A 69,819-nucleotide genomic window follows, 5' to 3' on the forward strand; every position below is an offset into this window, starting at 1 on the left:
GCCTTGGGATGTCCCCCCGCCCCCGTCCCCCGCCGCTCCTGCGGCTTCGGTTCTGTAATTGACCCCTCGGGACTCCCCAGGTGTCGTGTCGTAACAGCGCCCTGTGGAGCCAGCGGTGCTGTGTGCCTGCGGATCGCCTCGAGGTCCTCCCGTGGGAGAAAGGGTGACATACAAACTCCGATCCATTATCGTGCTGCGTGGTGGTGACAGTCCAGTGTATTTTCGGCCACTGAAGACACCAAGTAACTCGATAGGCGATCCCTCGATAGGCTGTGGAAACTGGCGGCAGCGAGCCAAATGTGCCCCGGGTGAGGTCGGTGGGAATGCTGGTCCCCATTGTCCCTTCCCGAGTGGTCCGGCACCTCCAGGAAGAGCCACGGCTGCCCACCGGGGCTGCTGCCCGCGCCTGGGCCGGAGGCAGAGGGTCGCTCCGGCCAAATTACTTTTCTGCCTTGGGTGGACGGGGAGCGAGAGATGGACAGCAGAGGTTACGGAGAAATGAGTAAATCGCCTCGCGATTACAACACGCTAGCGAATACAACACGCCTTTTTCCGCAGACGGGCTCCCCATCAGGGGACTGGGGGAAAAAAAAAATCCCCAACACTTTTACCTTTGGAAAATTGAAAGGTCTGCGTGTGTATATCTGTGTGCGCCTGTGTTTTAGTGGTGCCGTTGCCAAGCCCAGAATTTTGTTTTCTCTCCCAGCATGCGTTGATGACATCACGAAGTGCCCCTTCTTTGTGTGTCAGTGATGTCACCAAATGCAGTGTGGGGGACAATGGAATCCTGAACTCCGGGCGAGGGCGAGTGGGAAGCGGCTGCTCCTGCTGCTGGTTCAGGGCTGAGCCGGGGGAGGGAAGGGAGGACACAGCTGCTGCTTTAGGGCTGAAACAGGTGAGAGACGGGAAAGCTGCCGGGGATTCCTTTTGCCTGGATTGGTGGGGGCGAGTGGGCTTTGGGCTAGGCTCCTTTTTTCCCCCCCCTCTTTCTTTTTTCCCCTTAATGCTTTCAAACTGAGACAGGTGAGAAGTTGCTACTGCCGCCGGAGGGACAAAGCAGGTGAGGCAGGGGGGAAGCTTTGGGGTTGAAACAGTTCTGAAAATAGCAGGAAAGCAAGCAGCCCCCGCGCCGAGCCTAACACCCCCTCTGAGCCTTAAAAAAAGCAGCCCCGGGAGCTGCCCCTCTCCCAGCCACCTGCTTTCACCACGTCCCCGCAGGGCTCTCGCACGGAAGCAGCAGCGGAGCCGGGAAGGGCGCCTTTCCCTGTGCCCCCCGACACCCCTGCAGGTTACTTTTCAGAGGGTCTCCATTAAAAACTCACGTCCCCCTCCGTGTGCCCCTTTCTTCCCTCCCCGGGGGGAAGGGAAAGAGAGGGGGCCGTGGCGGCCGGGATCCCCCTCCATCCCCGGAGCTGGGGCTCCGCCGCCCGCCCCCGCCGCCCCCCGCTCCGCACCGGGTGGCGCCCCGGCCCCGCCGCCCCCCAGCCCCGCTCCGCGGTGGGGGAGGCAGCCAGGGAAGCCATTGCCTGTTTAATAGTTGCTGTTGCAGCACTTCCGCTTCTCTCCCAGCGAGAGAGACACGAGTGGCCAGGCCCAGCCGCACCGAGGAGGAGCAGCCAGACACAAAGGGAGAGGTAGGGGGACGGGGCACCCCCCGCCGCCCTCCCCGGGGGCAGGGGCGAGGGGCAGGGCCGGCCGCGGCCCGGCGATGGGGCGGCAGCCGGCGGGGCAGGGGGGTCGCGCCCGGGGCTGTCAGGTACCGCTGTCCCCCGGCCCTGCGGGCCCGCGGCCGGGGCAGCTCGGCCGGGCCCCCTCCGGCTCTCGGCCAGCGGGGGCAGGGGAGCTCCCCGGGGGCCCGTGGCCCTCAGAGGGAGGCGGCCGTGTGTCGCCCCCCCCTCCCCCTCGGGCCCGCGGCCGTCCCCCGAGCCCTTCCCCCGAACTCTCCCGGGGTGCCCTGCCAGCCCCCCCCATCCCTCCCGACGGCTTCTCGCCTCTCTCGGTGCGGACCTGCCCTCGGCAGCCCGCCGTGCTCGCCCTCCTCCCCCGTGCCCCCGGGGCGCCCGCATGGACCCGGGCTGCCTCCCCCTGGCCCCCGCTGCCCCCCCTCCCTGGCACCGGCCTCCCCTCTCGCCCCTCGTAGGCCCTGGTCCTCCTTTCCCCCGCGTCCCCCCCGGCACAGACCCTGTGCTCCCTTCCCCCTCCTCTGGCACATGCCCCTCGGTGCTGTGGGCCTCGGTGGGTGCCACCAGTGCACCCCACTCCCTGCTCAGCCCTTCCCCTTGGTTTGCTCCCGTCCTGCCCGCCTCCCCTCACGGCTCCCAACGCCCGATCCCGCAGACAGGGGATATCCAGCAGGCAGGGGTTTCCCCACCACAGGTCACACGTCTGCCAGGGTCTTCCCTGTGTTGCCAGTGATGCCCCACTTCCATTTTAGAACTGGCGACGGGCACCCCCCTGGCCTCGTCCCTTCCTGCCTCCCCCACGTGCCTCCCGGGAGCCCAAGGGACCGGAGCTGTGCCATTTTTATCTCCTACACCCCTAGGCTCGATAGTGGTGGGTGGTGGTGATGGCTCCCCTTGTGTGTGCAGTTTGGGGGAGATTAGAAAGAATTGCTTTGAGCTTCCCTGATCCTCGCAGTTGTCCTCGTTCCAGTCTCCTCTCATTCCGCACTTGCTTTCTGAGAGGAAGCTTTTAAAGTCCCTTTCCCCCGTGCTCCTCGGTGTTACTAGTGCAGGGGAAGCTATTGCTCCTCCTGCTATGGCTGTAGGGCCTAGAGAGGAGAGGGAGACACGAGGATCCTTTAAAAGGAGCATGACCCAAACACAGATCGAGATTGTCAGCAGCCTTTCTCTGTGTGTGTTTGTGTTCACTGTTTGTTCCCCACGCCCCATGGTGTCTCCTCTCCAGGTTGGGGTGTGTGGTGGGGGGGTCGCTATGTCGGATGACGATTCGAGGGCCAGCACCAGCTCCTCCTCATCTTCATCCTCCAACCAACAGACAGAGAAAGAGACAAGCACGCCTAAGAAGAAGGAAAGCAAAGTCAGCATGAGTAAAAACTCTAAACTGCTATCTACCAGTGCCAAGAGGTGAGGCTGCAGTCAGTTTTCTCACTGGTTTGTTGCATCTTCCCTTCTTCCTCATTTTATTTTGCGCTGTTCCCCTGCTGCTCCCATTCCTCATCCCTAGCCCTTGTGCTCAACCTTTCTGCATGAAGCTGCTATTGTCTCACTTTTTTCGGTGTCTCGCTGCAGTGAGTGTCTGCCCAACTTCACTGCTTTCGAGTCCCTCTTCCTGCTTGTTCCAAATATTTTCCTGGCCTTTCTTCTTCTGGGCTGTTATTCTGACCCTCAATTATTTCTGCTGTCTTTTCCTTTTTCCTGACTTGCATTTGTTGTGGGAATGGTGTAGGATTGACATTTAGACCTTTTTTTTTTTTTTGTCTGCTACTGGAAGCTATATGGTCCCAAGCAAGGCATTGCATTTCAACATCTGTTTCACTCTCTTGTGTCTTTTTTTCACTCTCTTGTGTCTTTTTTTCTTTCCAGAACTGATTTGGAGATTAATTAATGTTTGTGAAGTTTTGGGTTTGCTTGATTTGGAGGAGTGCGCTGCAGTGTGAGGGGTGTAATATAGCCCCAGATCTTTACCAACAAATACATATCTGTTATTTTTGTCTGCTCATCACTTATATTGAATTTTCTGTGTGTGGTTGGATGCTAACTGGGGTAAATAATCCACAGCAGGCCCACTTGTGGACATTCTCCTCTAAAATAATCTTTGCTCACAGCCCAGAGTGACTTTGGGCTTTTTTTGAGAATAAAGTAATTTTTATTCCAGAATAATGTGTAGAGAGAGACACCTGCATAGAACAGGAATTGCAGAACAGCTATGTCAGTTTTCTTCACTTGGACAGACTCTTGGAGCTGCTAATTTTTTGTTAAAGTTACCCTTTCTTATTTTTTCTGTGTGTCATCTGAGTTCAGCACCATCCTGCTCCAGGGAGCTAAGCTGACAAATGGAGGTTTTCAAGCACACTTGCAGTACTTCAGTAAGAATAATAAACCATCTCACTGAAGAGCTTTGCCAAGCAGCAGAGAGGTTGTATCAGTAGGTGTCTAAAGTGACTGGGGTTTTATGCAAATGCCCTGTCGTAGCAACTGAGTTTTCTGTGGCTTTGTAGAATTTAGGTGGTTTGGTTATTCCAGATCTCCACTCAGCAGGTTTCCATGGCAAACTGACATAGATAGTGGCAAGCACTGTTTACGTGTTGTGCCCTTCGCTGTTCTAAGGAGAAGATTTTGAACTGCCTCCTGTGGAAAGGCTGTGGTTCTTGTGTGTGACAAGTGGCAGGAGATGCTGGCTGAGTTTGAAGGAGAAGGGAGGCAGGCTGAGTGCTGGGTGGGGAGATCTGGAAGGGAAGCCTGAGTGACAGTAATGGGACTCCAGGGAAGAGGATGATAGCTGGTTGGGCGTTTTGTGGCAGAAGCAGCGTGAGCCCAGAATAGTCTGGGCTGAGAGGACAGGGTGTTGGCTGAGCACAGGGGAGAGAGGGAGCTTCTGGAGTCCTAGGGAGGGGACATGGGGGTGTTGTGTGGCTCTTGAGGGTGAAGAGAAGGGAGAATTGAAGGTGGTAGGAAGCGCAGGAGCGTCGGAAATAGACATTCACCTTCCTTAAAGTGTCCTTGAGAATGGCGCAGTTATTGACTCCCTCAGGGCTGTGGATTTTTTTTCTCAGGATGGTGATGAGAAGCTGGGGAGAGAGGAGGGAGCCAATTTGGCAATGACTGTTTCTCTCAATCCCGTAAGACAAAATTCCTTTCCAGGCTGCAGTTTCCTCTTGGTGCATCACATTTGCAGAGGTTTCCCCTCGTTTACAGGCTGGTTGGCAGAGCAAAGAGGACAGTCTTTTCCACTGTGTGATTGGCATCTTTGTGGGAGTGCAAAGTGGTACACCTGTCTGGGTTCAGTGCACGATGCCTGTGTGCTTTTCTGCCTGTCTCTTTAACAGGGCAGAGTGCCTGTCCTGCTGAGGGGGTTTGCACTGGTGGGAGGCCACAGCTGAGAGCACTTCTCTTACGTGCTGTGGCAAGCTCCCAGTGACAGTAGGTCTGCAAGGAGAATGTGTTAACTGCTGTCCCACTCAGTGGCTTACCTTTGTTCCTTCTTGCTTTATTGCCACAGGATTCAGAAGGAATTGGCTGACATCACCTTAGATCCACCTCCCAACTGCAGGTTGGTGTCGATTCCTTAGCTGAGGAGGGTGGGGGAAGGTGAGGGGCTGAAGTGTGCCCCGTGTGCTGTAACTTGCCCTCAGAGGCTCTGGATGGAGCAGAGGAATGGCTCCATCCACAGTACATTTGTGAATGCTTTAAATAGTTTCCAGGAGGGGATACCTCCAGAGATTGTATGTATTTTGACCAGTTTTCTGTTTGTTTTGGGGTTTGTTTTGTTTTTTTAACAATTGCATGTCAATATGTTATATTGTTTTGTGTGTGTTCGTTTCAGAAACTGGTTTATAAAGAGGAGTGTGAAAACTTTCTTGTTTGTTTTTGGTTTGGTTTATAAATCTAATGCCTGACTGCACTAATCTTATATAAATAAGAGTCCTGCCAAGGAAGCAGAGAATGCTCTGAGGTTTTTAGTTCAGAGTTCTGTTGTGAACAGCAGCTGACAGTGGAAGTGAAGTGCGAATTCGTCACTCAGTGAGTGCCCCACTGGAACATACATCTTAGCTGATGAAACAGAAAGCAGGGATATTCTGTTGCCCTTTATAAAGCGGCTTGGTTTTAGGTATGTTTTAGAAACTTACATTGTTTTTTTAAAACCTCTGGCAGGTTGATTTGTTTCATTGCATGGTGTCGCTGGACCTCTTTGCATTTGGAGAGAAGGCAGTAGTAGTGTAACATCTTTAGTTATACTTGCTTGTCCAAGAGGAAAGAGGCTTTTGGTCTGGTCTGTGTTTGCTGTAGTTGCCAACACATAACTCTTGTTCCCACCTTCTTGCTGTAGCTGATGTTTGATGTCTTTTGATGTTGGTTATGGCAGAAATCAGAGAAAATTATGTTTATAAATAACTGTTTAAATTGGTCTTTTTCGTATTGAGTTTCCACCCACAAATGTACATGAACCTTTTTATTGAAGCTTTTTGCCACTGTTAGTCTGTGGGGAGGCATTAGCACAAGAGTTACCCTGGCAGATCCAGAGCCATCCTTTCAGTACCAGTCCCTAGGATCATAATTAATTGAAGGAGAGATTGAATGTGATGTGTGACATCTAATCTGATACTAAGAAGATTTTTGTGCTGTTGTTGGGATGATAACCAGTAAGTTTTGAAATCTTTATTTGTGACAGTACTTTTTTAGGGACAGTAATGACTTACCTGAATATTATAAAATTTCCAGTTCTTGGGCTGGAGATGTCTGTCCCGTGTGCATCCTAGCTCCGTGTCAGGATGAAGTCCACATGCTTTTCCCTCCTCCTCCCACTTTAATCTGATTTTCATGGGAAAGAAACACAGAAGCACATCTCAGACACTGTTGCTTGCTCTCTAGAAAACTGAGTGTGCTGGTGTTAGTTTGAAACTAGGCAGAAACACTAATTTTCTGGATGGTCAAGGTGTGCTGGGACTTCAGGCTGAGCTTTGCAAGTCTATCCAAAAGCTGTGATAGTATATGAGTATATCAGATTGTGTTTCTTCTGAAGGTTTGTGTAAATGATACTAGAACCCTAATTTGTCCTTGTTTTAATTAGATTCATTCACAGGTAAAGATGAACTAGAAGACTGCTCAGCAAAATACAGTATAGTTTTAGTTTTTTAATTACATAGACCATTGAAGATAACATGTTTCAAGGCCCACATAGTAAGTTTGTGTTATTTCAGCCTTTACAAATGTTTCTAATGGTAAAAATTGGCGTGTAGTACAAATAGCAATGATTAATCTTCATCCATAGTGGAGTTATAAGTATTCTGCATTCCTTTTGGCTTTCTGATGAGTGACAGTGAAGGCTGGCAACTCCTGCAAGTAATGCATGGAACTGGTGTAGTTGTTACTGCCTTTTAATGTGTTGATAGGTAGGAAAACGTGAGTGGAGGGGTTTGTTGTATGTGTATGTGTGACCAAAGGAGTTTTGGTATTGCTCATCTTGGGGTGAAGTCATCCTACTTCTGTAAACACGGTGCTCAGAGCCAAGAAGAGCAGCTCTGCTTATGGCTAGGAAGGCTCCAGTTGTGCAGTCAAGCACTGGGTGTTTCTCCCTGTAGTGGCTGGTTTGTAAAAAGGCAGGCAGGTGCTGATTGCCACAACAGTGAGATGAGTTTCAGCTAGTGCAGTTGTGGGGAAAGTTCACCTCTTGTGAAAAGAAAAAAAAAAAAATGGAAATAGTCAATTTATGTCTATGAGGAGATTAAGCAAATGAGAGACTGTGGTTGCTGCATGATGTTTAAGGTTGCCAGAATTTGTTCTTGGGAAGCCTGCTAACAGTGTCACTGCTTTGCTTTATACTTTTGCCTTTCGTATGAGCATTACTGGCATGCTGTGAAGGAGGTATTAAATACATAGTTTGAGAACTTAGTTTCAATTTCCTGCCTTTATGACTTTGCTTATTCTAACCTTTCCTCTGACCTCCTGCCCCTCATATCTCTGTTGCCTTTGTGCCTCTACAGACACTTTGTCACTGGAGGAGAGGCCAGTCCTCTCCTTTTAGGCATCTCACTCTTTCCTGTAAGTTTAATCTTAGAACTTACATATTCGGGGCATTATGTATGATGTCATGTACTACCTGTTGTATTGTCAGTTTTAGGGATTGCCAAAGCCTCAACATTTTCACATTTGAAAATGTTTGTCCGAAACTGTATCCTGTGTTATGTTGGAAACACCATAATCATTTTTCTTTTTCTGGACATCTGTTCTTACACCCTCCACTACCATGTTTGTATTTTCCCCTGTTTTATGTCTGGCATTTGATATAAGTTCATGGTTGGCTGTGCTTTAATTTTTGGCCTCACTGCAAAATCGTGTTATTCTTTCAGTCTTATTGCAGTAATGGCAGTTCAAGGTATTTACCACATCCCAGAGTAGCTCTGCATATTGAAAGATAAAGGTTGAGGTTGTGAATGATTTTTAGAAACTGTTTTACCATATCTTACATGAGGTATTTTTCTTCTTATAAAACATGACATGCAAGATGCAATTACAAATAATGACAACCATTTGACATTTCAAACAAAATAGATTAAAAATAAATGTTTCATTTTTATTTTTGTAGCTTTCAATGTCTGTATTTTCATGTATGTAACCCACAGATCATCTGTTTAAAAAACAAAAACCAAGAAACCCAAACCCCAAGCACACTCAACACCCTGTGATTGAGCGGCTGTGTGGTTTTTACACATATGTGGGTAATATGAGGGGAAGCTTATTCCAGAACTTCCTCTCTCCTCAGCACTTGCTGGGCCTCTCCTTGCTTCTGGTTTTTTCATAGCTTGCTGTGTCCCCCAAAATTTACCTGGGCTTGTGTGTCATTGGCTGGTTCATTTCTCATACTCCCTGTGTCTCCTTCCTCAAGAGACACAGGGATTTTGATTTTCACAGACTAGTGCAGTTAGTTGTGCAGAGGTGCAGAATATGTGCGTGGAAACAGTCTCTGTTTGGCCTGCATTTAAAACGCAGGTTTTTGGACTTGAAAACATTGTCTAAAAAGATATATTTAATACATGGTGCAAATTCATGGGTTCCTGCTGGGACCAGTGCTGTGTCCTCATGACTGTCCTAGTGTAATGTATGTTTGGCAGCTACTTCTGAATAGATTTTAGTCCTCTTCATTATTTTCAGTAGGCCAGTGCTCTGGAGGTCTTTAATTTCTGCAAGATGATTTGACTCCCGATATTAATACTGAGTTATGAAAGTTAAATATGACTTTCAAGTTCAAAAGGTGGTTAGTGGTTAAGACGAATTGGGGAAGGACTGTTTGGACCTAAAGTGTTTAAAATCTTTTGAGATTGTATCTGGTGATCTCTTCCTCTTGTTTTATATCAGAGAGTTTAACTCCAGTTTTAGAGCTCAAAGAAGGTAACTAGAAACTTCTTACTTTTGGTCTGTCATATCTGCTAGTGACAGAAGAGGTGTCATGCCTTTGCTTTGGGTCTGCAGATGTCAAAATACAGTTCTGTCTTGCTATGTTTGCAGTCCTGACTTTTGTTTGCTGGTAACTCTTAGAAGTGTTGTGCAGAAGCTTTGTCTGAGACCTTCTGTCTCAGTGATGAGGTGTCCAAAGCTTTAAGAGAAGTTAATTCAAGCTTTAAGTACTCTTCATTCCTTTTGTGTAATTTATTCAACCTCTGCATCTAAGCATCTCTTCATGGTAGATCTGCTTATTGATGTGAGGTTATGGAACAAGTGGTTTTCCCCATTTTTAGGGGTGGGGAGTTACAGCCCACAAAAGCAAGTGACTTGTGTAAAGTTACACAGGAAGTCTCTGGCAAAGTGGAGAAATTAATGTAAATTTCTTTTGTTTCAAGCTAACTTGCAGCTGAGCTGTTCTGCTGGAACTGTGTGCATCAGTTGCATTATGAGCAGGGCTTTGAATTTGTGCTTTATTGGGTGTCTGGTATTGACTGTATGTAAGCATGGTAATTTAATGTTATTTTTCCCATCTGTGTAGATGGACCAAAATGGATATTAACTGGAATTAATGTTTTTTAATCTATCTTAGCTAAACTGAAACAAGTTTGTCTCCACATGGCTCATTTAAGTCCATATAGGCGAGACCAGCTGTTATTTAAACAAAAATAATTTTCAAACCTTTGTTGAAGGAGGCATTTGCCTGCAGGGCTTTCCATTGCTTCAGAGTAAAATGCTATCACCAATTCATTATTTAAATAATAATAAAATACCATTGTGTTTTTTGGCACCTTCAGCCCAGTTTTTGTCAATTTGCAGAATAAGGACCAGATCTCCTTGAGAGTCTTGTGAAAGTTAACTGTCAGCACTTAATAAATATGTGTCTCAGTAAAGATGGTGGGGAGAAGTGCTCTCCCTTACAACGTATGGAATATTAATAGTTTTCAAAACTTTGCAGTGTGGAATTAAGATTTCTTGGCTTGAGAGAAGTCTGCATAAAATGTGTGGCTCAAAGGCAGTTTTGAACTCAACAGTTTCATATTATAATTAATATATTTCATCTACATACCATGCAGGTCTGGCATTTGTCTTGCTTACATTTGTTTTTTATGGTGCTTGTAATTTTTTGCAAATGTATTTTTTCAATACTTTCAACTCCAATAATGCTTTAAGTGCTTTTGCTTTTAAATCTAGCATATTATTTAAGGATGGATTGTCACTGTTTAACATCAGTGTTGGTTTTGTTATTTTCATGTGTGAAATACCCCTTCCTGAGCAGTATTGTATTCTATAGCATCAACTTTCCGGTTTTAAATTTTCTAAGTTTAATTTCATTATGACTTTTTTCCTTAGTGTCCCCAGTCAAATTATTAGGTCAGGAATGACACAAATGCCATCTTTTGCTTCCTTGTAGAAATAAAAAAATATTATCACCTTTAAAGAAAGTGAAATTATCAGCTCACAAAAGTGGTATTAGAAGTCTTTTTTTTCTTTTTTCACCTCGTATTGTGTTGAAAATGTGAGTGTTTTCTGTGATAAGTTTCCAGATGTAGGATAGGAAGGACCTACATAATTAGTGCTGCATGTAGTTGAAAAATATCTTTTGTCATATAAACTACCAGCGGTTCAGCATTCCCTCCTTGCTTTGTTTGGCACATGATCCCTGGAGAAATAACTCTTCCTTTTGAAATGGTGTATTAACTAATTTAGAGATCCTCTGCAGCTGTGTATGGTCTAGCTTGCAAACCATAAAAATAATACATTTCTACACTGGCTGAATTTAAGTCTGTGGAGGTAGCAGCTCCTGCAGGCAAAGTCCCCTGCCTGATGTACTCAGACAAAGGCTGCACAGGAGCAGTTCCTTTGCTGAGGATCGATTAGTTAATATTACAGGAATTAACTTTTCTGAAGCCACTTCTGTTTTTATTTTAACTGTCAGAAATGTTTTGATGGCCAGGCTGTTTGGACACTGTGGCAGGAGCTGGCTGATGCTGTGGTAGATTTTGCCTTGCACGTCCTGGCTCGGTAATTCCCAAATGAACTGCGTTCTGTGCTCTTGCATGCCAAACATGGAAACGATGAATCTTGAGAGCGGCTGTGAAATTGTATCATGGCTAAGAACAAAGAGGATTGAAATCCCTTCTGTGCACCCTCCCTTGTATAGCACTTAATTTTATTATTTGACTTTCAGTTTTGCTGCCCTTGGAGGGCATTGTGCAACTGTGTTTATGATGCTGCATATATGTTTTATCTGACAAATTCTTATATTTCCTCTTGGTAACACAGTCTTGTTTGGTTTTTCAGTTGTATTTCCAGTGCTGCTTGTCTAGATTTTTATATTGGATATGTGTATAGTAGCAGTTTATATGTCTGGTTTTGTTTTAAGAAATGTACACTGTATGTGTATGATACTTCATAGATTTAAATGGGAAACAATGTATGTGTGCTGTTTTTACTTTGGGGCTTGAATCTATCTTGCCTCTTTATATGAAGACAAAATTACCCTTGGATAAGTGGCTTGTCTAGGGGATCAGGGAGGATGGGTTTGTGTTTGAAGATTTCAGCAAGAGCAGGTTGCCAGAGCCTTGTGGTTTCTGAAGGACAGGTTGGTTTGAGAGCCGGTGTCATTGTGTCTGGCACATGTTCGCTTTGGTCCTGCTGCTGGAGGGGGCAGTGTTGGGATGGAGACGGAGTTCACCTGCGCCAGTACATCAGATTAAGGCTATCAGTGAGTTTGTGTGTAGTGAAACTTCTGCAGCCTCTGCCTGCACTCTTCTGTAATTGTACATGACAGACCAGCCTTCCATGCAGCACCTTTTCAGAAGCATTTAACGTACTAAAAAAAGGATTCCATTTCATGTGAATGGGTTAAGAGATTACTGCACACCTGTGCAGGCACACACCATGCTCAAAGTTAAGGGCTATGCTTTCTCCTCAAAACAAAGTGCTTCAAACTAAGTTAAATTAATGATGCAATTTAGTCATTATAAGTAAAATCTTGCCAATCTGTACATTTATTTGAATGAAATAAATTTGTACTTATTTTTCCCTCTGAGGCTTAATAGTGGAGGTCTGAATGCTCTCTTCGTTATGTTACAAAACTGAGGAGAGAACATGTATTGTCAAGTACTATAAATAAAATACAACTGTCAAAATAAGCACTGTGTGCTCAAGAATTCAGAGGGGTTTTCTTGTTTCTCATGCCAATTTGCAAATTTCAGCAACAGGCAATTAAAATTCCAAGGCATTTGGGGAAAGTGTAATGGTTGCAACCATGCATTTAATACATATTTTCTGTGTGTAAGGGGCTAATTGACATTACAAGGAGATGTTGTAGAGCTGGATGCTTAACTTCAATATCCAATTTGCAGTGCTCTTTATTAACCTGGACTCTGGGGGAAGGAAGCTGGGGGAGAAAAGGAGAGTGGGGCATGCAGACTGTAGCTCAGGGCAGATGTGTTTGAATCTCCTCACTCCCTCCAGTGTCTTCCATAGTTTCACATCTGAAAATATGGATCAGGTAAGATGAAATTGAGCTGTTTTGAGAACTGGGTCCAGGCCAAGTTTTGGCAGTTCATTTGTTTAAGAGAAAATACAAAGTAATTGGATTAAAGCGGCTGTATGGTTAATGATGTAGAGTCCTGTTAGATTTCTTTGCTTCTGTGTTTCTGTGAATCAGTGTGGAGTTTACGTCTCAATTCCTTCGAGAGCTTCAACTTTTAGAGTCAAAAGAGAGTGGGGACCTAATCAGATAAGCATGTTAGTAGATATGTTTTGTACTTTGTATCAGTGTAAATGACTGTTTAAAAAGATTGCTCATCTCTCCCTCTGGAGCTGCTGGGCTTGCTGGAAACGCAGAGAATTTTGATCTGGTACAAAGAATTGTAAAAGCAAAATGGGGAGGAGCTTTCTGGAGCAGGTGGACTGCTAATATTTAATGCTTTTTCTGCTGTGGGTATCTGAGCAATATTTTGGTCAGTGTGCTAATCCCAGTTTTGCTGGGAGAAATCAGGAGAGGGGTCTTGCTGTGTTTTCTTTTGATGCCTGGGATCACACAGGAGTTGCACACAGGAGTGAAAAGGCCCCCAGACATTAAAATTAATTCTGAAATCAAAAGTGTCTTTTCACAATTGGAGAATTCATTAAAAAAACCTAATTCTTATACAGTCTAAGAACTTTGTCAGATTTATTTGAGACAGTGATTGTTCTACAAAGAAGACTGCCAGGGTAATTGTCTCAAAGGTTTTAGATGCAGTTTGAATATCTTCACTGACGTTTTAAGGTGCTAATTTAGGTTATGACTGTTAAGGATTTCATATATTTTCAGTTCTCAAGTGGACAACTTCTAGAAAGTTTCAGTGTGTTATTTTATATTCTGAACAAGTGTAGCAGCTCTGAGAAGTGGCCTATAAATGGTGGAGAAAGTGCAATTTATTTCATTAAAGCAGTGTTTAGCTGCTGCAGAAGGTTTTGAAAGATGACTAGAATGTACACAGTTGTAATAACACCGTTTTAAAGTAATTAGGTCAATACTGTAGTATACTACACAAGGTCATTTTATCAGGAGTTTCTGATCAATCAGATAGTTGTAATACTGTATTTGCACAGTTTTCTATATGTCTTAGTAATCTTTTTAAAGGAAGTAAATTAGGTGATGCATACAATCCTTTATAGTTAGTGTCTTCCTTGTAAGTTATTTATCAGTGAGAATTGTCTAGCTTTCTTTTTGATGGGGTAATTTTTAATTTGAGATTCTCATTGTATTTTGTAGTGCTTTGAGTTATGGTAAAAGTATTTATGCTCCTTACACTTGGGTGACTGTGGGAGAGAGAAAAGACTGAAGGCTTTAAATAGCTATGCTAAGTCTCAAAATATCATGAATCTCACTGAGTTCTCCATTGCATTAAAGTTGTGGTAATGCTTTCCTTCTTACCTTAAATTGAATTTCAACAGCACCCTTGTAACCTAGGAAATCAGGCAGGAAGATGTACAGTAGTGACAAGAGTGACCTAGGAGTTTTGAATGTAACTAGTGCCAGGCCTTCAGCTGCCCTGCTGCTTGTCTTTCACTGCATCCCTGGGTTGAAATCTCTAGTGAAATCTTAATGTTTTCTTTTGAATAGCATCTTTCCAATTTTCCCATCCCCTCACTCCTCTTGTGAGGTTAATCAGATTGCAGGTGTTGGTAAGACTGGGAGATGAGTGAGTTGCAGATGACAAGCAGAAAAGGACATAAAATCATTCAAGGTAGCAAGGTTGTAAAGCATTAATGGAGATTATAAGGGACAGCAGAGGGAGGTGGCCCATCAGGGTGACTGGGGTGATTTTGTGCTGGTTGCTGGAATAGTTGCAGCAAAGATGGAAGTAGAGACAAGACTGATGCTTTTTCTGCACCAGCAATTTAGCTCCACTTTCTGCTCCTTGCACTGTAAGGGACCGAAGACAGGGCATTTTCCTCTTGGTGGATGGGGAGGACTATCTGTGGGCCACCCTCTTCTTGGGCATGAGTAGATTTTTAAAACAGTAAAGCATACAAGCTGCAGCAATAGTTTTGCTGCCCTGATTGTTTGCACCCCAAATTGGGAGATAAAATATAAATTAGTAATAAAGTGAATGCACTTATATGATCTTATCGTGGGAACAGCATACTGTACCTTGAAGTATATATGTAACAGGTGCCCCACTGTATCTTTGCAGACCTCCTTGAACTGCTGCTTGAGTCACTTGTGACTCTTTAGCCATATCCTCCCAGAAGCACATCAGTGAGGTGTGAGGAGTGGGGAAAAAAAGAACTGAGGAAGTGATAGCAAGCAGAGAGAGTGAAAGGCAGGCAGAGAAATGGAGGAAGAGGGCAGAAAATGGAGAGAGAAACAAATGACTCAGTCAATCCCAAACAAATAGACTAGTATTTAAGATAGGAAGTTGCAAATTAATTTTGTTGGAGGCCATGTGAAACTGAATCTCCCAAAGGAGCACACCTTGTTTTTGTAGCAACTGAAACAGAAGTATGGCAAAAGCTGTTATTCAGTAAATTCCATAATACTGGAAACACATAGTCACTGAAACTGTTAAAGGTCATTTTAGAACAGTTTAAGTCCTTCTACCCAGTAGGTAGTGGGGTTCTGGAAACTCTTCTGCAGGAGGCTGTGGAGGCAGATAGTATCAGCATGTTCAAAGGTGGGTTGAACAAATTCATGAGCAACAGGTCTAGGAACAGATACAAAGAGAAAAGTCAGGCAAGTAGCCTTTAGCACCCCTAGTCCAGTGGCTGTGGATTCTGAGGGAGTACAAAGGGAATGGACTGCAGAGAGTATCCACCATCACCTATTCTGAGGAGTAGGCTCTTACCACTGCCAGGAGTAAGGGGCTGAGTTAAATGACCCCAATTGGTTTTTTATGTTCTGTGTGGAATACTCACAAAATTACCTCCTTCCCCCACCCCATTGTCCCTCATTCCACTCCACTAACTTCAGGCTCTTTTCTATTTCCTTGTTCCAATTGACATGGCTTTTAGCCACAGAAAATGTTCAACTTCTGCCCTTCTTGCCTCTCTTCTTTTTATGCTTTGCCATTTAAAGCAAGCTCTTGTTTCCTGTCACTTAGCCACTTCTCCTTGCTTTTGTGAAGGATTAACCTTCATGCATTTGTGTTGCTGAATTTAGATTGTAAACTTTTCAGAGTAAAGCACTTCCTTAATTTTTGTTGGTGTTGGCAAAGTGGTATGTAAATTTCCATCTATGTTTAAATATTCTTTATTAATAAAGTAGGTTTAGTCTTTGGGCTTGTAGGTGTCACCTTATCCTCTCTTCCCCAAAAAAGTTATGCTTATGTTGCAAAATGGCAATTTTTCCCCCCTTATCTGATAGAGGTAAATAAGTGAGTTGTTTTATTCAGCAGCTGTTGTATTATCTTGAATATGTGATTTGATTATTTTCTGGTTTTATGCACACCAAGGTTATCACAGCTGTTACTTTGTGATACACTACTTTGTAATAGGATAGTGTATTTTGAGATATATTAGTGTTGGGGGCTTTTTTCTTCCTGGAAGTGGCAGAGAAATAATGAAGCTGTCCAACAGCTAATCTCTTTCTTTGCTGTCTTTGTGCTCCTACTTCACCTTCCACCTCAGTATCTAGGAGGACTGTAACTATTTGTTAGGGAAATACAAGTTAAAATGCATGGCTATTACATGTGTTGAGACATTCTAGTTTCAAGTACTTAGTATTCAGTGTGTGTACTCTTAATAGCTATAAATACTATGTTACATGTGAGGTTCTGTAATGTATTAGCTATGTCTTGTACATTGTTTTTCCCGCAGAAGATGCAAATTTTCTAACCCCATAGACTGTGGAGTCTCTACTTTCTGCATTGTGTTTCAAGGATTTTGCCTTGTATTTCATAGAAGAGTCTTACTTATGAGGAAATGTCAAGTCCAGACAAATCATTCAGCATTTGGATTGTTCAGGTGCACATTTCACTGCATGCTGAGTAGCACAGAACTAGTCATTTAGGATGTGTTTATTAACTAGTACTGGATTTGTCAGGAAAGACTGAAAAGTAGGGACTGGGTAGTAGAGGCTTGTGTGGTAACACTTTGTGGTGGGGATACAACAAGGTGGCAGGGTCCAGCTCTAAGTGGTGGCAGCAGAGTGAAGGGCTGTGGGTAAGTGGGGATGTGCTGTGACCTCTCTGGTGGCTGGCTGAACAGCTGGGTGAGATTTGTTAGTGATTCACAGCTGCCCTTAGAGAGGTACGGTTGGAGTGCTGATTTCAATTTGGCTCTGGGAAGGACAGCTATCTTTTACCTACTGAAATCTGTTCTGTTTGCAACAGTCTTCAGTGATTCAGAACAAATGAGGAAAAAAAGGATGGAGCTAGAGTTGATGGCTGAACTATGGCATACTAGGAAAGAATGAAAATATAGGGTGGGATTACATGTAACTCTTAAAATCAGGAAAAAAGAGGGAAGAAAAGTATATTGCCAGGTCCCTTTCCAGCAGTAAATCTTAGCGTCTCTTGCAGAGACAGAGCAATCTCTGTGCTTTTCTTCTAGGTTTTCCTTTCCTTCATCACAATCCAGTGTGTTCCAAGTCACCAGTGTGGTGTGAGCTCTGGAAGAAAGAGCTAGAGTGCCTGTTCTGGCCCCTGGAGTTGTGCCTCTTTCTGCAAGCCATCTCAGCCTTGTAAAGAACAGTGGTAGTGTCTCCTGCTTCCTTGTCCTTCTGAGTTGAGCATGTTCTGGGGCCTTCTCTTTCCTGGTGGCTGCACTGATCCTTCAGCACTAAGCCATTATATCTGTCAAAGTCTGACACCCATGCCTACAGAGAACTGAAAAGGCAAGGTTGTCCTGTTGACAGAAAGAAAATGTATGTTAGGAATTAAAAAATATGCAGACATAACTATTCCTGTTTTATTAATTTACTTGCAAATGAAGTAAACTACTAATTCAGCTAAACTACTGAATATAGTTTGGTTGTTTTTTTTTTTTTAATTGCTAAAGTATCTGGGTCATGAATCAGAGTAGCTTGATGAAAAGGAAAGAGGAAAGTGTTTTCAAAGTGCTTAAATGGGCAAATGGGATAATCCTGAGTGCAAGGTAACATAGAAATTGAAATTTGTTATCTTTCTTTATGTATTATTCCTTGGTCATTGGGAAAGTTTTTTATTAGCATGAAAGGTTTCTAGTCAAGAGGATACATCTAAACTTCACTTTGGAGTTATGAGGGCATATGGCTGTGCAGAAGGTGAGCGTGTGTGAGCATTTACACAGCAGACAACTGTGTGCCAGGCAAATGAAAAGTTCTTTGCTCAGTATTTTTACTAACCCTCCTCTCATGTACACATTAAATGTCACACCTGGAAAGTCATTTAGTTGCTGTCTTAGCAAATGATTTCTTTTCAGAGGGAGAATCTCTTTTTTTTTTTTTTTTTGGTGTTAAAGTAATGGAAATATAATGTTTGCTTAGACTGGCTTTCCTGAAAGATAATGTGTCAAATCCTAATGACACACTGGGTCCAGTGTTAAATTTCAGTCCTTGCTGGAGATAGTGAATGAACTGTGTCCAGAAATAAGTGGGTTTGCATGTCCCTGCTTATATTACTAGAGTTCAAGGTCGCTAAAACAGTTCTGTACAGTTTAATGTACAGTATGTATTATTTACCCATTTTTTTCTTTAAAGTGCCAGACTGTTTACTGAACTGTGTGAGCACTTCACTGTTTTATGTATAGGCAGTGATTTTCTCAGCTGGTTATGCACAGAGGGTAAGCATTTTTTTGCCCTTATTTATTTATTTATTAATTATGCTGAGACAACTGGTTGAGAGAAAGCATTCTTGCCTTTGGCATCTGAAGGAAATATCTCTATTTTTGTTTAGTGTGCTAAATAGGGTTGTTTTCTAGTAAGGGTTATATAATATGATTATGAAGGTATCCTCTCTTCCAAAGGGTTATAAATGTGATCTCTGGTCAGTGCTGAGAAACTCACACTTTTGACCTTTCTGTCTCTTTGGGCCCATTACTTGTTGGACATAATGATCTTATTAAAATTACTTAATTGTTCCAAAGAGATCATTTGTGCTTACTCCGTTATTGCCATTTGATGCTGCCTCTCTACACTCTGCCAAAAGTCCATGGTATATTACGTTTTTATTGTTATGTAAAGCAGCTGTAAAACAAACTGTGGTTGAGTAAGTGTATTTGAAATCTTTGCTATTGGCTACTTTATTTTTTCCCTTTATGTCTCTAACTCTTACATTTATAGTTTTGCCACCACAGAGAGCTAATGAAAAGCAAACATACAGACTGTTTAAAAAAAAAGAAGTAATGCTATGCCCAGATTCACATTGCTTCCTTACTAATTATTCTGTTTCTCGGGATAAGAAAAGATAGGAAGCACATGCAATGCTGGGGTGTTTTTTGGTGGGAGGATTGGGGATTTTGTCTTTCCTTTACATTGCTTTTGCTGTTAAATTTCTCTGGTTTTAGGAGACTTCAGGAGTTGCAGACCTAGTGGGCATAGAGCAGACAAAGGAAGAAGATAAATTTATGTGCAGTAAGACATTGATCTGGATGAGGGGAGGTCTGTTTAACTCCTCTTCTTTAGTACTTGCATGCCTGTGGGCAGTCAGGCCCACGTGCATCCTCAGCACACTCACAGGGCTATGGAAGGTGACTTCTCTTATGTTTCTCTTTACAAGTAGTACTGAAGAAAACAAGGGCTTAAATTATGCTATGTCTTTGATTCTTTCTGTATGTCTTTAAGTATGTAGTAGAACACCATGTCTCATAGGAGTAAAATTATGACATGGGTACATTTAAGGGTCTGACTTTCCACAAAGAGTACTCACTGAGATGGTGAGTCTCTTAATCATTCTTTGCCCTAGTGGGAAAAGTGTGTGAAACCAGCACAACAGCCACTGGGCAGCCTCTCTCACCATTTCTCATCCATGCTGGTCACAGCTGCTAGGAAGTTTTTTAATAGATAGACTTTTTCTTCGTTTAAGCTGGTTTTCTGCTTTAATTGGAGCTTGCACAGCTTAAATCTTGCTTTCTGGTCTTTTCAGAAATATACCTGAACTCAGTTGGCACTGTACCAGAGCTGCCTTCCCTCTGTAACCTGGCCTGGGGAGACATACCTACTTGGTGGGGGTCTGTTCTACATGGATTGAAGGAACAGAAACTATGAAGATTAAAAGATGCTCAGGAGGGGAACATGTACTTGGCTTTTGCCAGCAGTTAAAAGTAAATCCCTTACAGTAAGGAAGACTAAATGGTGCCTCTCAATATGTGTTTTGCAGTAGTTGAATTGTTCAAGAAGACTGAACCACTACCAGACTTCAACTTTGAAATGATGAAGTAAATTTTAGCTTGATTTTTATTTTGCCCGCCATTTCACTTTGCAAATTTTGAGGTAATTCATAGTAATTTGCACATTTTAAAACTGTTCAATGCTATCTGGGACAACAGCTCTAGGGAACAGTGTTGAATCAGATCTGCTTTTTGTCAGCAGTGTATTTAAAGCATGTATGTGTGTGCAAACACATATTTTCCATTCAATTACCACAATGCCGTGGAAGTTTTGAGAAAGTAAAGAGTTGGGGTTTTTTTTTCTTTATTTTTTCCCTCCCAAATGTGCAGAAGTAGCTGTGTGGAAAAGAATCCCTGCAAGATCAAGTTTCCTTTTCTTCAGCATTTAATTTGACCAGTAGAAGTTGACAGAGTATGTGTTTTTATAAAAACTGCAAACATTGCATCCCCCAGGAGAAGAAGCACACATAGAAAAGTCTCTTAGGAGGGGTGTGCAAAACAGACTCTAAGGGTAACACTGACTTGCCAGTTAATACCAGTGGGATAAAGGGTAAACTTTTTTTCATGACAGAGAGGGATCAGTGCTGCCATAATGTATATTCTTGTCGTTTTGTAGCAAAAATGATAATACAATTCTAGATCCTCTGTAATGGAATACCCTATGGGAGTATGTGTGATCACATCACTGAACAGAGTGAGTGCAGCTCTGGGGTTATAGTGGTTTTGTGTACTCCAATTTTACACATGAAATAGTGTCTGTATGATCAGAGCTAGATATAAAAGGACCATTAGCACACAAGTTTGTTAAAAGATGTATGACATTTTTTGAAAATTCAATCTGAATGTTGTTGCACTCAATCAGGACATCTCATTTTGTGTATCACCCACATGGGTTTCCTTTCTGTATCTGGTCCTGTCATCAAGTAAGAACTAATTGTGCTCTTGTGCCCTTGGCTAATCATAGCTGACTAGTGGCTTTCTTCCAGTCTTTACAGTGTTTTGACTTAGAGCAGTGAACTTCCTAGCTGTAACAGAACACTTTATTTATTTATTATCTGTTTCACTGTTAAAAATACACCTAAAAAAAATCTGATCCGAATGATATATATTGTCAACAAGAGTTTCTCTGCTCCAGAAATTTGTTTTCAAGTCCTCAAAGCTGGGCAATATAGGTGAGGCTTTTTCACGTGTATCAAATGTATGCTAATGAATCCAGTGTAAAGAACAAGGGTCCCATCATCCTCCAGAATGAATCATTGAAGTGTATTTTTCCTCAACTGCAGTGTTGTTTCCATTAAAATAAGTAAGGAAAGTTGGAATTGGGTATAGTAAGACACAGTGCAGGCTGGTAGTGGGTCTAAGAGCAGGCAGCCTTTGTATTTAAGGATCAGTCCTATAGCTGAAGTAACATAAAAGCTCTGTAATTTCTCTGAATTGTCCTTTCCTATCCTGCAATAACTAAATCAAGCAAGATTTCCACTGAAGTTTTAACACCAATGTCATGAGTCTGCAATCTGGTGTGTTCCCTCTGAAATCTACTTCCACTAGCTTTTACAAATCCATTGCTTCTACATGGACATCCCTAGTTAATTAAGTGTTTTGGTTGAAGCCATGCTTTTGTTTGATGCAGCTTACACCCAGATAATGGTAGTTACACACAAATACTGATATACACCCTTCCTGCAAGTGACCAGAAGTGTCATTGCAAAATGGTGACATTGATCCCTTGTTAAGCTGTTCATCCATGACCATGATGATGGCACCTGAGAACTTGCCTATGCTCACAAAGGAAGCTGCTACTGTTGACTAATTGCTTCTACAGTGAGATTTAAAATAGCATGCTGAGTATGTGTGATACCAGAGGTTTGGATGATGTTACATATAAAGTTCTGTTCTTTTGCCTTTTTAATTGTCCCTCTCCCTCACTAGCATGTATGTCAACCATACACACTCTGTTTCATTTGGTTAGTTTGTGGTTCATTGGGGTGGTTTGTTTGGTTTAGCTTTTTCCCAAATATAGACATACCAGCATTGAATAGGGGAGCATTTTTAATGCTTTTGGTATTTGATTTCTCATTTTCTGTCATAAACCTGTTGCCTAAAGTTCATAGGTTTGAATTTCTTAACTTCCTTGCTCCTCTTTCTCTGATTCTCTTAGTAGGTAGGTAAGTTTAGTCTGTAAGAACAGACATTTACTCTGTCTGGAAGAACACAATCAGGATGAAATACTTCAGTCATTTAACTGCTAACTTCATGCTGCACTGAATTCTAGTGTAAGAGAAAATAAATTAGAAACATCTGTTTTCTTTTTCTCATAACAGAAGAACCAAGAGAGATGTTCTATTGAAATCAAAGATGGCAAATAGAAGAGCAATAAAAGGAAGGTATTATATGTGTATTTCACACATATAATTAGTCTCTGGAATGTACTGTCATAGGAGATTATTGAGGCCAAGAACATAACAGAATTTGAAATAGATTTGGGCAGACATGTGGCTACCATCAGTGTTCAAAGTCAGTGTTATTCATTATGGTGATTTGGGAGCAGTACTAAACTCATGCTCCAGGTTTAAGCAAGATACCTTGAGATGTTGTACCAGAAGAGCATCGTGGAGGGGTTTTTGGGGCTGGGGGAGAGTTGTTTGTTTCTTCCAATTAAACTTGCTTATGGACTAAAATCTGCTTTAATTCTGAGCATTACATTGAAATCTTTGTTCAGTCCTGGCTTGCACAAAGAGTGTTTTTCGCTCCTTCCACATACACATGTGCACACCTGTCTTGTATCTCTTTGGGACCAGAAATCCTCACCCCTTACTGATGTCATCCCTTTTCATGCTCCTTTTACACATCCCCTTCCATATCAGGTCATCCCAGAAATTAATTTTATGCATCGTGTCTGATCGGGTTGCAAGGGAATGCCTACGGAAATGACCTACAAAGTGAGCAATAGAATCCAGGAACTTATAAATTATTAACACCTACACAGAGCAGAAGCCAGGGTGTTGATTAAACTTGAGTGTGCTGTAATGAGTGAAATCACTATATTTCTGTAAAGGAAGTGATGATGGTAGCAAGCTCTTTACCATGGCTTGGCTTTTTAATAAGTGGCACTTCAGGTTACAGAATTAATTCCACAGAGTATAAAAATATCAGGAGTGAAGAAGGAAATATATTAAAAGGCTAGACTATTATAGTTGACATTTGTGCCTGCAAATCTCAGCAGGACTTTAAACTACACAGTTTCTACATGTTGGGACTAGGGAGGAGAAATATCTTGATATGCTAAAGATTTAAAAAAACAACACAACAAACCCCTCCAAAAAAACCCAAACCCAAAACCACATAACAGAAAAACCCAACACAAACCCACATCTGTAGATTCAGAGAGAAAAGAAAATGGTTGTTGAGCAAAAACTAATAGAAACAGAAATACCTAGGCTTTGGTCAAAATACTCCTGGCCTCCAAATTCTCATATTGGGAGTGTAGGAAGGGTAACTTGAATTAATACAAAATTTTTTAAACAAAAGAACCTTAAAATTTTTCCTGCAGAGGAGTTCAGTTCTCTGTAAAGCTCTGTGCTTTCCTTATAAGGTTCTGCTCTTCTGTAATTGTCTATAAACTAGTGTCAGTTTAATGACAGAAGCAGAGCTTGTTTCTTGTTTTGAAGATGCCCAGCAGCAACATTGATTGATAACAAACTTTTTGTCTTCCATAAAAAATACAGTATTTTGTATTTTCATGGGATGCAGGTGCCACAAGGATGCTTTCAAAAGTGTTCTTTGCTGACAGTGGGAATTAGGAATGCCATAATTACTGACTGGTCTAAGTGTGATGAGGCAGCCTCCCAATCCAAGTGCTCTGCAGTGATCTGGCTTTTGCAGTTGCTGCTGATTTTGTTGGGGGGACTGTGCTGGATTCCCAAGAGATTGCTGTGCCCTGCATTGCATATGAATTAGTTCTGTTGAACTTGATAGAATTTTGTCATTGACTTCAGCTAGCCCAGACTGATAGAGAAGTACTTGCTTTTAGAAAGAGGCTTAACAAATGTATGCTCACAGGATAGACCTTTAACAATGAGTGGTTTGCCACAAACTTTGAAGTAGGGAAAGAAACTTACTCTTTCCTGGCCTAGTGCTCACTAGAGGTATTGTCACCTATGGTGATAAGTTTTCCCATTTTGAAAAAAGGATCATGTGAATGAGAGAAAAGCTAAATTCAAATACATACAGAGTAATGGCTCATCTATCAGCTTCTGTGGAATGCTGTCCACTTTATCTAAAAGAGTGTATTGGAAGAGTAAGCAGATTTTGGAGAGGAAAGATGGAATTTATTTTAAAAAAGGAACTGGAGGAACTTCTCACATGAAGACACAAGGATTGCTTCCTTAAAAAAAACCCTGAAAAACCAACAAACACAGCATTTACAGAATCACAGAATATACTGAGTTGGAAGGGACCCACAAGGATCATCAAGTCCAACTCCTGGCCCTGCAAAGCTCCATCCTCAAGGATGACACCATGTGCCCAACAATGTTTTCCAAACACTTCTTGAACCCTATCAGACTTGGTGCTGTGACCTCTTCCCTGAGGAGCCTGAGCCTTTTTCCTCATTTTTTTAACTTCAAGAGAAAATAGAGAGGAACGGTTTTCCCCCTTCTAAGACAAGAACAAAGGCATATGGAATGAGATTAAAAGATAGTGAAACTTAATTTGTTCACTTTTTACAGAACAAAATGGGGCATAGGAGTTCCGTGCTGTATTACATTACTGAAAGCAGGAGTTAAACAAGCCTCAAAAAGTCTCAAGCTTCTATGGGGGGCAAAATCAGACAGAATTACTGCAGCTGATTCATAATAGTGATTTCAGAAAGGAAACATGGGTACCTGGTGTTGAGGCTCAAGCAGTGACCGCTGGGGATGTTGTTATGGTAGAGGAAAACAGAAAACTTGGCAGAAACCTTCTGATGCCCATCTCTGACCTATTTGACACTGGAAGCCAGTGAGATACGAGGCGTTAAACTAGGTGGACTTCAGATCAGATCCAGCCTGATGGATCTATATTTCTTTTGGTAAGCTACTAGATAAAATTTGCACTTGACCTGTTATCAAAATCTTTGGAGTAATACTATCTCTAGTATACGAATGTGTGAACTGAACTTTAACTTTGTTCTATAGGAGGAAAAATGGGTTTAGAAAAAAAAACCTTTGTAAGTCAAGTTGTAAAAAGATTTGTGTTGTATGAAACACACACATATATATGTGTGTGTGTATATATATAAAAGAACACTATTAAGAGTAATTTCTAAAACTATTTTCTGTTATGTTTTTGTCAAATTAGTATGTCTCTCAGTGAATTGAGTCTTAAAGCACAAAATAAGGACTCACTTTGGTGTTTCACTTCAGTGCTTAAGGTTGACTTTACCTGATCAGGTTTCAAGTTTGTAGTATTATTAACTCATGGCTTGAAAGTTCCATGTGTTTTATGTATATTTATGTAGAGTGATCTAAAAAAATCATACTAATATTGGTTTGTTTACTAATCTGTTAATGATACCATCATGGGGATGTCTACTCTTCTGATGGTTACAAACTCATCAGAGGAGAGTTATTTTCAGCTTTTTTACCTTAATTTGAAAAAAAGTTGGCTCATCATAACTTGTAGCTACATTTGACTAAAATCCCAATATATTTTTTTAAAAAATAGGATAATCACTTTTAATGATGGGAATGTCAGCTGCCTTTGGAAATTGTCTGTTCTCACTAATTTTTTGAGAAGGCCTTTTGTGTGTACTCTAAGAGTTGTATTTACTGGCCTTTCTGAACTGAGGTCTTGACATAGAAACTTAAATGAAACAATACCTGCTTATTATTTTATCTTGAAAGTTCAGGTGGGGTTATCTAGAGTGGATGAGAAATTTTCCAACATAGTGTAAATAGTGTAAATATATTTACATTGTAAATGTATTGCTGTTTGAACATCTTTATTTCGCTACAAGAAATACTTGAAATGCCTTTTAATAAGAAAAATCAAAGTGAATGAATCTGAGGTGACTGGAAACAAATCACTTTTCTTTGTGATTAGAGATATTTTCCCTACCTTCATACCTGAAAACCCTGCAATTTGTAGCTAGTGGGAGATTTATTTCTCTTATGTTGTTATGTATGGAAAATTGCATCAAGCATGAGTATTAAGGCTGGCAGTTCTTCCAGGTGTTTTGCCATACCACTGTGTGCTATTATGTTGTTTTCATATTTGTGCCTAATTAGAAGCAACGTGTTCAGTTAGTGTTCAGAAACTTAATAGTGTAATATTAGGTGCAAACTGCTCATCTATCGCTGTCTGTGTCAGTTCTGCAGTTTCCTTGGCATTATGGAAATGGTTATAGCATAACAAAAGCAAGGCTCAGCTCTCAAAACATACGCCTAATCTTGTCACTCTTGCTTCAAAGTATAACTTGCAACGATACTGAGGTTAAAAGGTTAGAAAATGTATGCTGTTCTCTGTCTCTAAGACACGTGCATGTTTCTGTGAGGTGTGCTCTCCTCCTTCTGCCTGTACAATAGAAAACCTCTTGCTAGAATTTTTACCAATTCAATTTTACCACCATCCAATGAAGAAATGTATATTTTAGACCCTTTTTTGTGTATTTCTTGGATTGCACCAGAAATTTGTGAGGAAAATGTCTTTCTTTTTTAATGACTAGAAAAGCCTCCATGGCAACAAACATGAAGTATTATTTAACATGAGTGATTTCAGACAATATAAGTATGAATTTAGCATGATTTTCTTTTTCTTCATGGCACTGAAAAGTTTAAATTTAGTTTAAACTTAAGGATATCAGTGATCAGCTGCAGAAGCAAATTCCTAAGCCTTGTGGGACCAGGAGTGATGTTGGGGATGTCTGAATTTCTTGTGCTCCCTAGCAATTCCCTGTTCCCTGCCTGCTGTTGTTCTCTGTCAGCAGAATTTAACTGCCCCTCAAGGGAGTTGTCTTTCAGCATATTAAATTGTTGCTAGGTCATCTCTCTTTGGTGGAAATCAGGGAGGAGAAGACACCAAGTGTTGGCTTGTATGAATGTAACATGTTTTTCATAAAAGGTCTGACATAATGCCCTAACTTGAAACTATTATTGCTTGTCACTTCATTGCTTCATTGTCATTAATGTTTCCTTACATTTGGGACATTTGGACATTTCCAAATAAAAGGGTCATGAAGTGAAGGTATTGGGAAGTTTGAAATTCATCTATGACATTTTTTGCAATGCATGCTGAAGTTGCTTAATATCAATTGCCAAATAGGGTTCTGAAGAAAAAAAGATAATTTGTGAAGGGACTGTATGTGTTCTTCAAGTTAAGGCATGCAAGTTGGCCACAAAACTGGATGCATCATTTAAGAGCACTGCTTAGTCCTCTTGTGGCTCCTAATGAGGATTAAATGTAATGTTCCTAATACTTTGAAAACAAAAAAATAAACAAAAGTTTGAAAGTCACTGCAGGCACCTGTTTAGGCTATCCTTTATGCATGTGAATATGCTGTAGAAAAATCAAAGTTCTATTTTTCTTATTAAATCTCTTGATAGGTTTTTGAGGGTTTTTGGAAATTTTTTCTCTCTAACCAGCTTTGAAATATTTGTATCTACTACAGTAAATGTCAGCTAGCTATTGTGACTGGCTCATGTTATTAATGGGAACAACTTGCAGTGGTATATAAACAATTTTTAGTGGCTGCTATGTAGTTGGCTGGCAGCTGTGCTGTATTACAGTGTAGGTAATCTTGTTTTACTTAAAGCAAACTCTCATCTTAGATTTCTGTTTGTAGTCTGTGCATGCCAGAGTTTCAAAACTCAAAGACAGTGTTTTCAAATTACTTTACTTTCTGCCAGGTAATTTCAATAGTTTAGAACTGTGAAAATCAGGAAAAATTTTCTCTGTGGGTAGTACAGCAAAATTGAGAATATTTTGTTGTTGTTTTGAGAAGAGTAACCAAATTTTGAGCTGTTATTTGCTCGTTTGTGTAGTTTTGCTGTTAGCATCCACAGTGAAATGGGTTCATTCAAATGCAGCGATCTTGATTTATTTAGTGAGTGGCAAGGAAAGGAGGTTTAATCTAGGCAAAGGAAAAGGGGAAGACATGGAGATTAGACTCTTTTTTCTTTCTATCTTTCATGTATCTTTAAGATATGTCCTTCAAGACATACTGCATTTTGTTCCTCAACATAATGTTACCAGTATCAGCATTGGTATGCTGATGGGAAGGGATATAAAGATGGGAAGCCAAGATAATGGGATGGCCTGTTTCCCTGGTTAAGTGATGTTGACTCTACTTATCATACATCTGGTGGGAAGGGGACTTTTTGTTGATTGGCTGATGGATTGTTCTAATTTGTAACATGTTTTTTAGGGCAAGTTGGTTGGTAGGTACGTAGATGATGGGACAGTTTAGGTGCCTGTGGTACAGGAGAAAGGTTTTTTCCCTTAGGTTATGCTCTCTTGAAAACTTAGAAATTGCATATAAACTAGTAATCTTAAAATACTACTTCATCTATTCCTAGTACAGACTTTAGGCAGAATTCCTCCATTCAGTGCAAGAGAGATGGTAGTGTATCTCTAGTCTGGAAATGAATTGACTCATCTCTTTCAAGTAGCCCTTTTCCTCCCCGTGGAAGTAAGAAAGTTAGCTCAAGGAGGCAGTTGGGTGAAGCCTCAAGAACCTTGTCTTTATTAGTGTGAGGAAGCTCAAGAGTCTTGTTTGCTTTCAATTTTCAGCATAGCAGAGGTACCTTGCCAGTTGTTACACAGCATCTTTAACTTTCTGGGGCTGTTTTTTTCAAGTTGGTTTGTAGCTGACATTGTCCTTTCAATTTAATTTATTTAGGGTATGTATTTCTTGATCTACAGAATTATAATGAAATCTATAGGGCAAAAGCATGATAAAGTCCAAAATAAACAGTCCACTATGTTAGCTTGGTGCTGGATAGGTAGGCTTATGAAATAGGTGGGATTCTCTATTTTTTTTTCCTTGACAGGGCAAGCAAATTGTGAAGAGACAGAAGTGTCCAGATCATGTGGGTTCAAATTGATTACTTTTACAATTGGTGTACTACAGGGCTCCTAAATATTTATGATGTACTGGGGAGTTTTATCTGCTTAGTGAGATCACCTTCCATATTCTCAGACTGGTGAGAACAGCACAGAAGATGGGCATGATAGACAGAAACACAGATGTAGGTCCCACCTTGATTCTGGAATGGCAGGTTAATTGTGGTAGATTTCTATTTTCCTTAATGGATGAAGCACAGTATTTAGGAAAGAGCCCTGTTATCACTCAGTGTAGCACCTCTGGAGCTTATGGAGGGGAAGGGGATATTATTGAACTGTTTAGTTTTCAGAGGGGGTAGTTTCCTTTCCATGTATGAAGAACCTACTATATCCCAGTAGGTGCCAGGAGGAAGTAGATTTGCTTTCTTTTCAGGAATATACCACATTTGAGATTAGTGAAACAAGAACTTTCATATTTATCAGTAATATTGATTGTCTTTTATTTGTCTTTAATTATAGGTCTGTCAATTTGATGCTAGGCAACCAGTTTAGGGTATGCTTGCTTTATGCAGCCATTAAAGTTGCAGAAATAAATAGGTTCACTAGTTATATTTCTACACCAATTTCCAAAAACCTGTTGGAATATGAAGACATCCCCTAAAAATGATGTAGTTGCAGAAATAGTGCATTTGTGAAACTGCCTGGTTTTGCTTACCAACTGTAAATTACATATCTGTGCTATAAATACATAAATAATTTGGAAATGAGGTCTGATGATGTGCAGTAATTTCTGTCTCCATGTTGGTAGTTGATAGTCAACAGACAAATGGAGGAAGGAAACCAATTTAAAAATAACATGGGGTTATGTTGGCAGACCTCAGATTCTACCATCACATTTCTTGTCATTTTAAATGAGAAATTGCTTATTGTTAGGTGGGTCAGATTCTGTGTTACTCTTTCCCAATTTGTTTCATTGTTTCTTATACCAAGTACTATTTAATGGGATGTGTAAGGTCACATATAAGCTGGACATTTTAATTTATTTAATTTTTGTTCACAGCCTCAAACTAAATATATGAGGAGAAAACAAAAAGATTTGCATACAATGAAAATAATTTCATTCGTTACTTAGTCTGGCGTTTTCTGTATTTCTGTACTGTACATACTAAAGTCTCAGACTTAGAGAAACAGCCTTTCTGCAGTCATGTTTGATACTGAAAATGTTCCCCCTGTGTAGTGGGACAAACTTCCAGTACTTTGCATAGAGAAGGCTACAAAGAAGCCACTGGAAAGAAAAACTGAAACCCTTGAGAACTGAGCAGGCTGGATTTACTTTCAATTTTGGAACCAATGCTAAATGGATTAATTTCTCTTGAACCTTTTTATAAGGACTTGCTCCTAAATTGGAGTGATTATTGTTAAACTAAATAGAGTTGCAGCACACTCCTGAGAATATCACAAGTCTCTTCCTGACCTCCCTGAGGTCAAAACTGAGATTTTATTCTAAATCTTTAGAGCCTGGTTTAAAAATCAGACTCTGCAGTGCAATTGTGTAAGAGGGTTGGCCTTTTCACCAGGTAGCTTAGTAGTAACTTCTCAGTAATCTTTTTCAGAGACTGAAATATTTCAGGTAAAAGTCCTAAACTTGCAAGTACCCCATGGCATTTCTGTTCCTATTGTAATAGAAAAAGAATGAGATCTTGGCTGTGGTAACTCTTGGTTGTTGTGTGATCTTATTGCCAAGTATTTTTTATATAAATTGGAAATGTAATAATTTCTTTTTGTATATTCCCACCAAGAAATCCCCGTGATCAGTTTTCCTTGAAGTCCCATAAATCCCCGAATTACACCTTATCAGCTCCATTATCAGAGCTATTTAGTTATTTAGTTCCTTTTTTAACCTAGCAAGAAAGTAATTCACTGCACCATTTATCCTCCAGTTTAAGCTTTGTGCAATTGTTCAAACCTTCCTAATTTTACATTAGGCTGATACTTAAGGGAAAAGCTTTCCCAGGTGTTAAAACAGAAATTTTGTGTATGAAATGCAGAGAGGAATGATATTATCTCTAACTCTATTGGAAATGTGGTGAGATTTTTAAGGCACTTATGCTCATGCAATAATATTGTGACTGCATTTTAAATTGAAGACAGAAAACACAATACATTCAATGACTTACAAAAATAATAATATTTACAGCTTTGTACTGGAGAACCATATTCCTGAATATGAACTAGAAGGAGAATTAAGTTCTATTTTCAAAACTTTATGTTTGGGTTGCTGTAACAATATTATGTTCCATCTTTGCTCACTTACCTCTCTGCCTCCCTTGCTCCCTTCTTATGTTTTAACTAAAGCTGGCTGCAGCTTTTTCTCTTGCTGTCTTTTCCCTCTCATTGAGCCTGCAGGAATTTCACCTGATAATATCAATCCATCATTTTTATGTTAACACAGAGGAGCAGCTTGGTTGTGTGTCGTGACAGTGGGCAAAAATTGCTGCTGATTCATGTAGGCACGTGGTAATTCAGTAAGTTACCTTTAATTTACCACAGTTGCCCAGGAGTGTTTTCTTGTGTTGTGATTATTTTTTTTCCTTTATTTTCCTTTAATTTCCATTCTTTGACTTAAAAATGAGAGGCATCTCACTTTTAAACTACTTTGCCAAAAAAATAGTAATTAAATGGATGGCCCCGGGTATCCTTTTAATTGCTTCTGTTTTGTCTATTTGGATTTCTTCCTAATAACTGTGTAATGTTTTAATGCTTATTTTATAATTGAAAAACCTTTTTAAATTGTGTACACAGGTCTTTGGATTGTATTGTAGCAGGCTTGGCATAGTGGGGTCCTGCCTATGAATGGAGTGTCTTGGTGCTATAGTAATCAAAATAATAATAATAGATTTTGATAGCTAAAGCATGTGCAGAAGGTGACAATTTATTTCTAAAATTAGGACTGTGCATTAATATGAAGGTTTTGAAGTGAAGTTTGGGCCAAAGGATTAGCTGCATTTTGTTTTGTGGGTTTTCACTCTGTCCTTCAACACACCTATTTTAAGACAGCTTGCTTAAAGATCTGTAGGGCAAAATTTCTTTGAATTGAGGATTTGGTGTTTGTTTTCAATGGCTAAGATGATGAGCTGTCCTGCTTCTTTGTGAAGGTGGCACCTGCCTCCCCCAGTGATCCAGTATTTCTGGGGTGCTTTTCCAATCTCTCCACTGGATTCAGCTTAACAAAATAAGTGAGCAAGTTCAAGGGTGGCCCCACACAGTGGGCTATGAGAAAAGAAAGTGTGTTTACCCCGAGGTCAGGAGTGGGGTGGGTTCCTCAGAAAAATCAAGGTGCAACAGAACTCCATGTGAGAATGATGTGCTACCTGCCTGGCAGTCATAACTTCTGATGTGTTCTAGGCTTACATCTTTGGAGAAGAAAATACAGGGAAAAAAAGGGGAGTGGGGAAAGGAAAGGGATTTCTAACAGTCAGCTGTTTCCTAAAGCTGCCTAGTAAGTCCATAACTAAGAGGCACTTCCATGTTCAGCCATTAACTGTTTCTTACTAGAGAATAAAGCAACAGCAAAAAAAAAAAAAAAAAAAGCTGCTGTCAGTTTGTAATGTGAAGTTTTACTTTAGAGATCATTAGATTCTCTGCCACCTTGAAACTCCCATGTGGCATTAGTGTGTTGTTTGCTTTCTGATTTGAGCTATGTCCCTTGGAAAAGGTCATGTCTGCAGTGTTTTTAGAATTTATGTTTATTTTCCCCAAGTGTGCAACTTCAAAGCAGCTTAGCTACTAGCATCAGACTCTTCATGTTTAGGGCAAAATAGCCTCAAAAATAGCACCTAGGGATATGGAGTAGTTGGTGTATGAGTTCATGGGTTTGTTACTTGCAATTTTACCTGAAATATATTGCAGGTTTTCATTAAGTGTTATTTCGTTCATCATACCAGGGAATTGCCCTTCTTCTCATCATGCTGACAGATAGCAGTCTGTGGCACTTCTAAACTACTCTGCTAAATTAGTTAGCTTTTAAAGGGAATATGTGCTGCTTTGGTATATCAGGGTATTAACCTAGTGTCTGTAGCATCAGCTATTTTGATTTATCACTGCAGTGATCTGCTATTGTGCCTTCTGTATCTCAAAGAAGAGAAACTAAACTATTTGCTAGTCTGAATTTTCACTAAAGCGAGCACTTACATTAGCATTGGTGAACTCCTAGAAAGGACCAGGTAGTTTCTAAATGAACCAGCATGTTTACATAAACAATGGAGTCTTACTGAGTCATTCTCCTGGAAAGTACCATCACTGTGTTCCCAGGGATTTTCATACATTAGCTATATGTGATGAATGCCAAAAAGTGCTGCCTTCCCTTGTGGCATAGGCATATTTTGGGTGATGTGCCCAGGATGCCAGGGCAGAGGAGGAAGCTGAGTTTGTGTGTGCAAAATAATCAGGGTAGTATCCTGTATCCTGTATTGCAGACCTGTGGTGGAGGTTATATCTGGCAGGCTTCATACAAAAAAGCCACAGGCTGGGTGTTTTTGCAGACTTTCTGTCATTTCAGCTTTTTCCATTTGTGGAAGAGTGTGTGAGTGTGTGTGTGTGTGTGTGTGTGTCTTCTCCATGAGCACTGAATCTCTGAGACAGAGTTCTGTGTTTACAGTTGCTCAGTACTGCAGGGCATCTGCAGCTAATTTGCCTAGGAATCGTTCTGCTCCCCAGCCTCTGCTCCAGGCATTTCTTATTTACCTGTTGGATTTTTAAGTTGGGAAAGAAAATGGCGCCTGCCAGCAAAGAGAGGCAGAGCAAGATCAGGTTTTTCCAAAGCAGCTCAATGCTGGTTAGGACTTGGCCCTTGCAGGACTTTGAGCTTGGTCTCACTTGTGCTCTTTTTCTCTGTCTTGGGTTTACCAGGAGGTAATGCCTTGCATTTTCCTGCTTCTAGACTTGGAAAATTAGATATTCCTTGAACAGTACCTTGGCTCTGGGAGGTTTCCCAAGGAGTGTTTTTGTCATAACATCAATCTGGGGGATAAGCTAGCATCATTGGGAACAATCAGGATCAGTCGTTACAGTGAGTGCAGTGCATCTTCACAGAATATATCACTGTTTTTCCAAGAGAGATCTCAGTTGCACTGAAGTGTAACACATGCTGCTTGATAGAATAATAATGGGTTGGGATCTTTTCAGTTTTCTTTTGGAGTCATTTTTCACTCTGTATTGCTGGTCTTTTATTCATTTCTTTCTTTGGAGGTGAAGAGGTTGTGGGCTGCTGAGTTAATACAGAAAGTTGTTGCGCACGTACTCTCATCTTGCAGTGGAAACAATGTCTATTTAATTGGTTAAAATTGTCTTCCTAGTGGTCATACGTTGGACAGCTTTAAAGCGTTGCTTTAGTAGATCTAGACACTTAATTTCAACAGTGGTGACACATGTCAGCCAAGGTGACAGCTGTGCCAATGAGCCCTATGTCCATGCATCAGTGAATTTCTTTTTGAAGCACGTAATTGCAAGGATTTTAAACAAAGAATGTAATCTTTAGCCTTTGATAGTTTCCATATCTCCACCAATAGTTAATGCCACTGTTCTTACACTGTGGTCAAGTATTGTCACTTTTCTATTACTCACTGGGTCTTCATGAGCTGTTTGGTATTACTAATCCTAAGTTAAATCTAAGAGTATCGTACTTGAAGCTGACTTGCATCATCCTCTTTCAGTCTTTCTTTTATAAGAAATCAATGTTAATGTGTAAAAGTTGGACATGCACAGCTATTTTACGCTGTTAATTGAATTATGAAAAGCTTAAAAGGAAAGCTTAGCACATCATTGTTAAAGCCTACTGATGTCTTACAAAGATGGTGCACTCTTAATATGGCAGTATATTACTTGTGTGCAGTGATAGCTCTAATTGGAAACCTAATAGGATACAAGAGATTTCTAAGACTATTACTAATGATAATATATTTTTTAAATCTGTGGGAGTTTTTTATTGACAGTCCCTTGGGCTGAAGCTGGAAATAAAATGCAAAATGTTGAAATATTTCTCATTGGCTCAGAGGGGTGTATTCAGTGCTAATGGCACATCACATTTCTTGAGTGCTGAAGTGCTCTCCGTTGGCAGTTGTGTCGATATAAATTCCAACAGTAAGTCGGTGCTAACGAAGTTCAAGTGCCTGTTCCCGTTCGGTAGCTCCACCTTCAGGGGAGGGAGGATGATTGCCGGCCAACTTGCAGTAATGACAGTGTGTCAGTAGGTTGCTAATAGGTACATAAAGAGGTGATTCCTTGGAGCGGTGGCTAAGGGTGCCCCAGAGAGTCCTTTTCAGTAAGTTTGCACAGTTAAGTTGGTGTCTTTCCAGAGCCAGAGCTTCCCTTGAAATACAACACTTTTCCAGTCTAATGCACAAGTGGTAGCTGGAGAGTACTGAGTGCCCTAATATATGGACCTGCATAGGACAGGGACAAGTCATAAAGGTGGAGTGGGATGCCAGGAGTGTTCAGGATGGAATGGCTTTTACTTTAATTTAATACTGATCTTGAGCTGTGCGGGGTTTTGTGTTCTGGAGAGAAAAATCTTTCCCTTGTGGCTGGTGCATCATTTGCAGAGAATCTGTCTACTGCTTTCCTTTCCCTAGAAGCATGCATTAGTCATAACTTCACCGCTGTTGAATTATCTAGCACCAATATATTGTGAAATTTTATTATTAGGTTAATCTGGAAAAAAAAAAGTTAGGTTTGATAACAGAGTTAATTCCCTTTCTCTCTCCTGACTCCCCTGCTGTCAAGATGTTCACCAGTACTGGGAAGAGCAGGGGAAAAAAAAGTTTCTGATCACTGTTGACAGTTTATATTCTTGCAATTGTATTTCTGTTTGTAACATTGTTATTAACACTTAGTGATCACTCTGGTTTCCTTCATGTTAATCAAATGCACACTGTCATGTGTATATTGAATTCATTGTATTGCCTTCCCTCTCAAGTAATACTGCTCTGTGATTATTATAATATGAAAAGAGCCTGGTTTTTACCTTCTGTCTTAGAGGAGCCTCGTTAAAAGAAGGAAGAAAGAAGAGCAAGGCTAGTTTTCATTGTATTAGGAACGTTAATATCCATCCCCTTCAGAACAAGGGGAGAAGAGATGTCTGAAACCATGGTACATCCATGATGGAAAAAGCTGTGTCAGCATTTCCCGTTGTGCAAATGCTTTTCCAGCTCTGGCATCTTACAAACAAAACACTACCGTTGCAGTACAGAAGGGAAGAGCCAGCAAAGGAGTCCTACACAATTAATGGCTCTAGAGGTTGAGCTGTACTTAGAAATACTCAGTGACATATGGCACACTACCGAGTACAAGTGTCTGAGGATATCAGTAAAACTAACTTTACCAAGCAGACATTTAATCTCTGCAACACCTTTAGTTTGTGCTGCTTATAGTGACATGCTGGCAGGTTAGGCAGAATCTCAAATAAGCAGAGCTAATTTGAGAAAGTTTTAATTTGGCACAGTGATTTTGATTCCCCCTAAAAAACACAGTTCCACAATGCAAGCAATATCAACACGATAAGATCATGTGCAGTGAAATGATAAAAGTGTAGAAAATTTTGACATTTCAGAGCATCATCATTTGGCTTCATTCAATTATACTATTTGAGCCTTTGTTTAACAATAATGCAGGATATATTTTAATTTTAAAGAACACACAAGATTCATAAAATGAGCATAAATCCTTAATTTGTTTAGTATGGTCTTTAATGTGGTACAGTTTTATTAAGACAGAGATGGAAGAGCCATTTCTGAAATACAGTAGGAAATTGTTCTTTGAAACTTAGCCCTTGTATTGTATTGACAGTGTAGTATGTTTAGGAGTAGTTCTGGGCAATGCTGCTCTTGTAACTATCAAGAGAGAGAAAATGGAAACCATACCCCACCTCTGGTTTCTCAGCTTTGCTAAACAGTCTGGAACACTGATAAGTTCAGGTAAGATCTCTGAGTGTTTGAAAGCATTCAATGTTCTTTTAATCCCTGTCTCTACTTCAGGTGGTGTATAAGAGTAACACTGAAATATTTCTTCTATATCATACTTGAAGAATGTAAGAAGTTGTATTTATTTGAGCTGTGATAATATTTCTAAATTATTTTGGTTTTTTTATCTCTTAGTGCTGGCCCCAAAGGTGATAACATCTATGAATGGAGATCAACCATTCTAGGACCTCCAGGTTCAGTCTATGAGGGAGGTGTTTTCTTCCTTGACATCACATTTACCCCTGAATATCCCTTCAAGCCTCCAAAGGTAAGAGACCTGTAGCTGACATCTTGAACATTAATAGTTTGCAGTGTAAATGGAACACAGCCCATCTGAAATCCACTCTTCTTAAGAACAAACTTAAGCTAATTTTAGACGTTACAGGAGCTTCTATTAGCTAATGTTAACAACTTTTCCAGTCCTCTTGATAATTATCCTAGAGCTTGACTTCTTTCTTCCTGCTTCTGTTTATAAGTCCTAAGCATTTAGTGCAAGCATTAGGACAGGGCTGAGAAACTGAAAAGTAAATAAACTTGAGAAGAGGAGAAATGCTACAAATACTTATTTCTCAAACAACTCAGGTACTGTAAGCATGAGTTACATGTGTTTTGGCCACCAAAGTAGTATTTAATTTTCCAGTTTTGTTGTACACTTGTGTTGTTCACCTATTTGTACAGTAACAAACTTTCTGTAGGTGTGTTATATTTGTCAAGCTCTTACATTCCAGTGTTGTTGTGTTCCAGTGCTCTAAGGCAAATACCAGTGCATGTGAACATTATCTGGTGATTCCAATATGTGGCCACAGGAAAAGTGTTGGGTTACAGGAGGTGCTTGTGCATACACTTGGTGTTTGTCTTGTATCTGAAAGCATTTATGTGCATGTTTAACTTTCTACTTAAAAGTTGTTTGATGAGATAAATGCCAGTGACTACACATCTTTCAGACTTTGGTCTAGTCTGCAGCAGAAAGGACCTCTTCAGGCCATCATCCATCTCAACAGAGCAATGCTAATTACTTACACAAGACAAATTAATACAAGCTTGCCAAATTAAGGAAACTGTTTGCCTGTTCTTGCTCACATAACTTCAGGATTTCTGGTAGAAGATCCTTAAATTCTACCTCTAAGATAGGGCTCCAATTCACAAACAGCATGTTCAGCCTTAGAACATCTCTAGTGCTTTTCTGCTGACATCTGTCCATCTCTTTTTGGAAATTCTCTGGCATTCTCAGATGGTTCTCATGTCAGAATTTAATTCAGTTTGAAGTAGTTTGTTTGTTTGTTTGTTTTTGGTTTGGGTTTTTTGTTTAATTTGCTGAATAATTTGTTGTCCAACCAACTGTATGCAATTTATTATGTTGTGAGCCCAGTAAGCATTTAAAGAGCAATCTTTTGCTTTTCCATGTGTGCTTTGTTAAACCTTTGCTTTCTGTGCTACAGGTCAGAAGCATTTATCAGCTCAGGCTTGTTCATCATAGAATGGTTTGGGTTGGAAGCAGCCTTAAAGATCATCTAGTTCCAACCTCCTTACTGTGGGAAGACATACCTTCCACTAGACCATGTTACTGAAAGCTCTATCCAACATGGCCTTGAACCTTTCCAGGGATAGAGCATCCACAGCTTTTCTGAGCAACCTGTTTTAGTGCCTCACCATTCTCACAATAAGGGATTTCCTCCTAATATCTCGTCTAAATTAACCCTTTTTCATTTTAAGGCCATGACTCCTTGTCCATGCCCTTGCAGAGAGTCCCTCCCCGGCTCTCCTGTGGGCCACTTCAGGTATTGGAAGGTTACTCTGAAGTCTCTCTAGAACCTTCTCTTCTCCAGGCTGAACAAGCCCAACTCTTTCAACCTCTCTTCACCTGTCTTCAAGGTGCTCCAGCCTTTTGATTGTCTTGGGGACTCACTCCAACAGGTCCATTTCCTTCTCGTGTTGGGGGCTCCAGAGCTGGATGCCACACTTCAGATGGGGTCTCACAAGTGCTTGTGATTGCCAGACACAGGTACAAGGACCTTGCACATGGGCTCATTGAACTTCATGAGTTCACAGGCCCACCTCTCTCTGTTCCTCCTAGGCTGCCTGTCCTTGCCTCCACTTTCTGTACAGTTCCTTTGTGTATTTGAGTTTGTCCAGGATCTTCTTGTTCATCCATGCAGGCTCCTTCCTCTTCTCTGACAGATAGATCCCATCAGTGCCCAGCAGACCAGGTTTCCCAAGGCAAGTCCCATGGTCTAAGTAGCCAAACTGGCTGTGGTACCAGTCCATAACCATTTGTTGGTTTGCTAGATTTCACTAGCCCTGTTGAACCCTTTCCCTTTGACCAGGAGGATTGATGAAAAAAACTGTCCATGCTCCAGAGTCCTTTCTTGTCCCTCCCAGGACTGCCTTATTTGGCTTTAGTGCCTTTTCTGATAGGATGGGTGTTTCCAATCTCAGAGCAGCAAAGTGGTTCTGTGGGGACACCTCAGTCTTTGGGGGAAGTCTCTTCGTGCAGGTCCTTGCCATGGCAAGCTTCCATTCTTCTGCATTATTGGCCCCCCTCCCTTGCCTGTGTGCTGGTGGGAGTTTCTGGCTCTTTGGCCATAGGATGTGGGTCCAGTGCAGTTTGGAACCAGCTGTCTAACTCCTCCTCAGCAGCCCTGATGCCACACATGCTTCTCACTGCCTCCTACTGCTCAGCCAGCTGCTGCAGGAGGTTTTCCACCTGGGCAGCACTTTTGCAGGCAGGCCTGCTGGCTGTCCTGCCCAGGAGAAAGGCCTTGACACTGCCTGCAGTCAGAGATCCACTCTGCAGCCTCTCCCTTCAGCAGCTCCATCTGGGTAGAAGGATCTGCCACAGGCAGGGTAGGTGGTGCAAATGGCGCAGTCAGAGTTGCAGCCCTTGCTCTCAGATGTGTTCCCACCGTGCTGCTTCGAGGATCAAGTAGCATCCCTTGCAAGACCACGCTGTAAGTGCCAGAGCTGCTGAGACAGCCCTGTGTGCCAAGTTCCCCCATGCAGAACCAAATAAACAGTTATGTCATTCCAGCTCATCTCTGCTTTCTGCTCCGTGCTTCCCACTGGGGTCGCTTTGTCTTTAGCTTTGCATCTAAACCCTCACCCAGGTGAAAAGAAGGGTGGGATTAAAGCACCAAACAGATAGGTACCACTTGCTGAGGCCTTAAAAGGTGAGTTTAGTGGTGATTCACTGTATTGGAGCAGTTTCATTTAAATGGAGTTTTTTATCTAGCAAAGTCCAAGTCAGTTTACAAACCACATGTAGGCATGGAAGTAAAATATGTGTAACTTCAGTCTCATTGAGATGATATATAGGAGAAAGCATGGTGGTGCTATAACAGAACACACTTTTTCTACTTGCACACTTCAGGTTGAAATGAAGAACCATCCTTTGAGAACCAAAGCTGCTCCTGTATTAAAATCTACACTGGTGTTAATCAGTGGTAATGTGGAAAATATGATTATCATATTGCTCCTGCTTTATTCCTGCTATTTTGTTGATTTCAGACTGTCCAGCTACTTGCAGTAGAGAGTAAATACTGTCTGTGGATCATGTTTAAGTGGTAGGCTAATGTAATTACAGTAGCCTTCCTGTAAGTGCCTTTTAGGGCAAGAAATAAAGAAACAGCTAATTGAGACAAAACCCGGTGTACATCACTTTGATGATAAGCACTCTCAGAACAGTAGAGTCATGTTAAAATAGAGTAGAATGTCATTTTAAAAGCCTTGATCTCTGAAAAGATGAAGCTCTATAAGGAAAAAGGACTTGCAAGCCTTGAATCTTCCTTGGTAAGCCCTGTAAGACCAGTGGGAGAAAACCTCTGTGAGTCTTTGGTAACTCCTGTGAGGACAGTTCCAGCCATGGTGGGCTGCCAATGATGAAGTGCCTGTAGCTGAACACATTTCATACCCTGAAACTAAAATGCCATTAAAGGATTTACTTTCTTAAATAAAATTAGGTGAAAATGGTCATCCTGGCAAGCTTCCAAGCCCTTAGGAATATGTGTGAGAGAAGGTGTTGAGGCATCAACACTGACAAATGCAGTATGGTTGATGAGCATCTTAGAGATGTGTGATGAAGGATATGCAGGTGCAGCCTTTGAGGACTGGGTCTAGCTCCAGTTGAGGGCTTGATTCAGTATGTTGGAGCAAATGTGCTTGGAGAGGATTTTCCTGTAGGAGAGCCAAAAGACTCTGCTACAAGTGATATTTAGATTCCTGTGAGGATATTAAGAGGGGCTGCACTACTGTGCTTGAAGTTGAGGAAATGAAAGATCTTAAAATTTGACTTGGAAATGCGTTGCATGGTACAAGGAACTTCAGTGGGAGAAGTCTCATACAGGGACAGATACTCTCTTTCATTGAGTTCTTTTGCTTTTAATTGAGCATTCTACACAATACCTTGAAAATGTTAGTGTTAATCTGTTCTCTGCTTTTTAAGTTTTCTTATTTTGTGTTGTATTCTGGTTTTGCCTGTGTTTCAGATAGCAAATGAGTCAGGCATGTGCTGGGTGTGCCTGTATTTAGGAGAATCCAGTAAAGAAGTAAAATTAGACTTTTAGAGTTCAGTATTAGTACTATTACAATGGACATTTTCCCAAGAGTTACATTATAGTTGGGTTTGATTTCATTTACTGAGGTGAAAACAGTAGCTTGTGTTGACCTGGGGTGTGTGCTTTGATCATTTGTATTAATAACCTCTAACCACTTCCTTCCACCCACTCCTATTCTGCTGCTTGTGTAAATTAACCTCTGCTATCACTTCAGGGTAAGGTTGAGATTAGCTTCTTTTATGTCTTTTCAAAAGCTGTGCTTAACTCCATGCAGTTACTGCATTAATGTAATCTCAGGTGGGACGTTTCCAAAGGATTGTTCAGTTACACTATATTTTTCTGCTATTCCACATGCTGTTCTCTTCACTACCTTCCAAGTAACTCAGTTTCTTTTGGTTTTGGTCTGAATGTACTTGGTTGAGTGAGGGGTTTTTTCCTCTTAAGGGTGTAATGAGCATTTACTTCAAATATTTTTGTTTGTTTTAAAGTGAGCCTCCAGTTTCTCCCTCTTCCAGTTCCATTTGCTTTCCCTGCACTGCTGGCTTTTGTGCCATCAGCTAAAATCGTAAATGGCAAACAGCTGGACTACACGTGCCCAACACCATCCTAGTTCTGAGTTGCTGCTAAAAGGAAAACAAATTTAGATTTTCTTCCACAGTGCTTGGTAGAGTTCCTCTAACAGGAGAAAACTGCTTTCAGTGCCATAGATATATCCCTTAAGGATTGTATCTTAAGGTGTGTTAAGGAACCAGACTGTTCTGTGAGTATATGGGAGTCTTTCATTTTCACTTTCCCCTCCTTCATGAAAAGTAATTTAAAAGTAAATCTTACTCTTAAAAGCAAACAGCATTCATGCTTTGTTATCAGTTATTAGTCAACTGGACTGAGAGACTGTCTTACAGAGTATTTAGCTTTTGTGCCGAGAATCACGATTAACAACTTTCTGTCTTTACAAATTAGAATTGTTGACCTATGTTAATTTGGTCCTTGTTGTGTCAGCTTGGAAATACTCCATGCTTCCCCTTCTGGAGGTGTTCAAACTGTCAAAATGGTTACCTCGCTTACAGTTAGAGACCTTCTTGGAAGGAGCCCAGAGGTGCAGGTCAAAGACAAATACTGAGCAGCAGCAGGGCTGGGCTGAGGGCTGCTCAGGAACCCGAGGCAGAGCCATTGCCAGCAGCTGCCAATGCCAGGAATGTGCTTGCCCTGGACAGTGTGGGCTGGGGCAGGTACAGCAGGGGCAGATCCGCCCTCTGCTCAGGCTGGTGCACGTGGACTTCCACATGACTGCAGGGAGTAATTGCTGCCTTTCCTCCAAAGATTAGATGATCTGGGAAACAAAGGTCATTTAGGCTTCTTGTCTGCTATACCTCCCAGGCTCCCTAGGTAGAAAGCATCTGGAGTTCTTGGTTTTGGAGTGGCAGCTTTTTGCAGAAGGTGTGGGAGGGTAACACATCTCTGCTCTCTTGCAGTCGTTTTGCTATTTCCCCCATAGTGTGCAAACGTGCAGGGATTTGGGGTTTCCTTTGTTTGCTTCCTGTTTTAATCCAAAATCCAAGCAGCTCACAAGAAGTAAAGCGTAAAATCTCCCCAAGCATGCAGTGTGGGTGTCTCCTGTGTGACAAGTAACCGCTTTTGCAAGTCCAAAAATAGCCCATGTGCTCTGTGCATTGGGAGCATTCTTGGAAACACTGCATGGATTCAGTGCACGGGGACATGCCAGTCACCAGGCTTCTGTAGCTGTCACCCCACCCTGTGCCTGCTTCCCAGGCCTGTGAGAGTGAGGGTCACAGGGAAATTTTTTGCATCAGAAAGGCGGTAGAAAAAATGAGGATTGACTGGCAAGTTTTGTGTGTGGGCTTGTCCCATCTCGAGAGAAAGCACTGGTGTGTTCTTGTCATACCAAACACCAAGTGTGTTTTGCAAATATTCCTGTGACCTCTAAACAGACAATAACATTTCTAGGTGTGGATAGCTGACAAATTTTGAAGATTTAGGACATGAACCCACCAGCTCATATTACTAATCCTAATTATTCATGCTCATAATCCTAATCCATGCAAATTGCACCAAATTTGTTGTCGTTGTTCACTCAGTGAGTCAGGGTAAGGCCTCTCTGCGGGTCCCATGGTGTTCTGAGCACAGCTCCTGGTGTTTGTGTTTCCCTTTTGGATAGCTTCTGTAGCAAGCTGCCTAGCTCGGTCACATTGTGAAAATAAGTACATCTAACTAACTTCTCCTATTGCTGAGCCTCTTAGAAGTGATGGAAGCTGTGATTCCAAGTGCCTTGGCTTGTCTGGAGGATTTTACATATCCTTGGGAGTCCAGGAGAAAAATGCTAGTGTTAAGGCCCTGGGCCCTTTTGTCACTGGGAACAAAAATACAAAAATTAATTAAAAAAAAAAGTGGGAAAAAGAAATTAAACCCACCGCGACCTGGGTTTTGCGGTGACCGTGGAAGTCGGCTCCTGAGAGTGTTGCTCGTGTTTGTTCCAAGCCCGGCTCTTTCTTGTTTGCGCCGCGAGAGGGCGGCGGCGGCGCGGGGAGCCCGGCGCGGCCCAGCCGGGGCCCGGCGCTGCCCGCTCGGGGTTGCTGCCCCGTCCCTCCGCACAGCCCTCACAGCCCTCACACCCCTCTCTTGCAGGTAACGTTCCGGACAAGGATCTACCACTGCAACATTAACAGCCAAGGCGTCATCTGCCTGGACATTTTAAAGGACAACTGGAGTCCAGCGTTAACCATTTCTAAAGTTCTCCTCTCCATCTGCTCCCTCCTCACAGACTGTAACCCCGGTAAGTCCACCCGCGCCTTGCATTCCTTCCAGCAGCTAAACAATGTGGCCCTCCTCACTCCATTGGTATGGCCAGCTCAGCTCATGCCTCCGGTGTGGAGCACATTTCCCTCTCTGGGGCAGTCAGAGAGGGGCTGGAGGCCGTGGAGGGAGATATCCCTTACCAGCCTGCTGTTCACTGCTCCTCAGGCTGACCCACGGGGAAACAAGCAATCCTCCTGCGCATGGAAACTCCTTCCCCTTTCAAACGCAGCCTTTGCTGCTCTTTAGGGCTGCAGTAAATCAGTAATGGAGCTTGAAGAGCCACAAACAGCTCTGAAAATGGGGGGCTGACCTTTTACTTTCCATCATCCATTTAAAAGAAGTGGCCGACTATGCCACAAGTGGTCATCACTGCTGCTCTAACCCACCCACTGTCCGCACAAGTTAAGATGAATATGTCTTCACTTCCAAAGTCATTTTACAGGTTGCATTTTTATATGTCTAAAGAGGAGAGAAAGGCCAGATCTCACAGTGTACTAAACTTGTACTAAACCGCTGCTTGAGATTTCATCTTTCCTAGAAGGCAGCTTTACATTGTTTACAAGTACAAGTACTTAGCATGAGTACCTCAGGCACCCTTAGAAGGAATAAAATAAACCTGAAATGCATGAATTGGTGAAAACCTTCAGTAATGCAAAATATGACTGATTGTTGTGCCTTAAACTTCTTAAAACTTTATTGGCATTTCACACTATTAAATTACAGATTAGTACATTACCATAAATACACAAAATCAGAGAAGATACAGATCATCAATTCAGTATGTTTAGGTTGTTACAATGTACCTTACCTGTGTGTTTGCCTTGTATGAAATTTACACTTCAGCTTTATTTAAAAGCTTTTATTGGGTAACTTGTCTGAAATTAGCGCTGTGTTTCCTTTTCAGCTGACCCCCTGGTTGGAAGCATTGCCACTCAGTATATGACTAACAGAGCAGAGCATGACAGAATGGCCAGACAATGGACCAAAAGATACGCTACATAAATTGGATTTTCGTCAAACTCTTACATTATTTGTCTGTGATGGAAAGAGCTGCTTATGATTTTGAAGGGGTGGGGGGTGGGAGGGTGCTGGTAAAGAGTAGGGTATTTCTATAACAGATTTTATTCAGTCTTTTATTTCCTAAGATTTTGTTGTTGTAACTTAAGGTATCTTGCTACAGTAGACAGCTAGGATTTGGAATAGCATACTTTAAGACTGTAATTAGTTCAGCAATATTAGCTCACATATAGTACCGAGAAGAATGTAAACTTCTTAGACTTCTTTGGTTTTCAGTTTGCTTGCAATATGTAAAAGATTAAAACAGCTTAATTTTGTACAGGTACATAGGTTGACATTTATGTAAAAGTCCTTTTAAGACTCTACACACTGTTTTTGCTTTTTGTTTGTTTGGGTTTGAGGGATTTATTTTGTTCTGGGTTGAGTTTCCTTTTTTTCTTTTTTTTTTTTTTTTCTTGTAAAAAGATGTTGGGATTGTTTTTCCCTATGGAGGGCACATTGGTATTTAACAAATCCTTTTTAAAGACTGTCATCTCATGATCTGTGATATTGAGAGGTGGATATATGGCTTCATATATGAAATGAGAAGTAGTTAATGTATTATTTTATAAGCCAATCTATCTTTGTGAAAAGAATAAAGGGTTTAATCAGGACTTATGGTAACCTGTAGTGAAATACCTTAAGCTGTTTAACTGTAAGGTGTGGAATAGGAGTCACTCAGTGGATTGGTTGTATGTTGTGGGCTACTTAAGTCTGCATTTGTTACTGTGCTAATAAAAAGATGTTTAAAAAAAAAAAAAAAGAAGAAGAAAAGATTTCTGCTTAGTCCCTTACTTTGTCATTTTGCCAGAATGATGTCTCTGTAAGCTTTGTAGGATTTATGCTGTGATTGAGGACAAGGGAGATCTGCAGGTGAGTGCACTGACTGCTGCTATTTTAGGAAGACAGTTCTAGACAGCCATACAGTGAATGACAGCATTAGACCTTTACAACTGTTCACTAAGCGTTCTGTGCAGGGACCTGGCCATGAGGAGGTAACTTGCCACAGAGTCCACAATAGTTACTTTTTAGCTTAAGTTTTCACAGTGTTGCCTCTGCAGGACTGGCATGTTGTTTGAAAGTACTACCAGAAAAGTGTAAGCCATCTGGAAGGGAAAGAGGCAGGAAGTAAAAGGAAGAAAAGAATGTCTTGATGCTTTTCTGGTGGTCTATTCACACCTGGAAGAGAAGGAATCATGTCCTGGTAAGGTAGCAGACAACACCATAAAGGAGTATCTGTACATCCTTTAACTACCTATAAAGATTATCTCCTAGAGACATGGTGTTTGCATTGAGGTGTGTAGCAACAGGGCAGTTAATTGTGGAGATGGCATTTCTGACCACTCCCTTAAGGTGAGGGCCGGAAGCACAGATTCATTTTTCATGGCGAGTGCTTCACCTTGCGACATTCTTGTGAGTGCTGGGTGGTCATCTGTGCTCTTGGATTTGGTTTGGGGCTTTAAAATAAATCTGTCTGTATTTCATTTACATACTTCTCTTGCTGTCAAATCTAACTTGGTCCAAAGTGATCTGTTAATCAGAGGTGTCCTTTCCTTCTCCGGGTGGGTAGTAGCACCATACCCTCATTGGCTGAACTGCCATCATTTGACACAGTGCACGTTTTGGTGTATGAGCTCCCTCAGCTGTTTGGTACATAGCCACATCACACTAGGAGCATTTCTGCTAATCTTTCCTTCTCTACTGAGTAAAGAGGTAAATGGCTTAATCTCAGTAGTTTTTTGCCAGCTTCTTTCTTTGTGCCACCAGGACATGTCAAATTAACTGTTTTAACTGGTGGGGGCGAGTGATTTGTACAGTGTTTAGTCAGCAAGCTGTAGAGGAACAGAGAACGATGGTTTTGTTTACTAATTTGTTTTTCTTCTTTATTATAAGTTTTCTCCATTATCTTGTGAAGGGACTCTGGTTTTGCAGAAGCCAGGTGATCCCAATGACCTAGAACAGGGTTTGAGTCAGTGGAACAGGAAGAACAAATAAATGTTCTGGCCATTAGGTACTATGTTATACTCTGTACTTTGCTTGTTCACCCTGTGTAAAACTCTACTACAGCAAGTTTCATTTTTACTCAGTACCAGCCACTGTGTGCATATCATTTGCAGAGGAGACATTAGATTTTCCATCACTTCTCAGTAAAACACTATGATATTTAGAAAAACATCAGAGTAAGTTTATGAAAGAAAACAGTGGGTGGTGATTTTCTTTTTTTATCTGAATGCCTCGAATGATTTAAACTCTACATTTAGCCAAATCAAAGAAAATGTGTTTGCCTTTATGTAGCGTATTTGGAAAAATGGCCTTAGTCATTTAGAAGATACTGTTTCTCTTGCCTGTCTTAAAACACTGTCAAGTCCTGGGAGTGCAGTGGAGCAAGTGAGCAAGCTGCACTTGCACTGCACAGCTCTGGCAGCCTACACGTGACATCAGTCTTGGCAGAAGAATTGGCACCGAGTCTGCAGCATGCAGAGCTGCACAGGACCCAGTCATCCCCATTCTTTCATCTCCAGGCATTTTAAGTTCATTCTGACTTGTCAACCTGCACTCCCTTGGCTCAAGGGTCAGCTTTAGTGCTGTGCTGTTAGGAGACATCTTCACTTATTTTGATTGATCCAAGGCTGACTCTAGTCCCTTCCAGAAGGGGTCTGCAGAGCTGAAGAAAAGGAACATGACCCATTCCTTTGTAAGAGGTTGCAGCGAGGAGGTGAGCCACTGCTGCTCCGAAGTCACCTCCACCTCCCAAGCATGCAGCAGATAGGGAGTCTGCTGGGTAGGGAGAAGCCTGGAGCACACGTGTGTTCAGTAGGAAATGAGTGAGGAGGGAGTGTCATCCTGCTGGGGACAATGACTCTTACTGGCCAGGTGCGGGGAGGTCGTGCTATCGTGCTTACTCAGCTGCAGTGTGGAAACAATTGTATGTTCCTAGCAGGGCATTACAAGAGCTTGCTCATTCATAATTGCTCTCTTATCTTACTCCTTGGCCACAGCAATTCAAACCACATTGAGCAAAGCACATAAACAGTTTCGTCTACCTTCATTATAATGGTAGGGATTCCTGTTTAATTTTTAGTGAAGTGTACTGCTGCTCTGACATTAATAATGTTGACAGACCTTAGTAATGCTGACAGGCTTTATTAATCAGTATTCAGGAAGAGCAATACTATGAGCTTAATTGTGATCATTAAGCACATTATTTAGCAGTTATGATATGACAGTGCAAATAATGCTTGTGGTTTTGCTGATTCACAGTGAAATTCTCAGTATTTGTTCAAAAGAGGATTAATTTAATGGAAAATGCAGAAACTGGGTACTTCACACTCTCTCTCCCTGCTCTTGCTTTCAAATATAAAGAAAAGTTAGCATCAATTGGTACAGGAGGTTCTTAGATGCCAAAAACTGGCCCCTGTCTCTAGGAAAAATTGCTCATTCTGTCACTCTATATATCCCCTTTTGTTCAGTTGAGTGCCAGGCTGGCCTGGGACAGCAGATTCCTGCAGCACACAGGTTTGCCAGCGTTGAGTCAAACACAGCACATGCAGTTGTGCTCCTGCAGCCAGACCATGTGCAGTGCACGGAGACCGGGGCCATTTGTGTGGGTATTGCTGGGTGTTTGCCCAGGGATGTCCCCAGAAGGGCAGGCAGCCTCCTGCCCTCCTTGGCCCCACCTGCAGGGCCATACAGAGCTTTGTGCCAGCTGCTACCTGGCCTAGGCAGGGTGGATTGCTGTAGCTTGCCTGAGCAGCCAGGTGAGCGTGCCCTAAGCGGAGCCCAGCAATACCTCCTGCACACAAATCAATCCATACAATCCTCAGCAAAACAACCACCTGTGGGAACGTGGGACACCTCTGGGATTTGTAGTGGACATACTGGAACAAACCACCAGCTGTGTTGTCCTTAGGTTGTTGTTCAGTCAATGAGCTTTGAGAGCTGTTCTGGTTTCTACAAATGAATTCCTGACCTGAAAGCACTGCTTACTAGACTTCATTGACAAGGTTCATGTTGGGGTAATTCCCATAAGATGTGGGGGTGGTTTTTTTATGATTTTGCTGGGGTTTTTTTCTTCCAGACACTAGCAAAACATCAGTGGCTAAATCTGGTAATTGTTCCTCCTGCTCCATATCCTTCTCCTACAGCAAGACGCTGATCTCAGCCTCTTGCAGCATCAAAAAGCCCTGTGGCCCTGTTGAAGGTCAAGGTAAAAGAACTGTTGCCATTTCAAATATATCACCTTTCCAAATGGAATGCTTTATTGCAGTTAATACTTTTTGTGACTACAGGCTATAGAGCTGCAGAGGGATTACATACTGGTAAGCTTGTTGATTTGTCCCTCAACATGGCTGTATCCAGGCATAGTAAAAGCCCCTGCTAGAGAGGTATCCATCTATCCCTTCCTCCTCCATAACCCTGGCTGCAAAATAACTGCTCTCCTAAAGTGCTTTTTTGAGGCTTTTACCACCAGCAGCTTTTCCAAGCCAAGTCTATGAGAAGAAAGGATACCTCTTAGCTATAAGCTTGCTGATTTTATTGCTGAATGATATTATTGCTTTAAGTGAAACTGCAAGGAGCAAATGGCACAAAAAGGACTTAGATGTGACCTGGCAGCAGGAGACAATGCTAAGCTAGTCTAGTTTTCACAGTTATTCCCTTTGCTCTTCCTTCCAGGCAAGGGAAATGTTGACTTGTTCTGGGACTGGGACAGCTTGCTAGCTAAGAAGGTGAAGGGTTCAAGCAGTGTTTTCCGATCTGTCACAGTCACTTCCCACAGTCTCACTTTCTCGGCCCTTGCCCATTGCTGTGCTGCTTCTGTTTCCACTTGCCTTTGGTCCACGAGGTCAGTTTTGTTCCCCAAGACAATAACTGCAACCTACAAACCAAACAAGAGGGTGAGTTTTATACCAAAACCATCCACCAGTCACCATCCTTTTAAACAGTGGGCAAGTACCAACACAGTTCAGTCTTGTTCTGTAACTTAGCACTGGCACAAGGTAAATTGCATGTAGATTGGAATTCCAGGGTCTGGGATTTGAATTAGCCTCATCTGCTTATGGGTTGGAAGCTTGTTTTAATTATAGGATATGCAGGACTTCCCCTTCTTGCCACCCCACTCCCTGCCCCCAATGATTGCTTGAAGGGAAACAATAGCCAAGAGATCCAAAGTTACACAGCCCCATTCTCCACTTACTTGGCAACTGAGCTGCCCTAGACAAATGATAATAGCATGACATCTGAGTAGGTCACAGCAGCAGATGCTTGAGGGATGAAAAAATGCACAGCAACAGAGAAAGCCTGGATCCCACAGCGGTGGATTTTGCCCAGTTTGTTTCTTGCCCAAGCCCCATCCCGCAATATAAATAAAGCCAACTGTGCCAGCAGCCCAGGCAGGCTGGGCTATGGGCACCTCTCCCAGCTCAGCCCTGCTGGCTGCCCAGCCCCAGGGCTGCAGGGGACAGTCTGCTGAGAGGGGCAGGGAGCACCAGCAGCGTCCTCTGGGGAGCACTTTCAAGAGCAGCAGAGCTCTATCAGATCTGCAGTTTGAGGATCCATCGAGTGACTTGTGTCACTATCACCCAGACACTCCAGCGTGGCTGGGCTCAGTAGGTACATGAAGCCTTCCCAGTGCTTCAGCTCTAGGAAGTGCCAAAGGCAGTGCTGGCCATGTGAAGATACTGCTCCTCCTTATTTTAACTGTTCTCTAAAAATGTTCTACCAGCACCAGCTCTTAGGGGGAAACCATGCCTACATTTTTAGTTCAAGGTCCTTAGTCAAACTCTGTTTTCATCTCCACACTAGTGGTTTGACAAAGATCAAGTGATAAAATCCTCTGATGATGATTTGTGGGGTTTGCTGTGGCCACACTTGCTTGCTCTTTCCTGTTCAGGCTAACTCCAGAAGCCTTCTGCTTCTTTCCAGCTAGAGATGTTTGTCCTGTTCCTGTGAGGTCTGAGACTTCCTTTCTTTTCTACAGCAGTCCAGGGTGTTTGGAAAAATGCTGCTTAGGAGTTTTTCCCCCCTCTGTGAAGGCTTTGAAAGAAGCTATAATCTTCATGTGTATTTACCACATGCTCCAGCTGAATTTTAGCTATGGCAAAGCTCTGTCAGGGTAACAGAACAAAACCTCTATTTAGTATAAAATTTGGCCAGGCTTTAAGGTGCGTGCTGGAGAGCCCCCACAGCCAGCAGAGGCAAGGAACCAGCCATCAGTGCTTTCTGTCATCTGCTGCACAACAGGGGACTGTGCCACTCAACGAGTTGAAGTTCTGCCAGCTCAGAAGCACCATGTGTGGAGATGTATCCCCAATTCAGTAAAGAATTCATTTTAGCAGAGCTCAGACTTTAAGTCACAGAATCATTAATCTGCTGATTAACAGTTTACCTTAAGGTGAGACTCCTGATCTCACCTTGTACACCTTAACGCCTATTTTTTATAGAAATCGTAGGAATGAAAACTATTTTATGCATCTGACTGTGGCCACCACTTTTTTAACCATGTTATCCTCAGTCAGAATCACAGTTTTAAGCTCTCCAAAAGGATAAGCAAATTGGCTTTTTTCTAAAATACCTGCATGCACTGAGAGAGAAGAGTTCTAACAGGTAACACAGATGAGCAGGATGCAGATCCTGTTGGGGCTGTGCCTCCCTCTCTGCATTACAACATGCTGTATAGTACCAAATCAGTGCCATCACAAAACACAGTGCCTGGGAAAAATTTCCTGCTTGTCCACCTTTCCTTGCCCTGCAGGGGAGTTATGCTTGACTCCTGCATCCCTGATATACGTGACAGTCTGCAGCTCACACCAGCCCTACCACCCAACATGCCTCTCCTGTGACGGCACATTCATCTGCCATCAAATTTGAGCCTGCCTTCTCTACCACCCTGTGTTCTGTCAGTACAAAACAAGTTACATTTTTGCAAAGTCTCTCCCTACCATTATCCAATTAATTCTTCATGCTTTTTTTTTTCTTTTAAACAGCATAAAACAGGCATTTGGAAAGCTGTAGGCTAAAGACATTTAACAGGAAAAACTACTCCAGAATATAGATACTGTAGGAAAAGCCGTAATGCTAATGCCACATGCAAGTTATATTTGTTTAGCTAAGCTGGAACGCTGTCAGCTGAAAACACTAGCTGCTTTCTAAGGGAAAATAGAGCAGTCATTTCACACAATTGAATTGATTCAATATGGTTGTTAAAATACATTAAAGCTGCTTTGCCAATTGACTAATGTCTGGGAGACCCATTGTCAATTACACTAGTTTGTAAGCCATCAAGTACATGAATACAAAACAAACAAGGATAATGCCCTTCGTTACATTATTCTATGCACTTGACTTCCCCTGTACAATATCTAGAAAAACATGAGCTGCACTGCTGTAGACCATATGTTTTATTAGTCATAAGTGTCCTGGCTGGTGCATTCAGCTGACTGAATTTTAGCTGTAGTAGAGGAAATAAGGAGGAAAAAAAAAAGCATTCCTTTGAATGACCTACCTGCCTGGCATGTGAATTAAGCTTCCCTGGCATGTGAAGGCCTCCTTTTTTGCTGGGTTGCCCAAGGCTGTGGGTACCTTCATTTTCCTTTGTACACGACTTTAACAGAAACAAAAGCTGGGCTTTGCGACCTTAACTTCCTAGTTTAGCCAAGCATGCATTTACCTCCTTTTTGTCCCTGAAGACATCGATCTCCTTTTTGAGCAGCTCGACTCTCTGGAACGCCTCGAGGCTGGTCACGGCGTACACCAGCACGAAGCCGTCAGCCACGGAGAAATAGTGTTTGGGCAATTCCACGCCCTCCTGCAGACCCCTGGTGTCATAAAGCCGCAACTGTTCCTTCACGCCTCGGTCTGTCTCCACCGATGCCAAATACACATCTTCAATCGTGGCACCCTCTTCTAAGCCTGTTTGAAAACAAGCAGGAATGTTCCACTGCTTTAAGTACAGCTTCACCATAAGAATTCTTTGCAGTGCAGCAGAATTTTTCCTCACAGTAGCTTTTGGTGTGTGTTTTACAGAGTGACTTGACCAGGCCTTGACCTTGCCTGGCATCCCCATGGAGGGCTGTATTCATAGATGACTGCATTAGCTATTTCCAATAGTGACACTGGAAATACATTCATATGTAAGCACATGATTATGCCTGAAAATTAATCTATGCAACATGCACATTCAGAATAGGATAAGATATATGCTCTCCTCCCAAGTTTTCCAAACTCCAACCACCCAGTTGCACCAGTTCTGTGCCAAACATGCTGCAAAACAAGCCTGCCCAAACATACCCTTTTGGAACAACAGCCAGGGAACACCAGATAGTCAAGTACTAACATCTTTAACCTACTTCTTTGCCTCATAATGAGCTGGATCATACTGCAGAAGCAGGAGCCAAAGGGATAATTCTGGAAATGAATGTGTATTAGTGGTATAACTAACCCATACGTAAAATTAAGCCAGAGAGGGAAGGGGGTGTTTGCAGACAAACAAAGTTCCATGCTATTTTCACTCTAATACACAGTGAGCTTTTTCTATCCCCCAGGGGTTTAAAATTACTCAGATTGGAACGAGTTCATTTACTGCAAGGCGAGAGCATGCACAGGGTAACAAGCTTTCATATATGTATCACCTGTTCCACCCTGACTCTCTGCATACCGGCCCTCCTTCCCTCCTCCTCTCCACACAGTAAATGTGAGGTAATTCAAGGCAGCTTGCTTTGAACTAATTAAAATTATTTTTTCCTAAGCCAAACCTAAAAACACATCAATCACCTTAGCTTTGTGTTCCTCCTGGATGCAGGTGCATAAGGTTACAGGTTGAAACAATCTATGCATAGTGTAGCTGGGCCACTTTCAGAGTTGGTTTTAAGTATTCATACAAGCCCTCTGCAACCCACGTTTTTGCCTCCACTGCACTCCTATATACAATTGTTTGCTGCTGCAGGACTACAATAATGAGTCCTGCTTTATTCTCTTTGTCTGTCAAAAAGGGACCATTTTTAGTGTATTGTTTAAGAAAACACAAGGGATTATCTGGCCTATGAAAATAAGGATTTTGCTATATTCAATGACACTATTCAAAACACTTCACACTGACAAACAAGCTAAAGCATTCCACCCACGCTGATGGTTTCCCGTGATGTATGCAGCATTCCTGTGCAGGAAAGTGGCACAAGCTGTTCTTTTTGCCCCTCTCTGTGCAGTCTTCATAGATCAAGCTCTTATTAGGTTTCCAAAGATTTAATTTATCTCACCTCCAAATATAGCCACGCTAATGTGTGGGAGCAAAACTCAGAACAGAAGGACAAAGCAAAGGTTAATGAAAAGAGGAAGCACAAATGTATCCTGTGTGATTGTAGAATGTGTCAAAGGGTCACTTTTAAAGACTGAGGTAGTAACAAAGCCCTTTCTGGATATAGCACTGTTGTTTAGACACAGCACTATATTCTTGCTCTGCCTTGCTGCATTGTACAGACAGGTCAAGGAAATATCTAACATCAGTAAACATGGCTTTGGCAAGAAGGAAGGAACCACAAGTACCTAAGTTTTCTTTTTCAAAAGCAACAAATCATATTGTACAGTTTTTCATCCTCTAAATGCTATACTGTAATCCAACAGCCTCTAATATATCCTTGTTATCCTGTGACAATCTCTTCCTAATGGCATTAAAAGCAGCAGTGAAAAGTGCGTCTTTTAACATCCTATTTAATAGTGAAGAGGAAAATTTAAGACCTGGGACTTAACTCAGCAAAATAGAGCAACAAATTTTGATGTGAAATAAGGGGGGGGTGGGGGGCACTTAGGAGGGAGTTGAAATTTATGCACCAGTATCAGATTCCAGAGGTGAAATTTCACCTACATGCACTGGGGAAGGGAGTGTATACAAACAGTTTCCTAAGTAAACATAGACAATTTTTAGAAATACCTGTGCCACCTTATTCTAGGCCCTGTTCCTAAAGCCCAGGCCATATACCAGCTGCATCTTGCTGACAATGACATTTACACTTCTTGTTAGTAGCATCCCATTCAAACACTTCCTAGGTCTCCATTCAAAATGGGTCAGGCAAGTTGTTGTAAGAGAAGCAACACTAGTCAGTGTCCTAGAAAGATGCTGGCACCATCCCATCCTCCCTGCCACAAAGATCCTGATTCTCCTTCCCTTCACTGGCATTTCTGGGCATCCTTCCACCACCTCTACCTGGGTGGGCAAGGGCAGCTTGTGCTGGGAAGCTACTGTCCTGCAGACTGCTGCCAGCTTGACGAGTTTTTCCATGGAGCAGAGCACTGCAGCGGGCCAGCTGTCAGGTTCGGAAGCTGGAGGGGTGAAGGGGAACTAACAAGAGAGTGCACAACGTCACACCTCCTTTGAAAACTGAAGATGTAAAAACTTTGGAGAGGGAAAGGAGGAATAGACAGAAGTGATGCCACTCTCTAGCACCTACTTAGCCAGTGCAAATCTTAGGAGAGGCGGAAAGGTCTCTGTTTTTTACCGACTGCTGCCACAGAGGAACTGCAACAGGAAGCCTCAGTCATAAACTGGGTGTTGTTCCAAACCCTTGTGGCTTCCCAATGAGGAAAAGAAAAGGCTCAATGTACTAATGAATACTGCACACTTAGGCCAGGCACAGCAGATAAACTGCAAATACCTAAGTAAATGGAAATTTCAAGAGGGATGGAAATTCCAAAGTTCCCAGTTGGATCTTGACCATTAATGCAGTACAAATTTGTGTCTTCTTGAGTACTTTTGAAGATTTCCTGTGTAATCCCTTTTTCCAGAGGAATTCAGCAAAGAGCTCCTAAAACCTGCTATTCCTTATGTTTGTAAACTGCAGAATAACAGGCATTTCTTATTTAGATCTCAAAAGACAGTGTGTCAGAGGATCCCTGACTTGGGAAAGAGGTGGATAAGCCTCAAGAGGAACTGATCTGTTTAGATTTAGCTGCTAGAGAACTACCGGTCCCACCAACAAATAGCCAGGTTTTGACCCTCAGTTACATACATTCAGTTCCATTTTCATCTATTTCTAAAATACAAAGCTGACTGCAACTCTATCACCAGGTAGTTTTAATTTAAGAAGTGAAGATGTAAAAAGGCATCTCTGCCCATGGCAGGGGGTTGGAAGGAGATGATCTTTAAGGTCTCTTCCAACACAAACCATTCTATGATTCTATGAATGCATAATTAGGCTAATTAGCCTCCACATCCAAAGTGTGTAAGCCAAAACCCCAAATCCCTCCAGCTGGAACAAGTGAGGCAATTTCTCTCATTATGGCTTCCACCACAGTAATATATGGTGTTTTCATTCCTAGCTAGTAAGATCTGAAGTAGCTGCTTATGAATAATGTGACCATACCAGCTATTTACACAGACAAGAGGCAGAGATAAGTCTTCTACAAGGGAGAGTTCTCATCTCCTCCTGTTGAGCTGATAAGTTTAGTATAGGCTGAGAGGCCAGAAATATTTTAAAGGCAGAAGAAAGACTCCCTTCTGCAACATCACTGAACAGGAACACTGTTTAAGGAAAAATATCCATCCTCTTTACAGACATGTCCTGTGCACCAAAGCTAAGCAAGTCTCCTGCTAGCCTGGTCAAGAGAGGCCAGGCCAAGCAGTGCCAGGTACCACAAGCACTCAGTGGGACAATCTCCTGCTGCCAGTCAAGGTGGAGGATTTGGATGAACCCAACACTTAAATCACAAAAAGAGAGATCATCCCAGGTACCAGGCAATCACCAAATCATAGAATAATTAAGGCTGAAAAAGATTTCTAAGATCAGTGAGTCAAACTGTTCAATCAGCACTGCCAAGCCCATCACTCAACCCTGTCCCCAAGTGCCACATCTGGTTTTTCTTCCAGGAATGGTGATTTCACCACTTCCCTGGGCAACCTGCTCCAATGCCTGACACCCTTTCCCTATTTTTTCCTAATATCTAATCTAAACCACCCCTGGCACAACTTGAGGCCATTTCCTCTTTTCTTGTTGTTTGTTACTTGGGAGAAGAGACCGATCCCCACCTGGCTACACCCTCCTGTCAGGCAGCTACAGAGAGCAAAAGGTCCCCCCTTTGGAGCCTCCTTTCCTCTGGGCTGAACACTCCCAGCTCCCTCAGCTGCTCCTTACCACAGCAGTGCACCAGACCCTTCACAAGCTTAATTTTCCTTCTCTGCACCCATTCCAGCCCCACAGCATCTTTCTTGTAGAGGGGAGCCCAAAACTGAACACAGGATTCAAGGTGCTGCCTCACCAGTGCTGAGCACAGGGGGATGATCACTGCCCTGGCCCTGCTGGTCACACCACTGCTGATACAGACCAGGCTGCCATCAGCCTGCTTGGCCACCTGGGCACATGCTGTAAGTGTGTATGGACCACATACACCTGTGCAATCCTTAGCAGCTATTTCCCCTGACCTGTGGTGATACAGTCCCTACATAACTCAATGCTAAATCTGCACCCATTTCAAACATTTTCTTTTGTTGTAATAATCCCTTGTATTAGTTTGGTGAGAGTGTCTGCCTTGCAATAGCTACATTATTTTACATGGCTCTGAGAGCATCCCTCATCTGTTTGTCCTCTCCTTTCCCATCTTCGGACACAAGGTAAATTCCCTTGCAGTTTAAGGCCTAGCACAAAATCCAATTTTGTGCTTGTTGTTCACAAGCTACAGGGAACAGATAGTCCTTTTTTGGGTTATTTCTCCTTCCTGAGTACTTTTTCCTCTTTGACCTCCAGCAATCTTGGTGCCTTTGCAAAAGTGTTAGCTGCTGACCATGTAAGTAACAGTGGCACTCAGGGACTTCATCCATGACAAGCCAGGGAGACCTGAAGGTGCTTGTTTTTCTAGGAAAAGAAACAGTGCAACTGGGTTTACAGCACCGCCAGGAGCACGGGCTCAAAGCCAAGGGCTTTACCTAGCAGCGTGAAACCTCCAAGCACTCTAATCACTTCCCTGCCACCAGCTGTGCCACCGCTCCTTTTTGCAGAAAGTCAACAGGAGGCACGTGAGCACCGACAGACCCGTGGCTGATTTACAGCCAGAAGGAGACCCTGGTGACAGTGGCTGTGACACCTTGGAGAAGGGCAGCAGACCCTGTGCTCTGAGCCTCCGACCGAGTTCCAGCGTGCCTCCCGTCGCTGAGAGGGGGATGTGCCTGCCATGAGAAGGGAAAGACTGCCCCTGTTGGCTCGGCCATCCTCCCCGCGGCTCCTGGGCCCTGACGTCAGTCAGGAAGCACAGGCTTTGAAACAGCTTGCGTCCCTGCTGCCATGCCTGGGGAGCTGCCCTGCTGGTTGGCTCGGAACAGACAGGCCTTCAGCAAACACGCTAGTCCCTTCTTGCCTCCGGCCAAAAAGGCCAGCAGCCAAGATGTACAGATCAGCTTTCTGGAGCTCACAAGCTTTAGGAAACGAGGATCAGGGTCCTGTAATCATGTTTCAGGTGTGGAAGGGCCACCCCTGCAATGGTAGCACCATTGTGCAGTTTTTTAAAGCAGCTCCGCTAAGGAGCAGTTAAAGACTCGCCATTCCTCAAACTCTGTCCTCGTGTACTGAGATCCTCACAATGGCATCCTGCCCCTGCAATTCAGCAGTTAAATCAACACAGAGTGGAACAGTAGCTGAAGGTCTTCTGGGAAAAATATTTCCACCAAGTCAAACTCCAGGCACCCCCTGCCACAACTGCCTGTGTGCTGAGGAAGAGGCAGGGAGGATGGTGACCACTCAGCAGGACTGCCAAGAGCACCAGCTTATTGGTCCATCCCCTCAAATGGGCCTGATGGCCTGTGCAAGGGATACCAAAAGTGCTGGGCCATGGCCTCTCATCTCTTGGGGGTGCAGCAGCTCTGTAATGATCCTCTCCATATCTTCATCTTGTCTCTGCTACTTGTCCTCTTTCTCTGAATGTCTTAGGAATATGATTTGACCAAAATCACAGAAAACAGGAAACTACCTTCTTCCTTCTCCCCTTGCACTCTCCATCTGCTATCAGCTGTTCCTTCCCCTACCAGTAACTCCAAAAAATTAGAGCAGAGCTGCAGGCAAGGAAAAATGATCTTTTTCAGTGCAGGGGGGCCGGGGGAGAGGTCTGCATTGCTCCCTGGCCAAGCTGGAGCAGGGCATTTGGGAGTGACAGAGGGACACCCACGGCTAAACCCCAGGCACGAGGCCTCCCGCTGGTTATGTCAGTCAGTGTCCATGACGTTGTATAATCATGTACATGGCTGGCTCCAGAAATAGCTCCTCTGATCAGCAACGCCCGAATATCCTTCCTGCAGGGCTGCTAATAGCAGGCAGGAATTAAGGCAAGGCAATACGATTGAAGTAACGTGGCCTTGCCCATGCTGCTCAGGAGTCTCTGACAGTCTCCCAGCCGGCACAGAGGAGAGGCAGGTCAGCAGCAAAGGAAAAAACCTTCAGCCTGCAAGGCTTTGCAGCCTTCACGTTGAAAGCTACACGGGGCTACGTGCCTAGCGCTCAGTAGGATGCTGGAAACAGATGTTGCTGCAACATTAGAGGAAATCCTCCTTTTAAACACGGGTATTAGCACACAGTTCTGTATCGGGCTTTGCCAGCAAATTCCTCCCATCCACACATTTTAAAGGTGCAGTGCTGCAAAGCACCATGCTAAAAATCCCTGTGTTTATCCAACAACTTATCCCCAACGTCTAATTTACTGGCTCAAGAAAAAAATGCAAAGTGACTAAAACATCCTCTGTCAAAGCCCTGCTGCCACCCCTTGTTTCTAGGTGAGGCAGGAATAATTTGTCAGCCTGATGATCATTGCCCTTCCTTACAAAGCCAAATGTGGAAACAGAGGGAAACGTGCAGGCTCTGCCTTTGTTCCCTCTCTTTTGTGCACAGCAAATATCAGGCATCCTCTCTTCCTCTGTCAAGTCTGTTTTCCCCATGGGGGTTTCTTAGAGAGCAGAGACACTTGGCCTTCAAAACTCAGCATACAACGTGGAACCTAAAGCTGAGCTGTTTTTCTTTCCAGAGCTTTGATTAAATGTTAGCCAAAACTGAGAAAAATAAAGCTTTAAGAAGATGAAACAAAAGTCTAAACAGCGTCTACACTTATCATGTAACAGCTATTTATTTTTTAGATGTCTACAGCATCTTTCAGGGAACGAGGTATTTCTTTTCTAAATACGCAGCATGCACATCACCTACTTTCAGTGTTTGTTTCTTTTTAAACATTCTTGTGTTTTATTACTGGGAACATCATGGAATGGGTTCTTCTCCATGACTCTTAAAAATCCATAAGCAAGGGACTATGAATTTTAAGAACAGCACAGAGATGCCAGAAAACCCCATAAATTTCCTCCTTCACCTCAGTGCAGTTCGCAGTCCTCCATTATTTGTTTTGGGGCCCACACCGACCAAGATGCTAGAAAAGGAAACCACCTGCCCCCAAAAGTAAAAAAGTCTCACCGACAGTGTGCTTTCCATAGAGAAGCTGCTCCAAAATCGCAGTCTTTCCCACTGAGGCCATTCCACAAACCACCACCTTGTAGCCCTTTCCCATGCTTCCCGAGGGCCGGTTCCACGGCAGAGCCCTGTGCAGACAGGGGAGGCTGTGAGCCCGGCACAGCCTGGGGATGGGGATGGGGATGGGGATGGGGATGGGGATGGAGATGGGATGGGATGGGAATGGGGATGGGGATGGGCACGGGCAGGATCCGAGCCCACGGAAGGCGCAAGGCAAAGCGCGAAGCAGCGGGGGCACAGCTCCCTCCCAGCGCCTGCCAGCGACTGATATTTTTAGGACTCAAGTTTCCTCCCACACCATTTTTTTCAGGTTTTAGGCTGCTGCCAGTGGTGCTGATGCTTGCCTGCAGGCTCGACACTTGTCCTGTCAGGTTTGGGGAGACTGGGAGCGCTGGAGCATGCACGGCCCCGGGGCAGGGGCTGTGTTTGTTGGTGTGTGTGTGCGCACGGTGTTATCGGGCTTCCTGGGTTTGCAGTGGGCTTGATGGTATCTCATGGTACCAGGATGGCTTCTGGAAATGCAAGAAAATGATGGTTCCTTCCCGTTTATTCTGCTCACAGAAAGTTTCTAGCTTTTATGGACTAGGAGGTACAAAACAGGTGAGTTAATTGCAGAAGTACAGGAAAGCAAATGCAGAAAGCAGGTTTTTTTGGTCTGCTTTAAAGCAGTTTGATGGGTGGGGGCTGGTTCTAGCAGGAGGCATCCAGCAGCTTGGGGCACTTCCCTCTGCCAGTGAGCCATGGCAGGGCAGCAGGCCCTGACTCAGTTTGCTGTTTGGAGCCATTTCCCACAGAGAGAGCTGAAGAGTACCTTTTCTGGACCAGGAGGGGCTGGCGTTGTCCTGCTTCAGTTCCAGTTTAACCAGGTAATGCTTCACAAGCCAGGGTGCCCTGAAAAGCATACCCTGAAAAACAGAAAGGTCATTCTGCAGCTGCAGGTAGGGTGGCAGAAAGGACTTGCAGGCTGGGAAAGCCTAACTCAGAACGATAGAGTGGGTTGGGCCAGAAGGCAGCTTCAAGGTCCTCTCCTTCCAGCCCCCTGCCATGGGCAGGATGGCACCAATCAGACCAGGTCGCTCAACGCCCCATCCAACCTGTGCCCTGCCACATGCAGGAGGGAGGGGAGCAGGGACAGGAGCAGATCAGTGGGTAAAGCCAGGGCCTGCAGAACCAGGGACTCCATGGTGCCCTCTCCCTATCCATCCAAAAGGTTTTAAGATTGGTTTTAGGGCTTCTTCTTCTTTCCCCTTAGCATTTATTATTTAGGATAGAATAGAATCATTAGGTTGGAAGAGACCTTTTAGATCATCCAGTCCAAATATCAACCCAGAACTACCACTGTAACCACTAAACCACATCATCCAGCACCAGATCCAGATGCCTTTTAAACCCCTCCAGGGATGATATCTCTACAACCTCCCTGGGCAACCTATTCTGATGCCTGACTGTCCTAATAGTGAAAAATGTTCTTCTAATACCTAATCTGAGTCCCCCCTGTTTCAGCTGAAGGCCTCTGGTCCTCTCACTGCAGTCACAGTAGAGGAGACCAGCCCCCACTTCACCACACTCTCCTTTCAGGGAGTTGTAGAGAGGGATGAGGTTCCCTCCGAGCCTCCTCTTCTCGAAACCAAACAAACCCAGCTCCCTCAGCCGTTCCTCATAATCTTACCATTTTAAAAATAATTATTATTTTAGAGATTTTTTTTTAAGGCTTCTTTTCAGGGTTTTAAGCAAAGTCCCACCCCAATCCCGGACCGGGGCTCTTATGAGAGCTGAGGAGCGGGGGTGTCTCGGGGGATGCCGCATCTCTCCAAGCCCCTGCCCCAGGAGCAGCCCCCGTTCCCCACTGCCCCGGCCCCGAGCGCGCCCCCGGGGCCGCCCCCCGCCGCGAGCGCGCACCTGGACAGACAGCCGTGCCGGCCGGCCCACGGACCCGCGCGGGCCCGCCCCTGCCGCCCATTGGCGGGCGCGGGGGGCCGGGCCGGGCCGGGCGGGGAGGGACGCGCGGCCCGCACCCCGCAGGACTACATTACCCATGAGGCAGCGCTGCCGCCGCCGGAAGTGTGGTGCGGCCCGAGGGTTTGTGGGAAGTAGGGCCTTTCCTTTCCGTCGCTGGGCGCCATCAGGTGAGGGCCTGTCCGCGCTCGGCCTTTCCCTCAATCCGCGGCCATCCCGGGATCCGGGCGCCCATCCGCCCGTCCCGCCGCCGCACCCGCCCGGCTCCGGCCGGGATGGGGCTGCTGCTGCGGCGCGGAGCCGCCGGGAGGCCGGCGGAGGAGGGCCCGCGGGCTGCGCCTCGGCGGGGCGGGGAGGGGAGCGGGGCAGCCCGGGTGGCCCTGGCGCGCCACAGCGGGTGCGGGTCGGTGACGGACGTGCGCCCTGGTTTGCTCCGGGTTTGTCGTTTGATCGTGGGGAGTTTTTGTGCCATTAGGCCGTGAAAGGGTGGGGTGGCTGGGGATGGGAATGGATGAGCTCTAGCTGGGCAGGTTCAAACAAGAGGGGTATCCAAAATCACACCCGAACTGTTTGTGGCGTGGTTTTACGTGTAAATAAAGTGAGCTGCGTCTATCTGATGGTGAGTTGGGCTGGGGGCTTGGTGGAGTTCAGGTACACGTGCTGATTGCTGCAGATCTGTAAGGCCTCAGAGGTTTTTGGGAAAACAGCAGTAAACATGATGACAAAATAAAGTAATATGTCATTTTTTTAAATGCCTTCAACTATTAAGACACATTAATTTAAGACATATTTACATTATATTCGTGTTATTAAGACATTCAGTTCAGAAGAGGGAGTTTGTTATAATCATTGTTTTCTAAAGACAAAATTTGACCTGTAAGAATTTTGTATTGGGCCCTTGCTCTGCTGAAGGCAATACAGACTACCCCCAATGGTGCCCAGCAGAAACAATTTTTAAAAACAATTTAAAAAAACCTCCACAGGGCATCTGTGGAGCATAACACAAATGTCAGCAGCAGGAGGACACTGAGCTGTGACACTTTCTTTTAGTATGACACGGTCAGTGAGCCTTATTTTACTTAAAACCCAGTTTCAGTGGATGTGGAGGGAGGCCTTGTCTTTCCTGGGATGTTGTGCTACCATGTGAATAGCTCTAAAGAAGCAAAAGTTCCAATCCAGCTCATTTCTTAAGGAACTGTTAAACTTCAACTTATTAATAAAATGTTAAGCTTTCACTTAGAAGAAAAAAGTTTACTAAAGTCAGAGTTAACAATAACTCCTCACAAATCCTGTAGTTTTTTATGTAAAACTCGATTCTGCTGTTAATTGTTGGGCTCAGTAGTATCAGACATAGCGCAGCTGAAAATTTCTCAGTTGAGGAGTTTGACACTTCAGAATAAATAAAAAAAGAGGAGGAAAATGGCTGGGAATGGTGACTGCAGGGTGTCAGCTGCAGGCTGCCAGGTGTGATCCACGTTCCCAGATGTGTCAGTGCTACGGAGAAGCGTGAGAGCTCCCTGTGTTCCGGTGCTGCTCCGTGTGTGGCTTGGTGGCAGATGTTCCAGCTGGGAATCGTTCTTGCTGCAGTGTTTCACTGAGCTCTCTCCATCCAGCAGGTAGACAGCCATGGGTGCCTACAAGTACATCCAGGAGCTGTGGAGGAAGAAGCAGTCGGACGTGATGCGGTTCCTGCTGCGCGTGCGCTGCTGGCAGTACCGCCAGCTGTCGGCCCTGCACCGCGCCCCGCGCCCCACGCGCCCCGACAAGGCCCGCAGGCTGGGCTACAAGGCCAAGCAAGGTAATGGCACCGACACATCAGGTCCCTGTGCCGGGTCACCGTGGAGGGACGTGGCTTCCTGCAGTGACAGCAGTGTCAAAGTGAAGCTGAAGTATCCCCCAATAAACTGGAGTGTCCTGCATGAAATGAACAGAATATCGTAAATGTCCTCAGCTGGTAGCAGTGCCCACAGCCTAAAACCATAACTTCACTTAATTTCACGTCTGTGCCTTCTGTTGTGTTCTAACAGGGGAAGCTCAGGTGGGCTTCGGCTTCAGTTTTTGTTCGTGTGCAATGGTGGTGCCACACAATTGAGCAGGGGTTTTAGTATCCTAGGTTTGGAGGATGTCCTGTTACTTTTACTGTTTTCAGGTGACTGAACTGTAACATTCTAGCACCTTGAAAAGAGCTACCAAGAGATCTGGACAGAGACTTGCACAAGAGCATGTAGTGACAGGACAAGGGAAATGGTTTCAAACTGAAAGAGGAGGTTTAGGTTAGATGCTAGGAAGAAACTCTTTACTGTGAGGGTGGTGAGGCACTGGAACACATTGCCCAGAGGAGTTGTGAGTACCCCATCCCTGGCAGTGTCCAAGGCCAGGTTGGATGGGGCTCTGAGCAAGCTAGTCTGGTGGAAGGTGTCCCTGTCCGTGGCAGGGGGCTTGGAACTGGATCTTTAAGGTTCTTTCCAGCCCAAGTCATGACTGTTTTACAGCTGCATGCACTTGAGCAAGATGGTGGAGTTTGTACTGTCATTGAAAAACAGTTACTGGTCAGGAAAAGAAATGGGATAAGTGGCTATCCATGTGGAACTTCTGGAAATCCATTTAAAAACCCAGTATGTTTATTCACAAAGAAAATAAAAAGCTAGGATTTGACACTTCTGTCACTGTCTAGTTTTGTCATTCCTCAGTAACAGGATTTCAGCAGGGTTTGTGGATGGCTTGTGCTCAGTGCTTTTTGAGTGCTGCCATCTGAATTTCAGGTAGTGGTTTTGCTGGTTGGTATTTTTTTTTTTTAGGGGTTGTTTTTTGGGTTGTTGTTTTTTGGGTGGTTTTTTTTTTTTTTTTTTTTTTTTAGGGTTTTTTTTAAACAGTTTAGCTGTAGCTGATCTTAGTTGGTTTGGGACTGGATAGTGAAAAGGTGCCATAAGCTCTGCTTTGGAGCCAAAACCAGTTGCCTCAGGATATCACTTTCCTTACTCAGTTGTAATGAAAATAACAAAACCATCTTGCACTATCCACCCCAAGTTGTAAATTCTGGTAAAAATTGGTAAAATGGCTTTGTGTTGCAGCATTTCATGTACATTTTGGGGGGTTGGAAGTGCAGTACAATTGCTGCTGGAATTGCTGTAGTTCCTGAGTCACTGTCTGTTTCAGGTTACGTTATTTACCGTGTCCGCGTTCGCCGCGGTGGCCGCAAACGCCCAGTCCCCAAAGGTGCAACCTATGGTAAACCCGTGCATCATGGTGTTAACCAGCTCAAGTTTGCCAGGAGTCTTCAGTCTGTAGCAGAGGTGAGTGTCTTGGTTATTGCTCACAAATTTGGGTTGGAAAGTTTTAGTCTGTAAAAGCTGAAAATACTCAAGGACAAAAAATACAGAACCAAACCAGCTGTTTTATTAATAAGTTGTTATTAAGATTTTGAATAATGATGGCAGGAAAGCAGCAGTCTTTTAAAACTCTATTGAGACAATAAAAAACCAGACTTTTAGAATGGAGTCTATGGAAACCACTTGAGTGGTTTAGTGAAGTTCATACTTCTCAAGTGTGCCACAATATTTGTTATGAAAAACACATAACTAGTCCAAGCCACAGTAAAATAAAGAGCTAGGCGTGAGAAATAAGAACTTGGATGTGCTAAGGTGTGGATCACCAGCTGCAGGTGATGGTCCTTTCACAAAGTACACGTGAGTTCCTGTCTTAAAGCCTGTAGCACCTGTTTGTGTAGTGTGCTGCACAGCACCCTTAGATGTATTGCAGGAGCTGGAGGCAGTGTGCCAGAGACCTTTTGCTTCTTTATAAAAAACTGGTACCTCACAAGCACACAGCTTGGTGGTTAACCTATTTTTAGGTGAGATCTTGTTACTGAAATGCTCAAAATGTAAACTTTGATTTGATGAGATCTTGTAAGCTTCATTGCTATCACAGTTGTAGTCTGGAAGAGATGGAGTTCTCACCTTTACAAAAAAACCCTCTTTCAGTGGATTAGAGTTAATACCAGGCTGCATTCTCAAACTAGACGTTGTGGAAGAAGGGTCATTGCCTTTCCAACTTGAAGCAGAAGACTTTTCTGTTCTCAGGACTTGAAAAATATTGCTGAGTGACTTCTGCTAGTTAAATATGTTTTTTTTTTTTTTTAGGGAAAAAATATAAATGGGACATGCTTGTTTAAAAGAAACACAGATGATGAGTTTGAATTAAAAATGCTATTCTGTTTTCAGTGCTCATGGCATTGTCTTCATATGTGTTATTCCCAGATACCTGAGGGCTAATGACATGCTCACTTAGGACAGCTATGGAAGAGGTTATTTGCCCTCAGTTTTAGCTTCAAATTTTCTGAATCTGACACAGTCTTTCCAGAAGATTTATATTTTTCAGATTACAGAAATGCAAAGTCTCAGTTGGAGCTCCCATCCTCAAATAGAAGCTGGTTGAGGATGGTTAGTGTTCTAATATTTCATACAGGTGTTGCTCTCTCACTAGAATAAAAGGACTTACTATGTTATTCCATGTGCAGAAAATAGTCAAGCTGTGTAGGGAAGCCTGAAACAATAGGTTAAGATCACATTGGGGAAGAAGATGAATGGGGTCCACTAGTTCATGCTTCCCTATAATGATGATAAAGTTCTACAATTAAACACAGTGTGTCTTAAATAAGGAGTATTCTTGACAGGAGAAGCAGATTGAGTTGCATAATTGCTATTTTCTGTTTTGTTTTGTTTTCTGAACTAAGATTGTGTCTTCCTAACCACAAGTGAGGATAGGAATAGCACACACTAATATGCCAGCAGTGGTACAAAGATTTGTTGCATCAGCTATTCCTTTACTCCTACCAGTACAGGCTTACACTCTGCAGAAATTTCTTTCTCCCCTGTAGCTTTAGATGTGGAAATTAATCACTTTCATAACTTCCCATAAAAGATTGTTCCATCACCCCAAGTGCAGCTCATGCTCTTCATATTCATGTTGAAGTTATTCTTAACATTGTGTTTTTACTGACTGGGTGCTCCTGCTTGGTTGACAAATCCTGTTTCATGCAGGAATCCAAACAGCCTTTTTTTTTTTGTAACACGGTTTTCTTTTCAGTTGCACCTTTGCATCTGGAAGGGGATGAGTTTTTATAGGAAAAGAGGTTGTCCTAGGGAAAATGGAAGTTTAATGTTTGAGTTGATAATCTTTCTGCATGAAGAGTGTCCTGCATCCATGGTTTGACAGCCTGTTGCGTTTATTTTTGCCTCTAGGAGCGTGCCGGCCGCCACTGTGGGGCTCTGAGAGTCCTGAACTCGTATTGGGTGGGCGAGGATTCCACTTACAAGTTCTTTGAAGTGATCCTGATCGATCCCTTCCACAAGACCATCCGGAGGAACCCCGATACCCAATGGATCACCAAGCCCGTCCACAAGCACAGGGAGATGCGCGGGCTGACGTCGGCCGGGCGCAAGAGCCGCGGCCTCGGCAAGGGCCACAAATTCCACCACACCATCGGGGGCTCGCGCCGCGCCGCCTGGAGGAGGCGCAACACCCTGCAGCTGCACCGCTACCGCTAACCCTTGTAGGCGCGGCCACCCAATAAAGATCATGCTGGTTGTTCAATTCGGCTGTGCTTCTGCTGCTTCTTGGGTCGTGTGGATAAGCGTAGAATTCTCCAGGAGTTCGGGTGTTTCCGTATTTTGACAGGCTTTTGAAAATGTAATTTGATACTTGTGGAGATTGTAGGCCCTGAGTGTAGAGTTCTGTGGTGGGTTTCACTTTGGATAATGTGGAAGGACGTGTGCAATGTGTATTGAAAGCCCAAGGGCTGGTCCATGTTCTTTTTTCTCTTTTATTTAGTCACTGCTTGTAGGATAGGGTCTGTGTTTGTCCTGTGCTTGGACTGAAGGCCAGATTTGATCTTGTGCAATGAGATGTAAACTGAAAGTGCTCATTTATTTTTCATGGGTAATTAAATACTAATGGCTATTTTATTTTTCAAGTTCTGTTTTTTTGTACTTCAGTGTCAAATCAGCCTTTGGGCCTCTCAGCTGCAAACATTGTCTAAATCAGCTAAGTGCAAAATGGAAAGGTAAAGCTTGCTCTGTTCATTGCAGTGCACAGTGTTAAAAATGTGTGCACATTTCTAAGAATGATGAGATTTTAGGCTGAATAGTAAAATACTGTAGAGTAGGTATTTCACTTGCCAAGATTGAGGGGCGGACAGTTTCTTAAACCTTTTGATAACAGAACAGAAAACATGCATCTGTGTTAAAGAGCTGCATTCTGATTTACTCTGCATGGTTAGGTGGTAGAACTAAACACATTTGAGTAACAGTTACAGATGAATGTATCTAGACTACTTTTTATGAAATCACAGTGGGACCTTGTCAGCATGAAGTCAGTTTGCACATAAAGGCTGGGAGATTAAATGCAGGTCCTGGTAAATCAGGTGGATGGCTGTCATAGCTTCCACACATTCTGTATTATATCCATTAGGTAGTGACGGGAAAAGAGGTTGGTAGAAGGCTGTGAAGAAGGCTGACAGAAGTAGCTGTGTCTTCTGTCTTCCTGGAGCTTCAGCTTGGGATGCAGAATGTTTTGGGTTTTTTTCCTGAAACATGTTAAACATTGAAACATGTTAAGATTTTCCCTTCAGCTGAGAAATTCACTTAATACTCCACTGTGTTCATGAGTGTAAGTTCCTATGGGAGGGTGGTAGTCTAAGGAAGAGACATTTTGGCAGTGTGTTCTCAAAGCCAGGAATTACAGCTCAAGGTGGCAATTTTTTTATGATGTTTTGTTTGGTTCAAACAAGAAAAATGCAAAATAATCTGTTAAAAAGTATTAAAGCTATCTGTTCTAATCATGGGAGATTGTTTTAGCCACTCCATTAAAATATCACTGATTTTTTGAAAGGTAGTCCTGTGACGATGTAGGACAGGAAGTGGAAGTTCCTTGGAGCAGATTTGATGAGTGAGGTCTCCCCTGAGCATGGAGGGGGTTATTGCAG

At 42.9% G+C, this 69,819-nt stretch overlaps 3 protein-coding genes across 7 annotated transcripts; 2 read left to right on the plus strand and 1 right to left on the minus strand.

Moving 5' to 3' along the window:
- The first annotated feature begins 715 nt into the window (after positions 1-715).
- On the plus strand, positions 716-46,162 carry UBE2E1 (ubiquitin conjugating enzyme E2 E1). 3 transcript variants are annotated; one of them, XM_058025001.1, is made up of 6 exons: positions 716-895; positions 2,908-3,086; positions 5,182-5,232; positions 37,115-37,247; positions 44,173-44,320; positions 45,248-46,162. In XM_058025001.1, exons 1-6 carry the CDS (start codon positions 716-718, stop codon positions 45,343-45,345), a joined length of 789 nt encoding a protein of 262 aa, XP_057880984.1. In that variant the 3' UTR covers positions 45,346-46,162. The 3 variants fall into 3 exon arrangements, with proteins under 3 accessions (XP_057880984.1, XP_057880992.1, XP_057880999.1); XM_058025009.1 differs by having other exon boundaries at positions 2,998-3,086; XM_058025016.1 differs by lacking the exon at positions 716-895 and adding an exon at positions 1,494-1,634.
- A 2,361-nt stretch (positions 46,163-48,523) lies between these two features.
- Positions 48,524-62,827, minus strand: NKIRAS1 (NFKB inhibitor interacting Ras like 1). Of its 2 annotated transcripts, none has more exons than XM_058025039.1 (4): positions 62,781-62,827; positions 61,693-61,786; positions 53,066-53,307; positions 48,524-50,275 (listed from the first exon to the last, which is right to left on the minus strand). In XM_058025039.1, the coding sequence occupies exons 2-4, from the start codon at positions 61,781-61,783 to the stop codon at positions 50,036-50,038; spliced, it is 573 nt and encodes a 190-aa protein (XP_057881022.1). In that variant the 5' UTR covers positions 61,784-61,786; positions 62,781-62,827; the 3' UTR covers positions 48,524-50,035. The 2 variants fall into 2 exon arrangements, with proteins under 2 accessions (XP_057881022.1, XP_057881011.1); XM_058025028.1 differs by lacking the exon at positions 62,781-62,827 and adding an exon at positions 60,825-60,949 and having other exon boundaries at positions 61,693-61,782.
- A 93-nt stretch (positions 62,828-62,920) lies between these two features.
- Positions 62,921-68,432, plus strand: RPL15 (ribosomal protein L15). 2 transcript variants are annotated; one of them, XM_058025376.1, is made up of 4 exons: positions 62,921-63,007; positions 64,451-64,635; positions 65,994-66,130; positions 68,078-68,432. In XM_058025376.1, the coding sequence occupies exons 2-4, from the start codon at positions 64,464-64,466 to the stop codon at positions 68,381-68,383; spliced, it is 615 nt and encodes a 204-aa protein (XP_057881359.1). In that variant the 5' UTR covers positions 62,921-63,007; positions 64,451-64,463; the 3' UTR covers positions 68,384-68,432. The 2 variants fall into 2 exon arrangements, with proteins under 2 accessions (XP_057881359.1, XP_057881366.1); XM_058025383.1 differs by having other exon boundaries at positions 62,938-63,007; positions 64,454-64,635.
- Positions 68,433-69,819: the final 1,387 nt, after the last annotated feature.

The sequence above is a fragment of the Melospiza georgiana genome, chromosome 1, assembly GCF_028018845.1.
Source record: "Melospiza georgiana isolate bMelGeo1 chromosome 1, bMelGeo1.pri, whole genome shotgun sequence".
NCBI lineage: Eukaryota > Metazoa > Chordata > Aves > Passeriformes > Passerellidae > Melospiza > Melospiza georgiana.

Excerpts from the sequence above, each read along its gene's own strand:
- UBE2E1 (XM_058025001.1), top strand. The coding sequence starts at position 716 with ATGACATCACGAAGTGCCCCTTCTTTGTGTGTCAGTGATGTCACCAAA. Across the intron at positions 896-2,907 it reads CTGCTTTAGGGCTGAAACAG|GTTGGGGTGTGTGGTGGGGG; the intron begins GTGAGAGACGGG and ends TCTCCTCTCCAG. Across the intron at positions 5,233-37,114 it reads GATCCACCTCCCAACTGCAG|TGCTGGCCCCAAAGGTGATA; the intron begins GTTGGTGTCGAT and ends TTTATCTCTTAG.
- RPL15 (XM_058025376.1), top strand. The coding sequence starts at position 64,464 with ATGGGTGCCTACAAGTACATCCAGGAGCTGTGGAGGAAGAAGCAGTCG. Across the intron at positions 64,636-65,993 it reads GGGCTACAAGGCCAAGCAAG|GTTACGTTATTTACCGTGTC; the intron begins GTAATGGCACCG and ends TGTCTGTTTCAG. Across the intron at positions 66,131-68,077 it reads GTCTTCAGTCTGTAGCAGAG|GAGCGTGCCGGCCGCCACTG; the intron begins GTGAGTGTCTTG and ends TTTTGCCTCTAG.
- NKIRAS1 (XM_058025028.1), bottom strand. The coding sequence starts at position 60,918 with ATGGGAAAGGGCTACAAGGTGGTGGTTTGTGGAATGGCCTCAGTGGGA. Across the intron at positions 53,308-60,824 it reads CTATGGAAAGCACACTGTCG|GCTTAGAAGAGGGTGCCACG; the intron begins GTGAGACTTTTT and ends GTTTTCAAACAG. Across the intron at positions 50,276-53,065 it reads TCTTCAGGGACAAAAAGGAG|GTTGCAGTTATTGTCTTGGG; the intron begins GTAAATGCATGC and ends TTTGGTTTGTAG.